At 42.3% G+C, this 72089-nt stretch overlaps 1 protein-coding gene across 1 annotated transcript; it reads right to left on the reverse strand.

Annotated features, from left to right (window-relative positions):
• Nucleotides 1–36134: 36134 nt before the first annotated feature.
• Nucleotides 36135–37658, reverse strand: LOC119329131 (UDP-glycosyltransferase 73C6-like). Its single transcript, XM_037602124.1, has one exon. The coding sequence runs from the start codon at nucleotides 37656–37658 to the stop codon at nucleotides 36135–36137; it is 1524 nt and encodes a 507-aa protein (XP_037458021.1).
• Nucleotides 37659–72089: the final 34431 nt, after the last annotated feature.

The raw sequence follows: 72089 nt of genomic DNA on the forward strand, positions 1-72089 counted from the left end.
AAGCCTCCTACGGATTGATAAACCTTAGGTCATCCACTTTAGGGAAATTTGCTACTGTCCTACAAACCTCTGCACTTGGAGGCCCAACAACGTCTACAAGAAGAAGGTTGTGTAGTAGACATCAAGCTCTTTTCTGGCGCCGTTGCCGGGGAGGTGAGTGCTTGAAGGTATATCTTTAGATCTTGAAATTGAATATTTTTGTTTCTTGTTTTATTACTAGTTTAGTTTATAAAGGAAAACTATAAAAAATGGAATTGAGTTTGTCTCATACGCTTCACCTTTTTAATATCTTTCGTGAGTATGATGGAAAGGATAATTGTGCTCAAGTGCTAGAAGAAGAAATCTATAAAATGTTTGGCACTAAATGTTTGAATGATGAGCATGATTGCAATGTTGTTAGTATGAATAACTTGAATATCCATGATGCTAATGATATGCAAAGCCACAAGCTTGCGGAAGCTATGTTTGATGAAGATGATATTTTTTGTCCCCCAAGTTTTGATGAGCAAATTTATTATGATGAAAGCATGCCTCCTATCTATGATTATTATTGTGATGACACATATGCTTTAAAGAATAATGATAACCATGAAACTTGTCATCTTGATCTTAATTTTCAATCCCATGATAGTTACTTTGTTGAGTTTGCTCCCACTACTATTCATGAGAAGAATTTTGCTTATGTGGAGAGTAATAAAAATTCTATGCTTATGCATCATGAAAATAATGCTTTAGGTGCTGGTTATATTGTTGAATTCATTCATGATGCTACTGAAAATTATTATGAGTGAGGAATATATGCTTGTGGGAATTGCAATAAAAATTAAGTTTCCTCTCTATGTGCTTAAAATTTTGAAGTTATGTTTGTTTTACCTTCCTATGTAAGTTGATTCTTGTTCTCATAAGTTGTTTGCTCACAAAATCCCTATGCATAGGAAGAGGGTTAGACTTAAATGTGCTAGTCATATTCTTCATGATGCTCTCTTTATGTTACAATTCTTATCTTTTATGTGAGCATCATTGAAATCATCATGCCTAGCTAGGGGCGTTAAACGATAGCGCTTGTTGGGAGGCAACCCACTTTATTTTTGTTCCTTGCTTTTTGTTCCTGTTTAGTAATAAATAATTCATCTAGACTTTGTTTAGATGTAGTTTTATGCTTTTAATTAGTGTTTGTACTAAGTAGAACCTTTGGGAAGACTTTGGGAAAGTCTTGTTGATCTTGCTGTAAAAAACAGAAACTTTAGCGCTCACGACATTAGCTTCCAATTTTTATTGGAGAGTGCTATTTAGTTAATTCATTTTGAAGATGATTAATAGATAAATTCCTCACGTCCAGCAATTTATTTGAGAATTTTATGAGTTCCAGAAGTATACGTTTGATCCAGATTACTACAGACTATTCTGTTTTGACAGATTCTGTTTTTCATGTGTTGTTTGCTTATTTTAATGAATCTATGGCTAGTAAAAGAGTTTATAAACCATAGAGAAGTTGGAATACAGTAGGCTTAACACCAATATAAATAAAGAATGAGTTCATTACAGTACCTTGAAGTGGTGATTTATTTTCTTATACTAACGGAGCTTACGAGTTTTCTGTTAAGTTTTGTGTTGTGAAGTTTTCAAGTTTTGGGTAAGGATTCGATGGACTATGGAAAAAGGAGTGGCAAGAGCCTAAGCTTGGGGATGCCCAAGGCACCCCAAGGTAATATTCAAGGATAGCCAAGAGGCTAAGCTTGGGGATGTAGGGTAACATAGTAATTTCAACAAAATTCCTACGCACACGCAAGATCATGGTGATGCATAGCAACGAGAGGGGAGAGTGGTGTCCACGTACCCTCGTAGACCGAAAGCGGAAGTGTTAGCACAACGCGGTTGATGTAGTCGTACGTCTTCATGATCCGACCGATCAAGTACCGAACGCACGACACCTCCGAGTTCAGCACACGGCCAGCCTGATGATGTCCCTCTAACTCCGATCCAGCCGAGTGTTGAGGAAGAGTTTTGTCAGCACGACGGCGTGTGACGATGTTGATGTTCTACCGACACAGGGCTTCGCCTAAGCACCGCTATAGTATTATCGAGGTGGACTATGGTATAGGGGGGCACCGCACACGGCTAAGAGACGATCAACTTGATGAACTTGTGTCTAGAGGTGCCCCCTGCCCCTGTATATAAAGGAGCAAGGGGGATGCGGCCGGCCAAGGGGAGAGGCGCGCCGGAGGAGTCCTACTCCCACCGGGAGTGGGACTCCCCCCTTTTCCTAGTTGGATTAGGACTTGGAAGGGGGAAGAAGGAAATAGGGGGGCCGGCCCCCTTTGCCCTAAACCAATTCGGTTTGGGCCTTGGGGGGGCGCCCCACACTTCCCTTGCTTCCCTCCTTTTCCACTAAGGCCCATGTACGCCCATTAAGCCCCCGGGGGGGTCCGGTAACCCCCCGGTAATCCGGTAAAATCCCGATTTCACTCGGAACACTTCCGATATCCAAGCATAGGCTTCCAATATATCAATCTTCATGTATCGACCATTTCGAGACTCCTCGTCATGTCTGTGATCACATACGGGACTCGTTACAGCCTTCGGTACATCAAAACATAAAACTCATAATATAACTGTCATCGTAGCGTTAAGCGTGCGGACCCTACGGGTTCAAGAACTATGTAGACATGACCGAGACACGTCTCCGGTCAATAACCAATAGCGGAACCTGGATGCTCATATTGGCTCCTACATATTCTATGAAGATCTTTATCGGTCAGACCACATAACAACATATGTTGTTCCCTTTGTCATCGGTATGTTACTTGCCCGAGATTCGATCGTCGGTATCTCAATACCTAGTTCAATCTCGTTACCGGCAAGTCCTTTACTCGTTCCGTAATACATCATCCCACAACTAACTCATTAGTTGTAATGCTTGCAAGGCTTAAGTGATGTGCATTATCAAGAGGGCCCAGAGATACCTCTCCGACAATCGGAGTGACAAATCCTAATCTCGAAATACGCCAACCCAACAAGTACCTTCGGAGACACCTGTAGAGCACCTTTATAATCACCCAGTTACGTTGTGACGTTTGGTAGCACATAAAGTGTTCCTCCGGTAAACGGGAGTTGCATAATCTCATAGTCATAGGAACATGTATAAGTCATGAAGAAAGCAATAGCAACATACTTAAATGATCGTGTGCTAAGCTAACGGAATGGGTCATGTCAATCACAACATTCTCCTAATGATGTGATCCCGTTAATCAAATGACAACCCATGTCAATGGCTAGGAAACTTAACCATCTTTGATCAATGAGCTAGTTAAGCAGAGGCATACTAGTGACACTCTGTTTGTCTATGTATTCACACATGTATTATGTTTCCGGTTAATACAATTCTAGCATGAATAATAAACATTTATCATGATATAAGAAAATAAATAATAACTTTATTATTGCCTCTAGGGCATATTTTCTTCAGTCTCCCACTTGTACTAGATCCCGGATGGAATTGAAGCGTCTCTTGATGTGCTTGGTTCTCTTGTGAAATCTGGATTCCTTCGCTAAGGCAATTGCTCCAGTATTGTCACAAAAGATTTTCATTGGACCCGATGCACTAGGTATGACACCTAGATCGGATATGAACTCCTTCATCCAGACTCCTTCATTTGCTGCTTCCGAAGTAGCTATGTACTCCGCTTCACATGTAGATCCCACCACGACGCTTTGTTTAGAATTGCACCAACTGACAGCTCCACCGTTCAATGTTAACACGTATCCGGTTTGCGATTTCGAATCGTCCAGATCAGTGTCAAAGCTTGCATCAACATAACCGTTTACGATGAGCTCTTTGTCACCTCCATAAACGAGAAACATATCCTTAGTCCTTTTCAGGTATTTTAGGATGTTCTGGACCGATGTCCAGTGATCCACTCCTGGATTACTTTGGTACCTCCCTACTAGACTTATAGCAAGGCACACATCAGGTCTGGTACACAGCATTGCATACATGATAGAGCCTATGGCTGAAGCATAGGGAACATCTTTCATTTTCTCTCTATCTTCTGCAGTGGTCGGGCATTGAGTCTTACTCAACTTCACACCTTGTAATACAGGCAAGAACCCTTTCTTTGCTTGATCCATTTTGAACTTCTTCAAAACTTTGTTAAGGTATGTGCTTTATGAAAGTCCAATTAAGTGTCTTGATCTATCTCTATAGATCTTAATGCCCAATATGTAAGCAGCTTCACCGAGGTCTTTCATTGAAAAACTCTTATTCAAGTATCACTTTATGCTATCCAGAAATTCTATATCATTTCCAATCAGTAATATGTCATCCACATATAATATCAGAAATGCTACAGAGCTCCCACTCACTTTCTTGTAAATACAGGCTTCTCCAAAAGTCTGTATAAAACCAAATGCTTTGATCACACTATCAAAGCGTTTATTCCAACTCCGAGAGGCTTGCACCAGTCCATAAATGGATCGCTGGAGCTTGCACACTTTGTTAGCTCCCTTTGGATTGACAAAACCTTCCAGTTGCATCATATACAACTCTTCTTCCAGAAATCCATTCAAGAATGCAGTTTTGACATCCATCTGCCATATTTCATAATCATAAAACGCGGCAATTGCTAACATGATTCGGACAGACTTAAGCATCGCTACGGATGAGAAGGTCTCATCGTAGTCAATCCCTTGAACTTGTCAAAAACCTTTCGCAACAAGTCGAGCTTTATAGACAGTAACATTACCGTCGGCGTCAATCTTCTTCTTGAAGATCCATTTATTCTCAATTGCTTGTCGGTCAACGGGCAAGTCAACCAAAGTCCACACTTTGTTCTCATACATGGATCCCATCTCAGATTTCATGGCCTTAAGCCATTTAGCGGAATCTGGGCTCACCATCGCTTCTTCATAGTTCGTAGGTTCGTCATGGTCTATTAACATAACTTCCAGAACAGGATTACCGTACCACTCTGGTGCGGATCTTACTCTGGTTGACCTACGAGGTTCAGTAACAACTTGATCTAAAGTTTCATGATCATCATCATTAACTTCCTCACTAATTGGTGTAGGTGTCGCAGAAACCATTTTCTGTGATGAACTACTTTCCAATAAGGGAGCAGGTACAATTACCTCATCAAGTTCTACTTTCCTCCCACTCACTTCTTTCAAGAGAAACTCCTTCTCTAGAAAAACTCCGAATTTAGCAACAAAAGTCTTGCCTTCGGATCTGTGATAGAAGGTATACCTAACAGTCTCCTTTGGGTATCCTATGAAGACACATTTCTCCGATTTGGGTTCGAGCTTATCAGGTTGAAGCTTTTTCACATAAGCATCGCAGCCCCAAACTTTCAGAAATGACAACTTTGGTTTCTTACCAAACCACAGTTCATAAGGTGTCGACTCAACGGATTTCAATGGTGCTCTATTTAACGTGAATGTGGCTGTCTCTAAAGCATAACCCCAAAACGATAGCGGTAAATCTGTAAGAGACATCATAGATCGCACCATATCTAGTAAAGTACGATTATGACGTTCGGACACACCATTACGCTGTGGTGTTCCGGGTGGCGTGAGTTGCAAAACTATTCTGCATTGTTTCAAATGTAGACCAAACTCGTAACTCAAATATTCTCCTCCACGATCAGATCGTAGAAACTTTGTTTTCTTGTTACGATGATTTTCAACTTCACTCTGAAATCCTTTCAACTTTTCAAACATTTCAGACTTATGCTTCATTAAGTAGATATACCCATATCTACTTAAATCATCTGTGAAGGTGAGAAAATAACGATATCCGCCACGAGCCTCAACATTCATCGGACCACATACATATGTATGTATGATTTCCAACAAATCTGTTGCTCTCTCCATAGTTTCGGAGAATGACGTTTTAGTCATCTTGCCCATGAGGCACGGTTTGCAAGTACCAAGTGATTCATAATCAAGTGGTTCCAAAAGTCCATCAGTATGGAGTTTCTTCATGCGCTTTACACCGATATGACCTAAACAGCAGTGCCACAAATAAGTTGCACTATCATTATCAACTCTGCATCTTTTGGCTTCAACATTATGAATATGTGTGTCACTACTATCGAGATTCAATAAGAATAGACCACTCTTCACGGGTGCATGACCATAAAAGATATTACTCATATAAATAGAACAACCATTATTCTCTGATTTAAATGAATAACCATCTCACATCAAACAAGATCCAGATATAATGTTCATGCTCAACGCTGGCACCAAATAACAATTATTTAGGTCTAATACTAAACCTGAAGGTATATGTAGAGGTAGCGTGCCAACCGCGATCACATCGACTTTGGAACCATTTCCCACGCGCATCGTCATCTCGTCCTTAGCCAATCTTTGCTTAATCCGTAGCCCCTGTTTCGAGTTGCAAATATTAGCAACAGAACCAGTATCAAATACCCAGGTGCTACTGCGAGCATTAGTAAGGTAAACATCAATAACATGTATATCACATATACCTTTGTTCACCTTGCCATCCTTCTTATCCGCCAAATACTTGGGGCAGTTCCGCTTCTAGTGACCAGTCGGCTTGCAGTAGAAGCACTCAGTTTCAGGCTTAGGTCCAGACTTGGGTTTCTTCTCTTGAGCAGCAACTTGCTTGTTGTTCTTCTTGAAGTTCCCCTTCTTCTTCCCTTTGCCCTTTCTCTTGAAACTAGTGGTCTTGTTTACCATCAACACTTGATGCTCCTTCTTGATTTCTACCTCCGCAGCCTTTAGCTTTGCGAAGAGCTCGGAAATTGTTTTATTCATCCCTTGCATATTATAGTTCATCACGAAGCTCTTGTAGCTTGGTGGCAGTGATTGAAGAACTCTGTCAATGATACTATCAACCGGAAGATTAACTCCCAGCTGAGCCAAGTGATTATGGTACCCAGACATTCTGAGTATATGTTCACTGACAGAACTATTCTCCCCCATCTTGTAGCTATAGAACTTATTGGAGACTTCATATCTCTCAATCCGGGAATTTGCTTGAAATATTAACTTCAACTCCTGGAACATCTCATATGCTCCATGACGTTCAAAACGTTGTTGAAGTCCCGGTTCTAAGCCGTAAAGCATGGCACACTGAACTATCGAGTAGTCATCAGCTTTGCTCTGTCAGACGTTCTTAGCGTCATCAGTTGCATCAGTAGCAGGCCTAGCACTCAGCGGTGCTTCCAGGACGTAATTCTTCTGTGCAGCAATGAGGATAATCCTCAAGTTACGGACCCAGTCCGTGTAATTGCTACCATCATCTTTCAACTTTGCTTTCTCAAGGAACACATTAAAATTGAATGGAACAACAGCATGGGCCATCTATCTACAATCAACATAAACAAGCAAGATACTATCAGGTACTAAGTTCATGATAAATTTAAGTTCAATTAATCATATTACTTAAGAACTCCCACTTAGATAGACATCCCTCTAATCCTCTAAGTGATCACGTGATCCAAATCAACTAAACCATGTCCGATCATCACATGAGATGGAGTAGTTTCAAAGGTGAACATCACTATGTTGATCATATCTACTATATGATTCACGCTCGACCTTTCGGTCTCCGTGTTCCAGGCCATATCTGTTATATGCTAGGCTCGTCAAGTTTAACCTGAGTATTCCACGTGTGCAACTGTTTTGCACCCGTTGTATTTGAACGTAGAGCCTATCACACCCAATCATCATGTGGTGTCTCAGCATGAAGAACTTTCGCAACGGTGCATACACAGGGAGAACACTTATACTTTGATAATTTAGTGAGGGATCATCTTATAATGCTACCGTCAATCAAAGCAAGATAAGATGCATAAAAGATAAACATCACATGCAATCAATATAAGTGATATGATATGGCCATCATCATCTTGTGCTTGTGATCTCCATCTTCGAAGCACCGTCATGATCACCATCTTCACCGGCGCGACACCTTGATCTCCATCATAGCATCGTTGTCGTCTCGCCAATCTTATGCTTCCACGACTATCGCTACCGCTTAGTGATAAAGTAAAGCATTACAGGGCGATTGTATTGCATACAATAAAGTGACAACCATATGGCTCCTGGCAGTTGCCGAGAACTCGGTTACAAAACATGATCATCTCATACAATATAGCATCACGTCTTGACCATATCACATCACAACATGCCCTGCAAAAACAAGTTAGACGTCCTCTACTTTGTTGTTGCAAGTTTTACGTGGCTGCTACGGGCTTAGCAAGAACCGTTCTTACCTACGCATCAAAACCACAATGATAGTTTGTCAAGTTGGTGTTGTTTTAACCTTTGCAAGGACCGGCGTAGCCACACTCGGTTCAACTAAAGTTGGAGAAACCGACAACCACCAGCCACCTATGTGCAAAGCACGTCGGTAGAACTAGTCTCGCGTAAGCGTACGCGTAATGTCGGTCCAGGCTGCTTCATCCAACAATACCGCCGAACCAAAGTATGACATGCTGGTAAGCAGTATGACTTATATCGCCCACAACTCACTTGTGTTCTACTCGTGCATATAACATCAACGCATAAAACCTGGCTCGGATGCCACTGTAGGGTAACGTAGTAATTTCAAAAAAATTCCTACGCACACGCAAGATCATGGTGATGCATAGCAACGGGAGGGGAGAGTGTTGTCCATGTACCCTCGTAGACCGAAAGCGGAAGCGTTAGCACAACGCGGTTGATGTAGTCGTACATCTTCACGATCCGACCGATCAAGTACCGAACGCACGACACCTCCGAGTTCAGCACACATTTAGCCCGATGATGTCCCTCTAACTCCGATCCAGCTAAGTGTTGAGGGAGAGTTTTGTCAGCACGACGGCGTGGTGACTATGTTGATGTTCTACTGACGCAGGGCTTCGCCTAAGCACCGCTACAGTATTATCGAGGTGGACTATGGTGGAGGGGGGCACCGCACACAGCTAAGAGATGATCAATTTGATCAACTTGTGTCTAGAGGTGCCCCCTGCCCCTGTATATAAAGGAGAAAGGGAGGTGCGGCTAGCCAAGGGGAGAGGTGCACCGGAGGAGTCCTACTCCCGGTGGGAGTAGGACTCCCCCCGTTTTCTAGTTGGATTAGGACTTGGGAGGAGGAAGAAGGAAAGACGGGGCCGACCCCCTTTGCCCTAAACCAATTCAGTTTGGGCCTTGGGGGGTGCCCCACACTTCCCTTGCTTCCCTCCTTTTCCACTAAGGGCCATGTAGGCCCATTAAGCCCCCGGGGGGTTCTGGTAACCCCCCGGTACTCCGGTAAAATCCCGATTTCACCCGGAACACTTCCGATATTCAAACATAGGCTTCCAATATATCAATCTTCATGTCTCGACCATTTCGAGACTCCTCGTGATGTCCGTGATCACATCCGGGACTCCGAACAGCCTTCGGTACATCAAAACATAAAACTCATAATATAACTGTCATCGTAGCGTTAAGCGTGCGGACCCTACAGGTTCGAGAACTATGTAGACATGACCGAGACACATCTCCGGTCAATAACCAATAGCGTAACCTGGATGCTCATATTGGCTCCTACATATTCTACGAAGATCTTTATCGGTCAGACCGCATAACAACATACGTTGTTCCCTTTGTCATCGGTATGTTACTTGCCCGAGATTCGATCGTCGGCATCTCAATACCTAGTTCAAATTCGTTAATGGAAAGTCTCTTTACTCGTTCCGTAATACATCATCCCGCAACTAACTCATTAGTTGTAATGCTTGCAAGGCTTAAGTGATGTGCATTACCGAGAGGGCCCAGAGATACCTCTCCGACAATCGGAGTGACAAATCCTAATCTCAAAATACGCCAACCCAACAAGTACCTTCGGAGACACCTGTAGAGCACCTTTATAATCACCCAGTTACATTGTGACGTTTGGTAGCACACAAAGTGTTCCTCCGGTAAACGGGAGTTGCATAATCTCATAGTCATAGGAACATGTATAAGTCATGAAGAAAGCAATAGCAACATACTTAAACGATCGTGTGCTAAGCTAACGGAATGGGTCATGTCAATCACATCACTCTCCTAATGATGTTATCCCGTTACTCGAATGACAACCCATGTCAATGGCTAGGAAACTTAACCATCTTTGATCAACGAGCTAGTTAAGTAGAGGCATACTAGTGACACTCTATTTGTCTATGTGTTCACACATGTATTATGTTTCCGGTTAATACAATTCTAGTATGAATAATAAACATTTATCATGATATAAGGAAATAAATAATAACTTTATTATTGTCTCTAGGGCATATTTCCTTCAGGGGATGCCCCGGAAGGCATCCCCTCTTTCGTCTTCGTTCATCGGTAACTTTACATGGAGCTATATTTTTGTTCACCACATGATATGTGTTTTTCTTGGAGCGTCCTTTTATTTTCTTTAGTTTTGCTTGCTATTTGAATAAAGTATCAACATCTGAATCCTTAAATGTTAGAGAGTCTTCACATAGTTGCATAATTATTCGACTACTCATTGATCTTCACTTATATCTTTCGGAGTAGTTTGTCATTTGCTCTAGTGCTTCACTTAGATCTTTTTAGAGCACGGTGGTGGTTTTATTTTGTAGAAATAGATGAACTCTCATGCTTCACTTATATCATTTTGAGAGTCCTAAACAGCATGGTAGTTTGCTTTGGTTATTTATTTAGTCCTAATATGATGGGCATCCAAGAGGGATATAATAAAAAAACTTTCATATAGAGTGCATTGAATACTATGAGAAGTTTGATACTTGATGATTGTTGTGAGATATGAGGATGGTAATATTAGAGTCATGCTAGTTGAGTAGTTGTGAATTTGAGAAATACTTGTGTTGAAGTTTGTCATTCCCGTAGCATGCACGTATGGTGAACCATTATGTGATGAAGTCGGAGCATGATTTATTTATTGATTGTCCTCCTTATGAGTGGCGGTCGGGGACGAGTGATGGTCTTTTCCAACCAATATACCCCCCTAGGAGCATGCGCGTAGTACTTTGTTTCGATAACTAATAGATTTTTGCAATAAGTATGTGAGTTCTTTATGACTAATGTTGAGTCCATGGATTATACGCACTCTCACCCTTCCACCATTGCTAGCCTCTCTAGTACCATGAAACTTTCGCTGGTACCATAAACCCACCATTTACCTTCCTAAAAACAGCCACCATACCTACCTATTATGGCATTTCCATAGCCATTCCGAGATATATTGCCATGCAACTCTCCACTGTTCCGTTTATTATGACACGCTCCATCATTGTCATATTGCTTTGCATGATCATGTAGTTGACATCGTATTTGTGGCAAAGCCACCGTTCATAATTCTTTCATACATGTCACTCATGAGTCATTGCATATCCCGGTACACTGCCGGAGGCATTCACATAGAGTCATATTGTTGTTCTAAGTATTGAGTTGTAATTCTTGAGTTGTAAGTAAATAAAAGTGTGATGATCATCATTATTAGAGCATTGTCCCAGTGAGGAAAGGATGATGGAGACTATGATTCCCCCACAAGTCGGGATAAGACTCCTGACGAAAATAAATAAATAAAAGAGGCCAAAGAAGCCCAGATAAAAAAGAAGAGAAAAGAGGCCATAAAAAAGGGAAGGCCCAAACAAAAAATGAGAGAAAAAGAGAGAAGGGACAATGCTACTATCCTTTTACCACACTTGTGCTTCAAAGTAGCACCATGATCTTCATGATAGAGAGTCTCCTATATTGTCACTTTCATATACTAGTGGGAATCTTCCATTATAGAACTTGGCTTGTATATTCCAATGATGGGCTTCCTCAAAATGCCCTAGGTCTTCGTGAGCAAGCAAGTTGGATGCACACCCACTAGTTTCTTTTGTTGAGCTTTCATACACTTATAGCTCTAGTGCATCCGTTTCATGGCAATCCCTACTCACTCACATTGATATCTATTGATGGGCATCCCCATAGCCCGTTGATACGCCTAGTTGATGTGTGACTATCTTCTCCTTTTTGTCTTCTCCACAACCACCATTCTATTCCACCTATAGTGCTATGTCCATGGATCACGCTCATGTATTGCGTGAAGATTGAAAAAGTTTGAGAACATCAAAAGTATGAAACAATTGCTTGGCTTGTCATCGGGGTTGTGCATGATTTAAATACTTTGTGTGGTGAAGATGGAGCATAGCCAGACTATATGTTTTTGTAGGGATAGCTTTCTTTGGCCATGTTATTTTGAGAAGACATGATTACTTAGTTAGTATGCTTGAAGTATTATTATTTTTATGTCAATATTAAACTTTTGTCTTGAATCTTATGGATCTGAATATTCTTGCCACAATAAAGAGAACTACATGGATAAATATGTTAGGCAGCATTCCACATCAAAAATTCTGTTTTTATCATTTACCTACTCGAGGACGAGCAGGAATTAAGCTTGGGGATGCTGATACGTCTCCAACGTATCTATAATTTTTTATTGTTCCATGCTATATTATCTACAGTTTTGGATGTTTATGGGCTTTATTATACACTTTTATATCATTTTTGGGACTAACCTATTAACCCAGAGCCCAGTGCCAGTTACTGTTTTTACCTTGTTTTAGAATATTGCAGAAAAGGAAAACCAAACGGAGTCCAATTGACCTGAAACTTCACGGAACTTATTTTTGGATCAGAAGAAGCCCAGAAGACTTGGAGTGCACGTCAGGGGATCTACGAGGAGGCCACGAGGCAGGGGGCACGCCCACCCCCTGGGTGCGCCCTCCACCCTCGTGGGCTACTCGTGGCCCCCCTGACGTACTTCTTCCGCCTATATATCTCCATATACCCTAAAAACATCCGAGAGCACAATAGATCGGGAGTTCCGCCGCCAGAAGCCTCCATAGCCACCGAAAGCCAATCTAGACCCGTTTCGGCACCCTGCCGGAGGGGGCAATCCCTCTCAAGTGGCCATCTTCATCATCCAGGTGCTCTCCATGACAACGAGGGTGCAGTTCTCCCTGGGCTGAAGGTATGTACCAGTAGCTATGTGTTTGATCTCTCTCTCTCTCGTGTTCTTGAGGTGATACGATCTTGATGTATCGCGAGCTTTGCTATTATATTTGGATCCATGATGTTTCTCACCCTCTACTCTCTTGTAATGTATTGAGTTTCCCCTTTGAAGTTATCTTATCGGATTGAGTCTTCAAAGATTTGAGAACACTTGATGTATGTCTTGCTGTGCGTATCTGTGGTGACAATGGGATATCACGTGATTCAATCTATGTATGTTTTGGTGATCAACTTGCGGGTTCCGCCCATGAACCTATGCATAGGGGTTGGCACATGTTTTTGTCGTGATTCTCTGGTAGAAACTTTGAGGCACTCTTTGAGGTTCTATGTGTTGGTTGAATAGATGAATCTAAGATTGTGTGACGCATATCGTATAATCATACCCACGGATACTTGAGGTGACATTGGAGTATCTAGGTGATATTAGGATTTTGGTTGATTTGTGTCTTAAGGTGTTATTCTAGTATGAACTCTAGGGCTGTTTGTGACACTTATAGGAATAGCCCAACGGATTGATTGGAAAGAATAACTTTGAGGTGGTTTCGTACCCTACCATAATCTCTTCGTTCGTTCTCCGCTATTAGTGACTTTGGAGTGACTCTTTGTTGCATGTTGAGGGATAGTTATATGATCCAATTATGTTATTATTGTTGAGGGAACTTGCACTAGTGAAAGTATGAACCCTAGACCTTGTTTCAATGCATTGCAATACCATTGACGCTCACTTTTATCATTAGTTACCTTGCTGTTTTTATAATTTCAGATTACAAATACCTTTATCTACCATCCATATACCACTTGTATCACCATCTCTTCGCCGAACTAGTGCACCTATACAATTTACCATTGTATTGGGTGTGTTGGGGACACAAGAGACTCTTTGTTATTTGGTTGCAGGGTTGCTTGAGAGAGACCATCTTCATCCTACGCCTCCTACGGATTGATTAACCATAGGTTATCCACTTGAGGGAAATTTGCTACTGTCCTACAAACCTCTGCACTTGGAGGCCCAACAACGTCTACAAGAAGAAGGTTGTGTAGTAGACATCAGCGATTACTGTAGCCACTCCGCGTCTCGTCTGGTTAATGGCGAGTGGGTCCCGAGGAAGGGGTGGGCCGACTCCTGGGGGCCGACCTCCCTCGGGTCCGACTGGTGGGATCATCGCCGTCTTCCGGGCTCTCGCTGACTGGTGGGGCCCGTCGTCCTTGGGCCGTATCGACAGGCCGTCGTGGGAGCAGGACTCCGCCTGCCTGTGATGACGTTAGGGATGGCATGGCAACAGTGCTGCGCCGGGTGGAGATCTCCGCCGTACAGCGTATTGTGACCACGCCAGCCCCTGGAAAGGGGGGGGATGGGCTACACTGTAGCCATTCCCAGTCCCGTCCCTCTTGATGAGGGCACGGGCTTCGCTGGTGCCGTGGGCTAACTCCTCGGGGCCGACTTCTCTAGAAGCCGCTGAGCAGGAGTCGGCCCGTCTTGGCCTTTTCTCTAGGACTCGACCGTATACGGGCAGCCAGCTGTTCCTCCAGCCGGCTCCCAGAAGACGGCTCTTCACCTTGGCATCTTGAGGGGCGCAGTCTGCCCCGATGTATTGAAAGGTTCTAGGCCTCGGGTTAGCCTACCCGTGGCCCATTACTCCGACACTTGGCAATCCCAACTCCTTGCATTGGCATCAATTGATGGGCATCTCCCTAACCCATTGATTAGCCGCGTCGATGTGAGACTTCTCCTTTTTGTCTTCTCCACATAACCCCCTCATTATATTCTATTCCACCCATAGTGCTATATCCATGGCTCATGCTCATGTATTGCGTGAAAGTTGAAAAAAGTTTGAGATTACTAAAGTACGAAACAATTGCTTGGCTTGTCATCGGGGTTGTACATGATGAGAGCATTCTTGTGTGATGAAAATGGAGCATGACCAAACTATAAGATTTTGTAGGGATGAACTTTCTTTGGCCATGTTATTTTGAGAAGACATGATTGCTTAGTTAGTATGCTTGAAGTATTATTATTTTTATGTCAATATTAAACTTTTGTCTTGAATCTTATGGATCTGAACATTCATGCCAAAATGAAGAGAATTACTTAGAGAAATATGTTAGGTAGCATTCCACATCAAAAATTCTGTTTTTATCATTTACCTACTCGAGGACGAGCAGGAATTAAGCTTGGGGATGCTGATACGTCTCCAACTTATCTATAATTTTTGATTGTTCCATGCTATTATATTATCTGTTTGAGATGTTTATGGGCTTTATTAGACAATTTTATATTCTTTTTGCGACTAACCTATTAACCTAGAGCCCAGTGCCAGTTTCTGTTTTTACCTTGTTTTAGAGTATCACAGAAAAGGAAAATCAAACGGAGTCCAATTGACCTGAAACTTCACGGAACTTATTTTTGGAACGGAAGCAATCTAGAAGACTTGGAGTGTATGTAAGGGAAGCAACAAGGAAGCCACGAGGCAGGGGGCGCGCCCACCCCCCTGGGCGCGCCCTCCACCCTCATGGGCCCCTCGTGGCTCCCCTGATGTATTTCTTCTACCTATATATATATATCCATATACCCTAAAACTATCGGGGATCACAATAGATCGGGAGTTCCACCGCCATAAGCCTCTGTAGCCACTAAAAGCCAATCTAGACCCGTTCCGGCACCCTGCCGGAGGGGGAATCCCTCTCCGGTGGCCATCTTCATCATCCCGGTGCTCTCCATGATGAGGATGGAGTAGTTCTCCCTCGGGGCCGAGGGTATGTACCAGTAGCTATGTGTTTGATCTCTCTCTCTCTCTCTCGTGTTCTTGATTTGGCACGATCTTAATGTATCGTGAGCTTTGCTATTATAGTTGGATATTATGTTTCTCCTCCCCCTCTACTCTCTTGTAATGGATTGAGTTTCCCCTTTGAAGTTATCTTATCGGATTGAGTCTTTAAAGATTTGAGAACACTTGATGTATGTCTTGTCGTGCGTATCTGTGGTGACAATGGGATATCACGTGATTCACTTGATGTATGTTTTGGTGATCAACTTGCGGGTTCCGCCCATGAACCTATGCATAGGGGTTGGCACACATTTTCGTCGTGATTCTCCGGTAGAAACTTTGGGGCACTCTTTGAGGTTCTATGTGTTGGTTGAATAGATGGATCTGAGATTGTGTGATGCATATCGTATAATCATACCCACATATACTTGAGGTGGCATTGGAGTATCTAGGTGACATTAGGGTTTTGGTTGATTTGTGTCTTAAGGTGCTATTCTAGTACGAACTCTAGGGCTGTTTGTGACACTTATAGGAATAGCCCAATGGATTGATTGGAAAGAATAACTTTGAGGTGGTTTCGTACCCTGCCATAATCTCTTCGTTTGTTCTCCGCTATTAGTGACTTTGGAGTGACTCTTTGTTGCATGTTGAGGGATAGTTATGTGATCCAATTATGCTATTATTGTTGAGAGAACTTGCACTAGTGAAAGTATGAACCCTAGGCCTCGTTTCAGCGCATTGCAATACCGTTTGTGCTCACTTTTATCATTAGTTACCTTGCTGTTTTTATATTTTCAGATTACAAAAACCTTTATCTACTATCCATATACCCTCACCATCTCTTCGCTGAACTAGTGCACCTATACAATTTACCATTGTATATTGGGTGTGTTGGGGACACAAGAGACTCTTTGTTATTTGGTTGCAGGGTTGCTTGAGAGAGACCATCTTCATCCTACGCCTCCTATGGATTGATAAACCTTAGGTCATCCACTTGAGGGAAATTTTCTACTGTCCTACAAACCTCTGCACTTGGAGGCCCAACAACGTCTACAAGAAGAAGGTTGTGTAGTAGACATCAGTTCCTACATATTCTACGAAGATCTTTATCGGCCAAACCGCATAACAACATACGTTGTTCCCTTTGTCATCGGTATGTTACTTGCCCGAGATTCGATCATCGGTATCTCAATACCTAGTTCAATCTCGTTACCGGCAAGTCTCTTTACTTGTTCCGTAACGCAACATCCCATAACTAACTAATTAGTCACATTGCTTGCAAGGCTTATAGTGATTTGCATTGCTGAGAGGTCCCAGAGATACCTCTCGGACAATCAGAGTGACAAATCCTAATCTCGATCTATGCCAACTCAACGAACACCATTGGAGACACCTATAGAGCATGTTTATAGTCACCCAGTTACGTTGTGACGTTTGATAGCACACTAAGTGTTCCTTTGGTATTCGGGAGTTGCATAATCTCATAGTCATAGGAACATGTATAAGTCATGAAGAAAGCAATAGCAATAAAGTAAACGATCATAGTGCTAAGTGAACGGATGGTTCATGCCAATCACATCATTCTCTAATGATGTGATCCCATTCATTAAATGACAACTCGTGTCTATGGCTAGGAAACTTAACCATCTCTGATTAACGAGCTAGTCAAGGAGAGGCATACTAGTGACACTCTATTTGTCTATGTATTTACACATGTACAAAGTTTTTCGGTTAATACAATTCTAGCATGAATAATAAAAATTTCTCATGATATAAGGAAATATAAATAACAACTTTATTATTGCCTCTAGGGCATATTTCCTTCAGTCTCCCACTTGCACTAGAGTCAATAATCTAGATCACATCGTCATGTGATTTCACACCAATAGTTCACATCTTTATGTAATTAGTTCACATCTTCATGTGACTAATACCCAAAGGGTTTACTAGAGTCAATAATCTAGTTCACATCGCTATGTGGTTAACACCCAAATAGTGATCATATTTTGCTTGTGAGAGAAGTTTAGTCTACGGGTCTGCAACATTAAGATCTGTATGTATTTTGCAAATTTCTATGTCTACAATACTCTGCACGGAGCTACTCTAGCTAATTGCTCCCACTTTCAATATGTATCTAGATCGAGATGTAGAGTCATCTTGATCGGTGTCAAAATCTTGCACTGACGTAACTCTTTACGACGAACTCTTTTATCACCTCCATAAACGAGAAATATTTCCTTAGTCCTCTAAGGATAATTTTGACCGCTGTCCAGTGATCTACTCCTAGATCACTATTGTAATCCCTTGCCAAAATCATCCTAAGGTATACAATAGGTCTGGTAGACAGAATAGCATACTTTATAGAACCTATGACTGAGGCATAGGGAATGACTTTTCATTCTCTTTCTATTTTCTGTCGTGGTCGGGTTTTGAGTCTTTACTCAACTTCACACCTTGGAACACAGGTAAGAACTCTTTCTTTGACTGATCCATTTTGAACTCCTTCAAAATCTTGTCAAGGTATGTGCTCATTGAAAAAACTTATCAAGAGTCTTGATCTATATCTATAGATCTTGATGCTTAATATGTAAGCAGCTTTACCAAGGTCTTTCTTTGAAAAACTCCTTTCAAACACTCCTTTATGCTTTCCAAAAAATTCTACATCATTTCCGATCAACAATATGTCATTCACATATACTTATCAGAAAGGATGTAGTGCTCCCACTCACTTTCTTGTAAATACAGGCTTCATCGCAAGTCTGTATAAAACTATATGCTTTGATCAAATTATCAAAGCGTATATTCCGACTCCGAGATGCTTGCACCAGTCCATAGATGGATCGCTGGTGCTTGCACACTTTGTTAGCATCTTTAGGATTGACAAAACTTCTGGTTGCATCATATACAACTCTTCTTTAATAAATCCATTAAAGAATGTAGTTTTGATATCCATTTGCCAGATTTCATAAAATGCGGCAATTGCTAACATGATTCGGACAGACTTTTAAGTATCGATACGAGTGAGAAAATCTCATCGTAGTCAACACCTTGAACCTGTCAAAAACCTTTTACGACCATTCGAGCTTTGTAGATAGTAACACTACTATCAGCACCCGTCTTCCTCTTGAAGATCCATTTATTTTGAATGGCTCACCGATCATCGGGCAAGTCAATCAAAGTCCATACTTTGTTCCCATACATGGATCCCATCTCAGATTTCATGGTCTTAAGCCATTTCACGGAATCTAGGCTCATCATCACTTCCTCATAGTTCGTACGTTCATCATGGTCAAATAACATGACCTCCAGAACAGGATTACCTTACCACTCTGGTGTGGATCTTACTCTGGTTGACTTACGATGTTCGGTAGTAACTTGATCTGAAGTTTCATGATCATCATCATTAACTTCCTCACTGATTGGTGTAGGTATCACTGGAACTGATTTCAGTGATGAGCTACTTTCCAATTCGAGAGAAGGTACACTACCTCATCAGGTTCTACTTTCCTCCCACTCACTTCTTTCGAGAGAAACTCCTTCTCTAGAAAGGATCCACTTATAGCAACAAAGATCTTGCCTTCGGATCTGTGACAGAAGGTGTACCAAACAGTTTCCTTTGGGTATTCTATGAAGACACATTTCTCTGATTTGGGTTCGAGCTTATTGATAACCCACAAGTATAGGGGATCGCCACAGTTTTCGAGGGTAGAGTATTCAACCCAAATTTATTGATTCGACACAAGGGGAGCCAAAGAATATTCTCAAGTATTAGCAGGTGAGTTGACAATTCAACCACACCTGAAACTTAATATCTGCAGCAAAGTATTTACTAGCAAAGTAATATTATACTAGTGGTAGTGATAGCAAAATGTAACGGTAGCAAAAGTAATGTTTTTGGTATTTTGTAGTGATGATAGCAATAGCAACGGAAAAGTAAATAAGCGGAAAACAATATATGGAAAGCTCGTAGGCAATGGATCAGTGGTGGAGAATTATGCTGGATGTTGTTCATCATGTAACACTTATAACCTAGGGTGACACAGAACTAGCTCCAATTCATCAATGTAATGTAGGCATGTATTCCGAATATAGTCATACGTGCTTATGGAAAAGAACTTGCATGACATCTTTTGTCCTACCGTCCCGTGGCAGCGGGGTCCTAGCAAAAACTAAGGGATATTAAGGCCTCATTTTAATAGAGTACCGGACCAAAGCATTAACACATAGTGAATACATGAACTCCTCAAACTACGGTCATCACCGATAAGTATCCGGATTATTGTCACTTCGGGGTTAACGGATCATAACACATAATAGGTGACTATAGACTTGCAAGATAGGATCAATGACTCTCATATATTAATGAAAACATAATAGTGATCAAACCCTAAGAAAACTAACTCGATTACATGATAAATCTCATCCAACCCATCACCTTCCAGCAAGCCTACGATGGAATTACTCACGCACGGCGGTGAGCATCATGAAATTGGTGATGGAGGATGGTTGATGATGATGATGGCGACGGATTCCCCTCTCCGGAGCCCCGAACGGACTCCAGATCAGCCCTCCTGAGAGGTTTTAGGGCTTGGCGGCGGCTCCATATCATAAAACATGATGAATCCTTCTTCTTTATTTTTTTCTCCCCGAAAGCAAATATATAGAGTTGGACTCGAGGTCGAAGGAGCTCCCGGGGCCCACGAGGTAGGGGCACGCCCCCACCCTCGTGGCTAGGGTGTGGGCCCCCTGGTCTTCATCTTTTGCAAGGATTTTTTATTATTTCCGAAAAGATGTTCCGTGAAGTTTCAGGTCATTCCGAGAACTTTTGTTTCTGCACATAAATAACACCATGGTAATTCTACTGAAAACAGCGTCAGTCCGGGTTAGTTCCATTCAAATCATGCAAGTTAGAGTCCAAAACAAGGGAAAAAGTGTTTGGGAAAGTAGATACGACGGAGACGTATCAACTCCCCCAAGCTTAAACCTTTGCTTGTCCTCAAGCAATTCAGTTGACAAACTGAAAGTGATAAAGAAAAACTTTTACAAACTTTGTTTGCTCTTGTTGTTGTAAATATGTAAAGCCAGCATTCAAGTTTTCAGCAAAGATTATGAACTAACCATATTCACAATAATGCATAGGTCTCATGTTTGCTCATATCAATGGCATAATCAATTGGCGAGCAATAATAATAAATCTCGGATGACAACACTTTCTCAAAACAGTCATAATATGATATAACAAGATGGTATCTCGCTAGCCCTTTCTGAGACCGCAAAACATAAATGCAAAGCACCTTTAAAGATCAAGGACTGACTAGACATTGTAATTCATGGTAAAAGAGATCCAGTCAAGTCATACTCAATGTAAACTAACAGTAATGAATGCAAATGACAGCGGTGCTCTCCAACTGGTGCTTTTTAATAAGAGGATGATGACTCAACATGAAAGTAAATAGATAGGCCCTTCGCAGAGGGAAGCATGGATTTTTAGAGGTGCCAGAGCTCGGTTTTGAAATAGAGGTGAATAATGTTTTGAGAGGTATACTTTCATTGTCAACATAACAACCAAAAGATGGCGATATCTTCCATGCTACACACATTATAGGCGGTTCCCAAACAGAATGGTAAAGTTTATACTCCCCCTCCACCAACAAGCATCAATCCATGGCTTGCTCGAAACAATGAGTGCCACCAACTAACAAGAGTCCCAGGGGGAGTTTTGTTTGCAATTATTTTGATTTAGTTTGCATAAAGCATGGGACTGGGCATCCCGGTGACCATCCATTTTCTCGTGAGTGAGGAGCGGAGTCCACTCCTCTTGAGAATAACCTGCCTAACATGGAAGATACAGACAGCCCTAGTTGATACATGAGCTATTCGAGCATACAAAACAGGATATTTGTTTGAAGGTTTAGAGTTTGGCACATACAAATTTACTTGGAACAGTAGGTAGATACCGTATATAGGTAGGTATGGTGGACTCATATGGAACAACTTTGGGGTTTATGGAGTTGGATGCACAAGCAGTATTCCCACTTAGTACAAGTGAAGGCTGGCAAAAGACTGGGAAGCGACCAGCTAGAGAGCGACAACAGTCATGATCATGCATTAAAATTAATCAACACCGAAATGCAAGCATGAGTAGGATATAATCCACCATGAACATAAATATCGTGAAGGCTATGTTGATTTTGTTTCAACTACATGCGTGAACATGTGCCAAGTCGAGTCACTTAAATCATTCAGAGGAGGATACCACCCTATCATACCACATCACAACCATTTTAATAGCATGTTGGCACGCAAGGTAAACCATTATAAGCTCCTAGCTAATCAAGCATGGCACAAGAAACTATGATCTCTAGTTGCCATTGCAAACATGTTTATTCATAATAGGCTGAATCAGGAGCGATGAACTAATCATATTTACAAAAACAAGAGAGGTCGAGTTCATACCAGCTTTTCTCATCTCAGTCAGTCCATCATATATTGTCATAATTGCCTTTCACTTACACGACCGAATGATGTGAATAATATTAAGAGTGCATGTGCATTGGACTAAGCTAGAATCTGCAAGCATTCAATAAACAGGAGAAGACAAGGCAATATGGGCTCTTTTGTCAGATCAACAATAATGCATATAAGAGCCACTTCAACAATTTAATTATGGTCTTCTCCTATCGACCCCCAAAGCAAAGAAATAAAACTATTTACATGGGAAAGCTCCCAACAAGCAAAAGAAGAACAGGAAATCTTTTTGGGTTTTCTTTTTAATTACTATTACAAGCATGGAAAGTAAACTAATTAAAAGCTACAACTAATTTTTTGGTTTTTCTTAAGGTTTATTAAACACACAAGAAGAAAGCATAAAAAGGAAAATAAACTAGCATGGATGATACAATGAAAAAGTATGAGCACCGACATCTAGCACTGAGTGTGTGAACATGAATATAATGTCGGTGAGAAATACGTACTCCCCCAAGCTTAGGCTTTTGGCCTAAGTTGGTCTATGGCCACGGCTAGCTTGGCGGATATCCATAATAATAGTTGGGGTCGTACTGCGAAGAAGAAGACTCGGACTGCCACTGGTTGGCAATCATTTCCGAATCCCAATGGTAATTAGACTATCGTGGAGGATCAACTTGTGGTTCCGGCTCTGGCTCTGTGACTGATGTAGGGTTCCGATAGGCGTGAATAGCCTCTAACGGAACAAGGTACTGGCCTGCAGATAAATCAAACAAGGAAGGAGCAGGCAGGGTAATAGTCTCAGGATGATGTTTATGAAAGAACAATTTGTATTTAAGCTCCCCTTCCCTATTCTTAACAATAAAACCGTGTGCCACCATACTCTTATAATCTAAATAAACACGAGGCAGCAATTTTTCTTCCTTCTCATAATGCCTAATAGGTATGTTAAAATGTGCAGCTAGGCGTGAAGCATAGATGCCTCCAAAGATGGGGCCCTTTGTATGGTTCAGACTTAACCGTTTAGCAATAATACCGCCCATACTAGAAGAGTTATCACTGAATAAACCATGGAACAAAATAATAATATCAAGAACACTAAGGTTTCCACAGTTTTCACGACCAATTAAGCAACGACTAACAAATATTGCAAAGTAGCATAAAACAAGAAAATGTATGCTAGTGATTCGCGCATCGGAAACCTTCCTCGTTTCCCCTATAGTGATGGTATCAATAAACCCATCCACATCGCCGCGATGTGGTTCCTCTGTCGTGCCCTCGAAAGGGACCAAACAAACCCGACAAAAATCATAAAGTGACATCTCCTTATGCTCATCATATAAATAAAACTCCACTGTAGGTGGTGAGCTCCTAGAATGGAAATGAAAGTTTTGCACAAAGATATTGGTGAGTAAGAGATACTGGTCGCGTTGGTCGTGGAGGAAGGCGGTGAGGCCTCCGCTATGTGAGGCAGATTATATTTGGGCTTCTTTGCTTCTTCATTTTGCTTTTCCTTCGAGCTTCGGCTCGATGAGCCCCTCAAAAGTCTCTTCATTATTCTCTGAAAAATTCTGAAATTTTTAGTAACTTCAAAATAAAAGTAAACCAAACTCAACAAAATTGATAGCAACTACTGCTACAAGTGCCTAGAGCCTATATCATGCATCAAAACTACTTGGAACCATATAAATTTGACATGCAAGCTCAAGAATAGGGTCACCTAGGCAGCACAAATTTGCAATGAATAAAGCACTAGAACAATAACTAATTGGACCAATGGAGGAGTCACATACCAAGGAACAATCTCCCCAGGCAGTTTTGTGAGAGGTGCTTTGAGCAAGGAGATCGAAAATGGCAGCAAAATGAGCTTGGACTCGGGTTTGAGCTGGATATTTGTGTTTGTGGGAGGAAGAAGGAGTGTGTGGGTGCAGGAATAAGTGGAGGAGGGCCACCATGGGCCCACGAGGCAGGGGGCGCGCCCTCCACCCTCGTGGCCAGGTGGATGCCCCTCGTGCTGTGTTCTTGGTGCAAAATATTCTCAAATATTCCAGAAAAATCATATTTAAATTTCAGGGCATTTGGAGAACTTTTATTTTCGAGGTATTTTTACATTGCACGGATAATTCAGATAACAGACGGAAAATACTTATCTTTATTTTATTTAATATAAATAACAGAAAGTAAATGGAGGGTACAGAGAGTTGTGCCTTCTAGTTTCATCCATCTCATGCTCATCAAAAGGAATCCATTAACAAGGTTGATCAAGTCTTGTTAATGAACTTATTCCGAATAACATGGAACCAGAGAAATTTTGAATAACACTATGTTACCTCAACGGGGATATGCACATCCCCAATAATAAGAATATCATATTTCTTCTTGACAGTAGGAAGAGGAAATTCAAAACCTCCAAATATAATCGATGGAATTTTTCCAATAGTGTTGATACTATGAACTTGAGGTTGTTTCCTCGGAAAGTGTACCGTATGCTCATTACCATTAACATGAAAAGTGACATTGCCTTTAGTGCAATCGATAATAGCTCCTGCAGTATTCAAAAAGGGTCTTCCAAGAATAATAGACATACTATCGTCCTTGGGAATATCAAGAATAACAAAGTCCGTTAAAATAGTAACGTTTGCAACTACAATAGGCGTATCCTCACAAATACCGATAGGTGTAGCAGTTGATTTATCATCCATTTGCAAAGATATTTCAGTAGGTGTTAGCTTATTCAAATCAAGTCTACGATATAAAGAGAGAGGCATAACACTAACACCGGCTCCAAGATCACATAAAGCAGTTTTAACATAGTTTCTTTCAATGGAGCATGGTATAGTGGGTACTCCTGGATCTCCAAGTTTCTTAGGTATTCCACCTTTAAAAGTATAATTAGCAAGCATGGTGCAAATTTCAGCTTCCAGTATCTTTCTCTTAGTTGTAACAATTTCTTTCATATACTTAGCATAAGGATTCATTTTAAGCATATCAGTTAATCGCATACGCAAAAAGATAGGTTTAATCATTTCAGCAAAGCGCTCAAAATCCTCATCATCCTTTTTCTTGGATGGTTTGGGAGGAAAAGGCATGGGTTTCTAAACCCATGGTTCTCTTTCTTTACCATGTTTCCTAGTAACAAAGTATTTCTTATCATAACGTTGATTCTTTGATTGTGGGTTATCAAGACCAACAGCAGGTTCAATTTCTATATCATTATCATTGCTAGGTTGAGCATCATCATGAACATTATCATTAACATTATTACTAGTTTCAGGTTCATTACCAGATTGTGTTTCAGCATCAGAAATAGAAATATCATTTGGATTCTCAGGTGGTTGAGCAATAGGTTCATTAGAAGCATGCAAAGTCCTATCATTTTTCTTTTTCTTCCTTTTAGAAGGACTAGGTGCATCTATATTATTTCTTTGAGAATCTTACTCAATTCTCTTAGGATGGCCTTCAGGATACAGAGGTTCCTTAGTCATTCTACCAGTTCTAGCAGCCACTCTAATAGCATAATCATTCTTACTATTCAATTCATTGAGCAAATCATTTTGAACTTTAAGTACTTGTTCTACTTGAGTGGTAACCATAGAAGCATGTTTACTAATAAGTTTAAGTTCACCTTTAACATTAGTCATATAATCACCCAAGTGTTCAAGCATATTTGAATTGTATTTCAATTATCTACCAAAATAAGCATTGAAGTCTTCTTGCTTAACTATAAATTTATCAAACTCATCTAAGCATGGGCTAGAAAACTTAGTAAATGGGATTTCAGCTTTATCATATCTATAGAGAGAATTTACCTTTGCTACCTGTGTCGGGTTATCAAGACCATGAGTTTCTTCAACAGGTAATGGATTAAGATCATATATTTCTTCAATAGGAGGTAAATTCTTAACATCTTCGGCTTTAATACCTTTTTCTTTCATAGATTTCTTTGCCTCTTGCATATCTTCAGGACTGAGAAATAGAACACCTCTCTTCTTCGGAGTTGGTTAGGAATAGGCTCAGGAAGTGTCCAATTATTTTCATTTGTCAACATATTATTCAATAGAATTTCAGCTTCATCCAGTGTTCTTTCCCTGAAAACAGAACCAGCACAACTATCCAGGTAATCTCTGGAAGCATCGGTTAGTCCATTATAAAAGATATCAAGTATTTCATTTTTCTTAAGAGGGTGATCAGGCAAAGCATTAAGTAATTGGAGAAGCCTCCCCCAAGCTTGTGGGAGACTCACTTCTTCAATTTGCACAAAATTATATATATCCCTCAAAGCAGCTTGTTTCTTATGAGCAGGGAAATATTTAGCAGAGAAGTAATAAATCATATCCTGGGGACTACACACACAACCAGGATCAAGAGAATTAAACCATATCTTAGCATCACCCTTTAATGAGAACGGAAATATTTTAAGGATATAAAAGTAGCGAGTTCTCTCATCTTTAGTGAACAGGGTGGCAATATCATTTAATTTAGTAAGATGTGCCACAACAGTTTCAGATTCATAGCCATGAAAAGGATCAGATTCAACCAAAGTAATTATATCAGGATCAACTGAGAATTCATAATCCTTATCGGTAACACAGATAGGTGAAGTAGCAAAAGTAGGGTCAGGTTTCATTCTAGCATTAAGAGATTGTTGCTTCCGTTTAGCTAATAACCTCTTGAGTTCGTATCTATCTTTGCAAGCTAAAATAGCTAGAGCAGCTTCTTTTTCAAAAGCATAACCCTCAGGAATAACAGGTGATTCATATTCATTAGAGGGAGAGTCTTCATCATCACTTTCATCAATATTATCATATTCAATATTTTCATTCTCTCTAACCCTAGCAAGTTGTTCATCAAGAAATTCACAAAGTGGCACAGTAGTATCAAGCATAGAAGTAGTTTCATCATAAGTATCATGCATAGCAGAAGTGGCATCATCAATAACATGAGACATATCAGAATGAATAGCAGAAGCAGGTTTAGGTGTCGCAAGCTTACTCAAAACAGAAGGTGAATCAAGTGCAGAGCTAGATGGCAGTTCCTTACCTCCCCTCGTAGTTGAGGGATAAATCTTGGTTTTTGGATCTCTCAAGTTCTTCATAATGATAAGCAGATATAAATCCCAAGTGACTCAAAGAATAGAGCTATGCTCCCCAGCAACGGCGCCAGAAAATAGTCTTGATAACCCACAAGTATAGGGGATCATAATAGTTTTCGAGGGTAGAGTATTCAACCCAAATTTATTGATTCGACAAAAGGGGAGCCAAAGAATATTCTCAAGTATTAGCAGCTGAGTTGTCAATTCAACCACACCTGGAAACTTAATATCTGCAGCAAAGTATTTAGTAGCAAAGTAATATGATAGTAGTGGTAGCGATAGCAAAAGGTAATGGTAGCAAAAGTAATGTTTTTGGTATTTTGTAGTGATGATAGCAATAGCAACGGAAAAGTAAATAAGCGGAGAACAATATATGGAAAGCTCGTAGGCAATGGATCAGTGATGGAGAATTATGCCGGATGTGGTTCATTATGTAACAGTCATAACCTAGGGTGACACAGAACTAGCTCCAATTCATCAATGTAATGTAGGCATGTATTCCGAATATAGTCATATGTGCTTATGGAAAAGAATTTGCATGACATCTTTTGTCCTACCCTCCCGTGGCAGCAAGGTCCTACTGGAAACTAAGGGATATTAAGGCCTCATTTTAATAGAGTACCGGACCAAAGCATTAACACATAGTGAATAGATGAACTCCTCAGACTACGGTCATCACCGGTAATTATCCTTATTATTATCACTTCGGGGTTAACGGATTATAACACATAATAGGTGACTATAGACTTGCAAGATAGGATCAAGAACTCTCATATATTGATGAAAACATAATAGGTTCAGATATGAAATCATGGCACTCGGGCCCTAGTGACTAGCATTAAGCACAGCAAAGTCATAGCAACATCAATCTCAGAACATAGTGGATACTTGGGATTAAACCCTAACAAAACTAACTCGATTACATGATAAATCTCATCCAACCCATCACCGTCCAGCAAGCCTACAATGGAATTACTCACGCACGGCGGTGAGCATCATGAAATTGGTGATGGAGGATGGTTGATGATGACGATGGCAACGGATTCCCCTCTCCGGAGCCCCGAACGGACTCCAGGTCAGCCCTCCCGAGAGGTTTTAGGGATTGGCGACGGCTCTGTATCGCAAAACGCGATGAATCCTTCTTCTTTATTTTTTCTCCCCGAAAGCAAATATATAGAGTTGGGGTCGAGGTCGGAGGAGCTCCAAGGGGCCCACGGGGTAGGGGGGCAGGCACGCCCCCCACCCTCGTGGCTAGGGTGTGGCCCCCCTGGTCTTCATCTTTTGCAACGATTTTTTATTATTTCCGAAAAAGATGTTCCGTGAAGTTTCAGGTCATTCCGAGAACTTTTGTTTCTGCACATAAATAACACCATGGTAATTCTGCTGAAAATAGCGTTAGTTCCATTCAAATCATGCAAGTTAGAGTCCAAAACAAGGGCAAAAGTGTTTGGAAAAGTAGATACAATGGAGACGTATCACTTATCAAGTTGAAACTTTTTCACATAAGCATCGCAACCCCAAACTTCAAGAAACGACAGCTTAGTTTTCTAGCCGAACCACAGTTCATATGGTGTCGTCTCAACGGATTTAGATGGTGCCCTACTTATTGTGAATGCAGCTGTCTCTAATGCATTACCCCAAAACGATAGTGGTAAATCGGTAAGAAACATCATAAATCGCACCATATCTAATAAAGTACGGTTATGACGTTCAGACACACCATTACGCTGTGGTGTTCCAGGTAGTGTGAGTTGCGAAATTATTCCACATTGTTTCAAATGAAGACCAAACTCGTAACTCAAATATTCGTCTCTGCGATCAAAACGTAGAAACTTTATTTTCTTGTTACGATGATTTTCCACTTCACTCTGAAATTCTTTGAACTTTTCAAATGTTTCAGACTTTATGTTTCATCAAGTAGATATACCCATATCTGCTCAAATCATCTGTGAAGGTCAGAAAATAACGATACCCGCCGCGAGCCTCTACACTCATCGAACCGCATACATCAGTATGTATTATTTCCAATAAGTCAGCTGCTCGCTCCATTGTTCCGAAGAATGGAGTCTTAGTCATCTTGCCCATGAGGCATGATTCGCAAGCATCAAGTGATTCCAAAAATCCATCGGCATGGAGTTTCTTCATGCGCTTTACACCAATATGACCTAAACGGTAGTGCCACATATAAGTTGCACTATCATTATTAACTTTGCATCTTTTGGCTTCAATATTATAAATATGTGTACCATTACGATCGAGATTCAATAAACCATTTATATGAGTGTACGACCATAGAAGGTTTTATTCGTGTAAATAGAACAACAATTATTCTTTGACCTAAATGAATAACCGTATTGCAATAAACATGATCCAATCATATCCATGCTCAACGCATACACCAAATAACTTTTATTTTAGGTTCAACACTAATCCAGAAGGTAAAGGGAGTGTGCGATGGTGATCTTATCAACCTTGGAATCACTTCCAACTCACATCATCACCTCGCCCTTAACTAATCTCCGTTTATTTTGCAACTCCCGTTTCGAGTTACTACTCTTAGCAAATGAACCAGTATCAAATACTGAGGGGTTGCTATAAACATGAGTAAAGTACACATCAATAACATGTATATCAAATATACCTTTGTTCACTTTTGCCATCCTTCTTATCCGCCAAGTATCTAGGGCAGTTCCACTTCCAGTGACCATTTCCTTTGCAGTAGAAGCACTCAGTTTCAAGCTTGGGTCTAGCTTTGGGCTTCTTCATGGGAGTGGCAGCTTGCTTGCCATCCTTCTTGAAGTTCCCTTTCTTTCCCTTGCCCTTTTACTTGAAACTAGTGGTCTTGTCAACCATCAACACTTGATGCTTTTCTTGATTTCTACCTTCGCTGATTTCAGCATCGCAAAGAGCTCGGGAATCGTTTTCGTCATCCCTTACATATTATAGTTCATCACGAAGTTCTAGTAACTTGGTGATAGTGACTAGAGAACTTTGTCAATCACTATCTTATCTGGAAGATTAACTCCCACTCGATTCAAGCGATTGTAGTACTCAGACATTTTGAGCACATGCTTAGTGGTTGAGCTATTCTCCTCCATCTTGTAGGCAAAATACTTGTCAGAGGTCTCATACCTCTTGACTCGGGCATGAGTGTGAAATACCAATTTCACCTCTTGGAACATCTTATATGGTCTGTGGCGTTCAAAACATCTTTGAAGTCCCGGTTCTAAACCGTAAAGCATGGCGCACTAAACTATCAAGTAGTCATCATACCGAGCTTGCCAAATGTTCATAACATCTGCATCTGCTCCTGCAATAGGTCCGTCACCTAGCGGTGCATCAAGGACATAATTCTTCTATGCAGCAATAAGGATAATCATTAGATCACGGAGTTAGTTTGCATCATTGCTACTAACATCTTTCAACATAGTTTTCTCTAGGAACATATCATAAATAAAACAGGGAAGCTATACGCGTGCAATTGATCTACAACATAGATATGCAAATACTATCAAGACTAAGTTCATGATAAATTTAAGTTCAATTAATCATATTACTTAAGAACTCCCACTTAGATAGACATCCCTCTAATCATCTAAGTGATCACGTGATCCATATCAACTAAACCATGTCCAATCATCACGTGAGATGGAGTAGTTTTCAATTTCGAACATCACTATGTTGATCATATCTACTATATGATTCACGCTCGACCTTTCAGTCTTAGTGTTCCGAGGCCATATCTGCATATGCTAGGCTCGTCAAGTTTAACCCGAGTATTCTGCGTGTGCAAAACTGGCTTGCACCCATTGTATGTGAACGTAGAGCTTATCACACCCGATCATCACGTGGTGTCTCGGCACGACGAACTGTAGCAATGGTGCATACCCAGGGAGAACACTTGTACCTTGAAATTTAGTGAGATATCGTCTTATAATGCTATCGTCATACTAAGAAAAATAAGATGCATAAAAGATAAACATCACATGCAATTAATATAAGTGATATGATATGGCCATCATCATCTTATGCCTTTGATCTCCATCTCCAAAGCACTGTCATGATCACCATCGTCACCGGCTTGACACCTTGATCTCTATCGTAGCATCGTTGTCGTCTCGCCAACTATTGCTTCTACGACTACCGCTACCGCTTAGTGATAAAGTAAAGCAATTACATGGCAATTGCATTTCATACAATAAAGCGACAACCATATGGCTCCTGCCAGTTGCCGATAACTGTGTTACAAAACATGATCATCTCATACAACAATTTATATAATCACGTCTTGACCATATCATATCAGAACATGCCCTGCAAAAACAAGTTAGACGTCCTCTACTTTGTTGTTGCAAGTTTTACGTGGCTACTACAGGCTTAACAAGAACCGTTCTTACCAACGCATGAAAAACCGCAACGCGATATAGTGATTGCTTTTTGATCTTCAGAAAGAACCCTGTTCATTGAATCCGATTCAACTAAAGATGGAGAAACATGCACCCAGTAGCCACCTGTGTGTGAAGCATGTCGGTAGAAGCAGTCTCGCGTAAGCGTATGCGTAATGTCGGTCTGAGCAGCTTCATCCAACAATACCGCTGAATCAAGAATCAATTAGTGACGACAAGCAATATGTATATACCCACGCCTACAACTCCTTTGTGTTCTACTCGTGCATATAACATCTACGCATAGACCTGGCTCGGATGCCACTGTTGGGGAACATAGTATTTCAAAAAAATCCTATGATCACGCAAGATCTATCTAGGAGATGCATAGCAACGAGAGGGGGAGAGTATGTATATGTACCCTCGTAGACCGAAAGCGGAAGCGTTGAGTAACGCGGTTGATGTAGTTGAATTCGCGATCCAACCGATCAAGTACCGAACGCACGGCACCTCCACGATCTGCACACATTCAGCTCGGTGGCGTCCCTCGTACTCTTGATCCAGCTGAGGCCGAGGGAGAGTTTCGTCAGCACGACCATGTGATGACGGTGATGATGAAGTTACCGACGCAGCGCTTCGTCTAAGCACTACAACGATATGACCGAGGTGGAATTTTGTGGAGGGGGGCACCGCACACGGCTAAACAATCAACTTGTGTGTCTATGGGGTGACCCCCTCCCGCGTATATAAAGGGGGAGGAGGAGAGGGCCGGCCTAGGTGGAGGCGCGCCCAAGGGGGGCAATCCTACCAAGTAGGTTTGCCCCCCCCCCTTTCCTATTCCTACAGGAGAAGGAGGAAGGAGGAGGAGAGGAGAAGGAAAGGGGGGCCGGCCCCCCAAACCCTAAACCAATTCGATTTGGGCCTAAGGGGCGCGCCCCACCACTTGCCTGCTGCCCTCTTTCTCCACTAGGGCCCATTAAGGCCGATTAACTCCCCGGGGGGTTCTGGTCACCCTCGGTACTCCGGTAAATGGCCAAACTCATCTGGAACCATTCCAATATCCAAACATAGCCTTCCAATATATCGGTCTTTATGTCTCGACCATTTTGAGACTCCTCATCATGTCCGTGATCACATCCGGGACTCTGAACTACCTTCAGTACATCAAAACACATAAACTCATAATACCGATCGCCATCGAACATTAAGCGTGCGGACCCTACGGGTTCGAGAACTATGTAGACATGACCGAGACTCACTTCCGGTCAATAACCAATAGCGGAACCTGGATGCTCATATTGGTTCCTACATATTCTACGAAGATCTTTATCGGTCAAACCGCATAACAACATACGTTGTTCCCTTTGTCATCGGTATGTTACTTGCCCGAGATTCGATCGTCAGTATCTCAATACCTAGTTCAATCTCGTTATCGGCAAGTCTCTTTACTCGTTCCGTAATGCAACATCCTGTAACTAACTCATTAGTCACATTGCTTGCAAGGCTTATAGTGATGCGCATTACCGAGAGGGCCCAGAGATACCTCTCTGACAATCGGAGTGACAAATCCTAATCTCAATCTATGCCAACTCAACAAACACCATTGGAGACACCTGTAGAGCATCTTTATAGTCACCCAGTTACGTTGTGACGTTTGATAGCACACTGAGTGTTCCTCTGGTATTCGGGAGTTGCATAATATCATAGTCATAGGAACATGTATAAGTCATGAAGCAATAGCAATAAACTAAACGATCATAGTGCTAAGCTAACTGATGGGTCATGTCAATCACATCATTCTCTAATGATGCGATCCCGTTCATCAAATGACAACTCATGTATATGGCTAGGAAACTTAACCATCTTTGATTAACGAGCTAGTCAAGTAGAGGTATACTAGTGAGACTCTGTTTGTCTATGTATTCGCACATGTACTAAGCTTTCTGGTTAATACAATTCTAGCATGAGTAATAAACATTTATCATGATATAAGGAAATATAAATAACAACTTTATTATTGCCTCTAGGGCATATTTCCTTCAGCAGCTAGCGCCGATGTCCTGAAATATTATAGGGTATTGATGAGGCTACTCGTGGTCAATCCCTCCGACAACAAGTGTTGTCTTATGTAGGAGTGGCGCGTCAATGAATCCATACTCAAGAAGATGTTCCTTGCTGAAGAAGAGGTGGGGCATGTTATGATTGATGGCATCGTCGGCCGATGATGTAGCCATTAGATTCATGAGTTTAGTTGGATTGTGGTGGTGTTTTTGGAATAGTGGTGAAAAGCCAGCTTTCTTGCTGCAAGTGTTTGTTTGTTGTTTATCATCCCTCCTGGATTTTGAATCTTTTTCAAGTGTAGTTATTTGGAATTTTTATATAAGTGTGCATCCCTCACCACCTGTTATGCTGCCAAAATTTCTAGTGAAGATTCTCCCAACTTGTTGAAATTTTGTCCTTGTTTGTAAGAAAATAAAAATGTATCGGGTGCTCACTGCAATATGTTTAATGTTAGGAACCTTACCTTGTTTTCTATGATTAAAATTATACTATCTTGCGGATATGATTTTTACCAAATGCGGAGTGCCAACCTCGCCGTTGTCTTGTAACCCAACGCTGCAACAACCACAACACCACGAGCATACATCCGCATCCACTACTAGCGCTCGGCCCTGCGTCATTGTTTACAACATCACCTCTGTGACATATTTCTGCAACAATGGCGTTGTTGCAAAACGGTGGCAGCGACGACTGTGCAAGTGCGACACGCGGCCGGAGATGATGTTTTAATTTCTGCAACAAGGGTCTTGTTGTAGAAAATTAGATGCGGCGGCGGGAGATGTTGTTGCAATTTTTCAATAAAGGTTTTGTTGTAAAAATTAGAGAAGAGATCTTGCAACATGAGTCTTGTTGTAGAAAATTAAAAAAGACGACATTTTGTAACAATGGTTTTTTTGTAGGAAACTAGAGAAGAGAAGGAACGATACGGGAGTGGACGCATCATCGAATCGGACAGCTCGCTAGCCAAAAAGATCCAGACGTCCCAGAATCTGATCTTTTTATATGATCAAATTATGCTCCTTCTTGTTAGGAACAAAGAGCGAAAAAAAGATGGGAAATGATTAACATCAACCGGCGGATTCTCACGCTCGCGTCTGCCTTCTTGGTTGCGTGCCACATGTCTACTAGACTACCCACGTTTCTCTTTCTCATCTTATCTCTTCCTCAACCTGTGTCCCATACGCTACAACGCCCACCTCAGCCACCACCATCTCCTTCAGCAATGCCTGCCATGTCAGCCACCATCTCAAGCTCCTGCAGCAACGCCCGCCTTGGTCGTGCCCGCGACCACCTCAAGCTCCTGCAACAACACCCGCCTTGGCCGTTCCCGCGACCACCTCAAGCTCCTGCAACAACGCCCGCCTTGGCCATGGCCAGCCATGGACACCGCCACCTCAAGCTCCTGCTGTCAGCACCATCTCCTACATGTAACGGTCTCTATTTGCAAAAAAAAAAGTTCTGCAATATGAACTTAGTTGTAATTTTTTCTGCAACATGACCCTTGTTGCAAAAGGATTTCTGCAATCCATATTTAAAATTTCTGCAAACAAGACTTCTGTTGCGGAAAAGAAAATCTGCAATAAGAAATTTGTTGCGAATAATTTCTTCAACAAGACCTTTGTTGCGAAAAAATAAAATAAAAATTTCTGTAACAAGACATTTGTTGCGGAAAAAATTCTACAATAAGACCTTTGTTGCAAAAAATAACAAAGTACATGCTCGGGTGATTGCAACAAGCTGATTGTTGTAGAGGGTCTTCTACGACAACACTCTTATTGCAAAGAGGTGGGTGCTTACGCGGTAGATCAGACAGATCTTAACTTGTACATCCAATGATCAGTGAGTTGGCAGATCTTTTTTAATGATCCGCCGGCCGACGCGTAGCATCGCCTAAAAAAGATCAGGAAAATGTTTCGTTGCCCAATAATCTTCTCAAACTGCACCCGCAAAATATAAATCTTCTGAAACTTCGTGGGTGCACCGAAGGTGGGTGCAGCTACTACTTTCCCTTCGCAACAATGGTTTTGTTGCACGAAACAAGAGAAACAAAGGAACGATACGTGTCTGGTCGCATCATCGAACTGGACGGCTCGCTAGGCGACAGATGTTCTAAAAAGATCTGCCAACCAATGTGTAGCACGCCCCTGCAAAGGGAATTTGATCATTTTATATGATCAAAATACTCTTTATTTTTTAGAAACAAAGAGGAAAGAAAGGGGGATCAGGGAAGGTTTGATTGCCCAATAATCTTCTGAAACTGCACCCGCAAAAAGAAAATTCTTTTGAAACTGCGCACTCTGGCGCAGTGCTCTCTGAGACTGTCATGACACTCATTCATTCAGTTGTGCAACCTCCCGCGTCCACCTCGAAATTCTTGATAAGATCTAGCAGGTTACCAAGCGACGACCCGCCCTTCTGCACGGCCGCCCTCGCCTTCTCCGAGAGCGCCAGCGCCTTCCTCCTCCTCTCGCCCCCCTCTCCTCCTCCGTCCATGATGTTCCTGACCGCCGCCTCCACCACCTCTCTACCCACCACGACCCCCTTCTTCGCCGCCCACAGCAATGGCTCCTTAATACCGACGCTCACGCCTATTCCCAGCACCTCCACGGCCAGCTTCTCGTTCAAGAACTGGTCCGAGAAGTGCGGCCATGTCACCACTGGCAGCCCGGCCGTGATCGCCTCCAATGTCGAGTTCCACCCGCAGTGCGTCACGAAGCCACCCACCGCCACGTGGTTCAGGATAAGCACCTGTGGCGACCACCCTCTGATCAGCATCCCGCGGCCGGCGACGCGCTCCTCGAGGTCCTGCAGGAACTCGCGCACGTCCTCGCTGTATTGGTCGGGGTTCTTCAGAACCCAGACGAACGGGTGCCCCGACGCCTCGAGCCCGAGCCCGAGCTCGACGGTCTGCTTCGGGTCGGCGTGCACGATGCTCCCGAAGCTGACGTACACGACGGTGCTGGGCTCCTTGCCCTGGAGCCATCGGAGGCACTCGTCGGCGTCAATGGCGGTGGTGGTGTTCCCTCTCTTTGCTAGCGTGGCGGCGTGCTGGTGGTACAGCGACACCGGCCCGATGGTCCACAGCTTCAAGTTCCTGGCGGCCGCGTACCCAGCGACGTACTCCGGCTCCATCTCCAGGAAGGAGTTCATGACGACGCCATCGGACTCAGCTAGCGCCAACTCGATTTCATCGGCTAGCTTCTCGAACCCGGGCGCCCGGAAGAACCCGGGGGCTTGCGCCCTGGTCACCTCGATTCGCCTCTCCAGGCCCGGTACGACCACCGGCTCGTTGTCGTCGGCCACGGCGTCGTAGGAGTTGTACCTCTCGACGTTGTGCTGGCACAGGACGCAGAAGGCGCACATGCTGAAGAAGCAGAGCCGCGGGACCTTGAGACTGGCCGCGACTTGCACGGTCCACGCGTGGCAGAAGTCGGAGACGATGCACGTCGGGTACGGCGGGTGCGCGCGGAGGTGGCGCTCGAGCGGCTCCGCGAGGAGCGTCAGGGCGCGGAAGTAGTTCACCTCGAGGCCAAGCGGGATCTTGTCGACGTCGTCGGCTCCCTCGGGCAGGCCCTCGGCGGCGCAGTCGAGCGGGAGCTCCACGAGCCGGATGGGCAGGCCGGACCGCCGCGCGAGGTCGACCGTCGGGCGGATGCGCGCGGCGTTGGACGGCGTCGCGACGACGCTGGCGAGCGCGCCGTGCGTGGCCAGCAGCAGAGCGGTGTCCACCGCCGGGATCACGTGGCCCTGGAACATGAGCGGGACGAAGACGAAGTGCGCCTTAGCGGCGCTCCCGACGTCGTCATGCCCGGCCCCGGTGCCGTTTGCCCGGCCGTTTGGTGCTCCCTGGTAAACCATCCCCTGCTGCCCGTACTGGCAAGAGAGATAGTTCGATACTGATGCCTTTGGCGACGTCTGGAGCTGTCGCTGGTTCTGTTAGCCCCATGTCTTAAAAAGAAGGTCGGGTTTTGAATGCGACGAACGCCTGCAGCCATCCTGGCCGGCGCCGGCATGGTCGAGACGGCGAGGTGACGAGATTGACGAGGTCACTACAAGATTTTCAGTTATACCACTATAGTGTTTGTCCGTTATTATGTTGATGATGATGACGGAGGCGTGAGCATGAGGGCGACGAATGTTTGCTTGTCGAGGCTTGGCTAGCTTAGCTAGCACCGAGGACACACAAGTGAAGGCAAATTTGTCACTTGTCACTACTACTCCGGTACGTTGGAACAAGTCCAGCATGTCTCCTAGAACTCCCTCGTACCTCCAAAAAGAAAGGGACCCAAATGACACATATCTGACAACATGTCTGACATCACTCTTTTTGACGTGCGGCCTGAATATGGTGACTGCCGTCCGGTGACAAGCACAGATCTTGGCACACCGGACCGGATGACGTGACATTGGTATCCAGAGGCGTTCGCTCCCCGTGTGGCCAAGCACGAACGTTTTTGTGGTCAAGGGACTACCGTATGCATCCATACATCTTCGTTCTCTATTCACGTATCATAGAGTTATGAAATAGAGAGAAAATTGGATCGCAGGAAGGGGAACGGTGGCATAAGTGTCGAGGGAGGAGGATTGGTTATTGCAGCGGCCATGCCTGCAGGTTTCCTTGGTATTTTCAAGCTACTTTTAGTGACTCCTTTGATTATGTTGGCCTATTGTAGAAAAGATTATTAAAAACTATTTTTGTGTAAAATCAATAATCAATAATTGGAAAACATGTATGTGCTGGTTGGAAGAGGTAAAAGAAATTTTCAAGGTAAGACCTGAAGCTTCCTTGAACTGAATGTTGGTTATGCAAGCAGTCGAAGTTAGGATCTAGCGTGTCGGTTATGCACTCTTAAGAATGTAAATCTTTAAACTTGTCTATCAAGTCAAGGATACATGATCCAACTATTGACATACTTTATAAAATCTGTCAGAACACTATCTATAGTAAATATAGCGAAAGCAAACACATGTAATCACAATGTCTGAAAATGTCAAACTGTGTACAAGTCAATTTTACACTAAAAGTAGAAAAAGATTTTATGCACTGTAAATGACACAATCTACCAACAAAGCTTAAAGGCACGGACTGACAATATATATTTGTGAACCGAACATGACATAAACTAGCAATATAACCTCACACCACAGTTTGGAAATAAATATGATGGTACATGACATTAACATTAAAAGTGATGTTAAAGAAATTTCAAGCCATCTGACAAAAATAAAATATCACATTAACCAACAGTCTACCCTGTTTTTCACTCTAATTTAAGGAAAATAAACATGTTTTTTACATGACAGGGAAGACAGATGACACATGCTCATTTTCAGTGGCAAAACAATTTCACTCCTGAAGATAAGTGTTGGAAACATGCACATCTTCTTATTTGACACTTGAACAAGCGATTGGATTGCTTCCAGTATTACAGGGACCAAAGGTCATGAAACATCAGTGTGAATCCCATATCACATCAATATGGATTTTCCCTTTCATATCTGCATTATGTAAAGTTGGATCAGATTGCAGTTTATATGTAATTTAGCAAGAGTTCTACCAAGCCATTAACTATAGAATCCATATTTATTTCTTAGGTAAACATTGATATTATTTGGGAGTGAAAGACATACCTGACCCCACAAATTATTTTGGAATATAAATTGATTAATATCAATAGCAAGTTAGGAAAGTCATGTATGTGGCTAATCAGTAGTTAGGAATGACATATCTCCATAAGCGATAGGTAACTACTTCATAATTCACAACATGAAACCATTTCAGACTTGTAAACACATTTCGTATTTAAATAAAATGATGATTCAGAAATTGTTGGCATGCCCATATGTATTTAAATAAAATGATGATTCAAATAAAAAAAACAAAAAGCTAACAAAGTTTGGTTGACTACAAAATAGCTTGAATAAATATCAGTCAAAGAAGAACGAACCTACATCATCCCTATAAAACATCTCTATAGACAATATTCTCGGTGCTTTTTCCTGATTTATCAATCTGTTTGTTCGGCTTGGCCAAAATTCGCATCGTGCGCCTTGATACACCCCTTGACAAGGCAACATACAGCTGACCATGGGAGAACACCGGCTCGGGAAGATAAATGCCAACATTTGGGATGGTCTGGCCCTGCGCCTTGTTAATGGTCATCGCAATACTTAGGCGGATGGGGAATTATTTCCTCTTAAGCTTGAAGGAAAGCAAGATGTCCTCCGATGGTGACAAAGGGATCCTCGGTATAAAGACTTCTTCCCAACATGTTGCCCACCAACAATCTCTGCATCAATTGCATTATCTTGCAAGGCTCTAATCATTAGCCTTGTTCCATTGCAGAGGCCATTGTGAGGTTCGAGGTTCCGTAGCAGAATGATGAGGCAATTGCCTTTCACTTTCAACACATGTGGTGGCAATCCATTTGCGGTGAGCGAATTCATAAAGTCAATCGGGTAATTGTTCGAGTAGTCATCCTCAATAGAGTCGAAGCTATGGAATAGCTTCTCTTGGCCAGGAAACATGTCAATCATCTTGGAATTCATATCATCAACATAGTCATTCTTCATGGAAAGAATAGCATGCGAGCTCATGTACTCTCTTGATTTAGCATTGGCACTAAGAGAGGGGAAAACTTCTCTGATTAGTCTATTGATTGCAGTTTCATCATCAGTATGACCGATCACAATGTCCTCAGGGAGACGCACATAGTCATCACCTATCATTTCTTCGGTTCCGTTGCCAATCCTTAAGAGATACTCAGAGAACAAAGGGTCAGCTTGTGATCTCATGTTACGTGTAAGGTGTATCTTATGAATCTTCTGCCATATATAGGATCTCTATATTGTAGCATCTGTGATATGTGCTCTTGTCCCTTTTGGAACCACTGGAAGTACTTGCCTAAAATCTCCACCAAAACTGACAATACCCCCCCCCCAACGGCAAAGCACATCCCGTTATGTCTTGGAGTGACCTATCAAACGCCTCCATGGCTTGATGCTTTGTCATGGCAACTTCATCCCAAATTATCAAGGCCGCCTCTTTCAGTAATTCTGTCGTACCACTTTGCTTTGTGAGACCACACATGTTGTTGTCAGTGAGTTTAATGGGTATTCTGAACCTAGAGTGGGCAGTACGCCCTCCAGGTAATGTCGAGGCTGCTATACTTGATGTAGCAGTGGCAATGGCTATCTCACCCATCGAACGCACCTTAGCAAGCAATGCCTTGAACAAGTATGTCTTCCCAGTGCCTCCTGGAGCATCGAGAAAGAAGACTTGGTTTTTTTGTTCATGATATGGTCCATGATGTCATTGAACCCAGCTAGTTTCTCACTGTTTAAAGAGTTGATAAGATCAATATGTTCTTGGTCCACACCGACCTCCCTCTCCTCTCTAACCTCCATGCACTCATCGCCTAGAAAAGCATTTGTATTAACCAGCTCTGGAAGGCCATAGGTTTTCTGTCAAAAAAGGCCATACGTTTTAATATCCTTCCCCATGGAATGCAACAAATCCCTAATGTCTCTAAGGACCATCTGCTCAAGTATTGTCTCGTTGGGCTGGGAACATCGGTACTCTAGGTGTTTGTCCCACAACTCTCAGATTTTTGTAACCTCACAAAATACTAAGATAGTGGCAAACAAGCATCTAAGAGCACAAGGCATCTCAAATGTGGAAGCTTCAGTCAGGCAGTGATCAAGTGATTTGTCGTGCTCAATTAATCCTAATTGTTCACACGCATCTCTGAAAGTAGAGCACGTAATGCCTCACACCTTTTTTAAATCATCATATGATGTCGCACCTCGGACATGATTCAAGAGCACCCGCAAATAGTACCTCTCCTCATCAGCAGGGTGTGCATACACAGTTCTACCAATATGTGGCCTTTGTTTTCTTTTATACCATCTCTTCTTTGATGCATCCCATCCTAAGTGTTCCGGAAAATCTTTGTACAGCCATTGTCGTGCATAAGGATTCATTCCATTCATTTTGAAGTACTCAGTAAGCATGGTTCTCGAAGAAGATGGCTTATCAACAACATCTTTCAGATTATCATTGGCTTTAAATGCGACCATGTGCATGCCTGGCAAATGAAGTTGCAACTACAAGACTGAAGGACTAATTCCAAACATTTTAAAGCGTAAAAGCATGTTGATAGCCTCTGGAGGTGATACATATCGTGCATCTCAGTATTGGCGGATCTCATTAATGACCCCCCATTGTTGATGATGTCCTACTCGAATGAAAATGATGTTCGTTCATGTCCCTTGTAAATGTACTTGAACAAATACTTCACTACCTAGATGCTCGAGCAAGCTTCTACATTGATGTGGCAGTTGTACTTAATGAGAAGAAAAGGGTTGTAAGGCACCACCCACCTATTGTCCAACTCTGCTCCTCTCACTTTTACTCGACGTCCATCATCCCTCCTCCTATATATGGGATATGAGTCCTTTCCCTACTGTGTAGCGGGGCAAAACTCCCGAGGGTAGTGAAAACGACACTGCTCATCAATCATGCAAGAACATTTTTATTGAGGACACCACATGGCCCGTGCAACATGTGTTTTATGACCAGAGCATGCAGGCCAAGGTATTTATCTTTATCATGTATTTTTGCTGATATGACTCTGTCATGGTCATCTGGAGTCTTTAACTTGCTACCTACCTTCATGATTAGAAGGATATGTTCATGTGGGAGCCCTCTTTTCTGAAACTTGAGCACATGAGCATAGGTCAAAACCTCGCCAAAATGCTTCTTCTTGATGAGTAAGTCCATCAAATCTCGCTTCTTTGCTTTGTACACTCTTGCAACCAGGTCTGGTCGATCATGTGGTAGATGTCCGGGCATCAACTCTGTTGTTATCTCCTCCCAGTAGGGTTGCATGTCATTGTGATAAAGTAATCTGGTTTACCCCATCGCTGCACTATGGCAATTGCATCTAGGAACATTCTCTGCATATCTCTATCACCACTAGGAAATGTCCTAACACAATCCTTTTACCAATCCAATCACCACATGACTCACCAGCAGCGATCGTATCTACAAGGCTCTACATAGAAGATACATAATGCATGCATTAAGAATACCAAACTTTATATTAAAAGTGAGGTCGCTAATGTCATATAAAAACAACCCTAAGAATGGTAATTGGTAGAGGTCCGCACGTATAATCTTCTGATTTTCTGGCTTGGAGTACCAATCCAGCCTCATTGTCTCGATCTTAATGTACATATCAATGGCCCATTGTTGGAAAAGGCGCCCCCCGGATAGGATGATGTTAAAAAGCTTCTTCTTGATCATCAGCTTGAAGCAGTAATACTCCCTTGCAGATACATATTTTCTTGATTGAACATGTTCGTCCTCCTCATCCTAGTTGTCCTCGTTATCGTCTGAAAGAAGATTCATAACATTAAACAAATGGGACACCCTTAAAATAGACGTGTCTAAATGATGAAATTTACCTAGGGGCAAATCAGCCACGTGTTCATCAAATTGTTCAGAATTATCAAATGTAGTTTGCATTTTGTCATCATCTTTTTCCGTTAAATTAACACTTGTAGGCAAGTCAGTAGACCAGTCTTGACCTTGTTCTGAACTACCAGTTGGACCTTTTAAACACAAGAAGTTCAGAATATTAGTTTTTTTGTTGTTTTAATTGACCATGTTACAAATCTAAAACTATAAAATCATACCCGTGTTAGACTCATGGCCTTCATCTTCTTGTGTATGAACATATGGAAACCATCGATTCCAACCAGTCTCCCCACCAGGAAAGAATAATGGATACGCCAAAGGGTCATAACAACCATACAATGCTCTAATATACAAGGGACGCTCTCCTGATCCATGCATGACAACATGTCTGTTGTGGACTGGACACGGCAGATGTCCTAGCGGAAGGACTTAGTCGTGGAGCCATCGCAACTAGGTTAGCTTAAAGGGGTTAATCGGGAGAAAGGACACGGAGAGTTTATACTGATTCGGCCCCTCGCGGTGGAGGTAAAAGCCTACTCCAGTTTGGGGTTGTATTGCTTGGGTTTTGACTACTAGGGAGCGAATACGCTTGACCTAGTTCTCGATCTGTTATTTTCTGTCCCTAAACCGCCGCCGGGTCGTCCCTTTATATACACAGGAAGACGTCCGGTGGCTCACGGAGTCCCGGTCGGCTCATACACAACGTGTCCGGCTCGATGACTTGCTATGCTTGCCTTACAAAACAAGTTATACACATATGGCAGTTCATCCTCTTGGGCCTCAAGTCGCCTCTAGGTCTTGGGCCGTCAATGGGCTTTGTATGAGCCACCATCGTCATTGATAAGTCGTCAGTGGTATGACCCGACCCCTCCTAGGAGGTTCATACCCAATAGTTATAACCGCAACATTAGGCCCCAAGTTGATTTGAACTTGTTCATGTCAATCTTCAATACCTGACTTGTCAAAATCTTGCATCACTTGTTTGGTAAACTTGTTGTAACCCGCCATGACATCAGCTCACATAATCTTCTTAAACTACCATGATGTAATTTCGCATTAATTTCGCACGAGGTCCCGGAAATCGAGGCGTCCATATAGCCATATGATGATTTCGGCCTCCTCGATTCTTGCGCATGCCTTGTATCCACCCTTTTATAAATAGGAATGGGGGTCTTTATCATTTTCCCCCTTGCCTCCTCACCTTCGTCTTCCTCTCGCGTCTCTTCTGTCGCCCTAGCTCCGCCGCCGCGACCTCCGACCGCTACACCAACTCAGGCCGCTACATCGACCTGACCAGACCAGAGAACTCCAGCGCGCCACCGCTGTCCCTCATCACCTGTAAGTGCTCCTCTCTTTTATCTTAGATCTACGTTAGGGTTTCTTCTGTTCATCGGTGTTCTTCGTCATTCTTCATTTTCTCCTTCAACTCAAGCAGCTTTTAATCTGAATAGGTCATGAACCTTGTGCGGTAGTAGTTTAGCATTCATTTTTATTATCAGAATAACATCTTTCCATAGAAGACCTCATTGGAGCACCCAAACTTTTCTGCTGCCGCCACCTTAGGTTTTAGAATTTACTTCCTTTTCTAAATTGCCGTAGATCCAAAATTATAGCTCCATCTTGTGAAATCTGTTTATCCAACACTTAGCAAAATTTTCACTGATAAATTTGAAGCACCATAACTGCCATGGCGGCTTATATCATAAACTGTGACCAACTCTGCAACACTAGGCCCTGTTTGAACCGCCATCATATGCTTCATATCTTGCATAAAACGACAATACTTCTCCAATTTAACCATGCTTGTTTATTTATCCTCATAATTTGGCTCTGCAAACACAGTTGATTTTTAAACTCTGTCCGGCTTAACAGCAGAAATCTTAACCCGGTAGGTACCATTAGTCCCCTTTTAAGCCGCCAATATGAATATCTGCGTACTTTAATGTTCATCGTCCGGCTTAACCTGTCAGTCGTTTATAGCACCTTACCTTTAAATTTATGGTCTGATCTGACAGTGCAATTTTCAACCGGTAATGTTTCTTTCTCTTAGGCTTTCAATCTCCAAATGGGCAAAACTGTCACTGCTTGCAATTGGGTCGTTTCCCGGGTCACCGAGGAAGACTTGAACGAATATGTTCAGACAGGTGTCCTGGCCAAAAAGGACATCATCCATTGGAGGGGCCCAGGCACCGAAACTCCTCCTGAGCCCAAGGACGGTGAAGTAGTTATCTTCACTGATCACATGCTCTGGGACTTCAGCCCTCCTGGCTCAAAATTCTTTTGTGATGTGATGCACATTTTCAAGCTCCATCCTCAGGACATCGGACCAAATTCCGTTTCAAACATATACAACTTCCAAGTATTCTGCGAGGTGTACCTTCAATATGAGCCCACCATAGAACTATTCGGGGAGTTCTATTACTTAAACCGATAGAACAAGTTCACGGACGGGCCCAGCCTAGAGCTAGGCGACATTTCTATACAGCGCTGGAAAGAGGCCACCTTCCCAGCTAGCACTCTTCCTAGTCATTCCAAAGACTGGAATCAAACTTGGTTTACTGCAAAGATACTTCTCTAGAAGGGGAAAATCCCTTGCCGGGTTATCACCCCAGCCGGCTAAGTAACAGGCATCATCTTCCAGACTGCATCAGCACAGCAGAGCGGAAGACGTACATGCCAGTTTTGTCAAAGATCTAGGCCTTAATGGCCAACAGCTTAACTGGAATTGATCTGGTTCGATGCTGGGTCGCCTGGAGAGTATTACCTCTAAGTCGCCGTCCCGGTTTAATGCATGAATATACCGGCGAGTTATCAGATCCTCAATGCCACTGTCAAATTGAACTGACTGATGAAGACATCAATGAGATGACCAAGTCTCTGTTAAATGAGAGCTTGGGAGACTGCAGTAAAGTTAGATTAAGTCCTTTCTGCGTTCTGAACAAACTTTCAGGTGTAAGTTTTTAATCAAGTTCTCACTTGAATCATGTTTTTCACCTGTACTGCCTATTCACACTCATTCAATTTTTTGCAGGTCGATTCACCTTTTTGGGCTAAAAAGCTGCAGAATAAGCCGTCCAGGAAAACTTGGACCACGAGAAAGGCTATCAAAAAGCCCGCCAAGAAAAAGACCAATCCTGCCGAGTTATTCAACTTGGACAATGATGATGATGATGATGATGATGATGATGAGTCGGAGATAGAACTTGACTCCCTTGGCTCATTATTTTTACATCTTATTGACAATGACCATTATCAGGATGATGAGGAGGCCAGGTGCGCAGATGACAAAGAGGTAATTACTCTCTCCTCTGGCTCAGAACCTCTGCCAACACAGAAAACACAACAAGCAAGCCGGAAAGTAAGATTTTCTCACCCTTTAGCTCACTTGGATCCCAACTTTCTTTTGAAGAAGAAGCAGCAACATGAAGCTCGCCGCACCACCCGGAACAGCGGCGGTGGAGTTTTATCCTCCGGTTGACTGGACACCCTGGCAATTCGCAAACGTCGACCGGAGGTTTCAACCATTTATAACGTATCTTATCCAAAGGCGGGTTTTTTCGACAACCTCTTAACCCGTCTAATTCAAACTATCAGGGAACATCTCATTCCTCCTCCGGCGACTCAACTGGGACTCAAATCCCGATTTTCAAAACTGTGCCTGGGTAAGAACATTAAATCTTGCCCACTTTTGAATTATGCACTTAATTGTCATATTAACTCTGTCTCATGCTTCCTTTTCAGCGCTATGGCCAAGCCCAGCAAGAAGCAGAAAATTGACAAGCCGGATGAAGAGCCCAAGACTGTTGAACTAGCACAATATGATGCCCCTGGGGCCTTGCATCAAGAATCAGAAGCTGTTATGGATGATCCCCCTCCAGAAGATCATCCCGTCACTCAAGACGCCATGGACACTGATCCAAAAACTGATAAGCCGCCCAACCCTGCTCAGCCGACTCATGAATCTGATGAAATAATGGTTACTGGGATGGCTTATCAAGCCCCAGGCAATCCCATCGCCCTATCCAAACACAACGCCATGGAGGAGTTCCCTGCTATTGACAAAGGCAAATGGAAGGTTGATTTGGAGGGCTATTCGCAATTTAGTGCTCAAGAGATTCACTCTGGTTATCTGAACCGCCTTCATACCAGCCATGATTTCGAAGTCGGCTTGGTCAACTTGATGAAGGAACGCTTCGAGGTAATCCGGCACAATCCCCTTCATAAATATATTACTACCAGCCGCCAAGTCTATAAAATATGATAGAATCTAATATGTTGTAGACTTTTAGATAGCCACAAATAGATGAACATCATCACCAGTAGCCCCCAAGGGCCGGCTTAAACTATCAAGCTAAGCCGGGACTTCAATTAGCAGTGATCAACTTTGCATCTTGAGCCCCCAAGGGCCGGCTTTAAGCTATCAAGCTAAGCCGGGACTTATTACCACGATGGAAACCAATGTCCCAATATGTAACCTTTATAAACCGGATCATATCATTTTACTCGGGTTATCAGATAAACTTGTCTTGAAAAGAGCAATAGGCATTAGCCCCCAAGTGCCAAGGAAAATACTTGTATTGTGCTTGGGACTTCAAAAATATTTATGACCATAATTAATAACTTCCATGTTTGTTCATGTCGCAGGCTGAACTAACTGAGAAGGATTCACAAATCAACGATCTGAGGGCTGCTACCTCTTGAGCATGCGTTGGTTTTTCCTTGAAGAGGAAAGGGTGATGCAGCAAAGTAGCATAAGTATTTCCCTCGGTTTTTGACAACCAAGGTATCAATCCAGTAGGAGATAACACGCAAGTCACCTAGTACCTGCACAAACAATCAAGAACTCGCAACCAACGCGATAAAGGGGTTGTCAATCCCTTCACGGTCACTTGCGAAAGTGAGATCTGATAAAGATAGTAAGATAAATATTTTTGGTATTTTTGTTGTATAGATTGGAAAGTAAAGATTGCAAAATAGTAAACGAGATGTGATGTAAATAAAAAGAGATACACTGTAATAAGAAAGAGACCCGGGGGCCATAGGTTTCACTAGTGGCTTCTCTCATGATAGCATGTATTACGATGGGTGAACAAATTACTGGCAAGCAATTGATAGAAGAGTGCATAGTTATGAGAATATCTAGGCAATGATTATGGATATAGGCATCACGTCCGTGTTAAGTAGACCGAAATGATTCTGCATCTACTACTATTACTCCACACATCGACCGCTATCCAGCATGCATCTAGAGTATTAAGTTCATAAGAACAGAGTAACGCTTTAAGCAAGATGACATGATGTAGAGGGATAAACTCAAGCAATATAATATAAACCCCATCTTTTTATGCTTGATGGCAACAATACAATACATGCCTTGCTGCCCCTACTGTCACTGGGAAAGGACACCGCAAGATTGAACCCAAAGCTAAGCACTTCTCCCATTGCAAGAAAGATCACTCTAGTAGGCCAAACTAAACCGATAATTCAAAGAGACTTGCAAAGATATCAAATCATGCATATAAGAATTCAGAGAAGAACCAAATATTATTCATAGATAAACTTGATCATAAATCCACAATTCATCGGATCTCGGCAAACACCGCAAAAAGTACTACATCGAATAGATCTCCAAGAACATTGAGGAGAACTTTGTACTGAGAACCAACGAGAGAGAAGAAATCATCTTGCTAATAACTATGGACCCGAAGGTCTATGGTAAACTACTCACACATCATCGGAGAGGCTATGGTGTTGATGTAGAAGCCCTACGTGATCGAATCCCCCTCGGGCAGATCGCCGAAAAAGGCCCCAGAGGAGATCTCACAGGTACAGAAGGTTGCGGCGGTGGAAAAGTGGTTTCGTGGCTCCTCCGGATGTTTTTAGGGTATAAGAGTATATATAGGCGAAAGAAGTACGTCAATGGAGCTCTGTGGGGCCCACGAGGGTGGGGACGCGCCTACCCCCTGGGCGCGCCCTCCTACCTCGTGGACGCCTCACGGAGTTCCATACTTCCACTCCAAGTCTCCTGGTTTGTGTTTGTTCCAAGAAAGATCCTCACGAAGGTTTTGTTCCGTTTGATATTCCTTCTCTATGGAACACTGAAATAGGCAAAAAACCAAAAACTGGCACTGGGCCTCCGTTAATAGGTTAGTCACAAAAATAATATAAAATAGCATATTAAAGACCATTAAACATCCAAAACAGATAATATAATAGCATGGAACAATAAAAAATTATAGATACGTTGGAGACGTATAAAGCATCCCCAAGCTTAACTCATGCTCGTCCTCGAGTAGGTAAATTATAAAAACAGAATTTTTGATGTGGAATGCTACCTAACATAATTTCAATGTAATTTTCTTTATTGTGGCATGAATGTTCAGATCCACAAGATTCAAGACAAAAGTTTAATATTGACATAAAAATAATAATACTTCAAGCATACTAACCAAGCAATTATGTCTTCTCAAAATAACATAGCCAAAGAAAGCTCATCCCTACAAAATCATATAGTTTGGCCATGCTTCATTTCCGTCAAACAAAATGCTCCCATCATGCACAACCCTGATGAAAAGCCAAGCAAATGTTTCATACTTTAGCATTCTCAAACTTTTTCAACTTTCACTCAATATATGAGCGTGAGCCATGGACATAGCACTATAGGTGGAATAGAATGGTGGTTGTGGAGAAGACAAAAGGAAGAAGATAGTCTCACATCAACTAGGCATATCAACAGGCTATGGAGATGCCCATCAATAGATATCATGTGAGTGAGTAGGTGATAACCCACAAGTATAGGGGATCGCAACAGTTTTCAAGGGTAGAGTATTCAACCCAAATTTATTGATTCGACACAAGGGGAGCCAAAGAATATTCTCAAGTATTAGTAGCTGAGTTGTCAATTCAACCACACCTGGAAACTTAATATCTGCAACAAGGTAGTTAGTAGCAAAGTAATATGATAGTAGTGGTAACGGTAGCAAAAGTAATATTTTTGGTTTTATAGTGGTTGTAATAGTAGCAACAGAAAAGTAAATAAGCGAAGAACAATATAGGAAAAGCTCATAGGCATTGGATCAGTGATGGATAATTATGTCGGATGCGATCAGTCATACAACAGTTACAACATAGGGTGACACAGAACTAGCTCCATTTCATCAATGTAATGTAGGCATGTATTCCGAATATAGTCATATGTGCTTATGGAAAAGAACTTGCATGGCATCTTTTGTCCTACCCTCCCGTGGCAGCGGGGTCCTATTGGAAACTAAGGGATATTAAGGCCTCCTTTTAATAGAGTACCATACCAAAGCATTAACACATAGTGAATACATGAACTCCTCAAGCTATGGTCATCACCGGTAAGTATCCCGATTATTGTTACTTCGGGGTTAACGGATCATAACACATAATACGTGACTACAGACTTGCAAGATAGGATCAAGAACTCACATATATTCATGAAAACATAATAGGTTCAGATCTGAAATCATGGCACTCGGGCCCTAGTGACAAGCATTAAGCATAGAAAAGTCATAGCAACATCAATCTTAGAACATAGTGGATACTAGGGATCAAACCCTAACAAAACTAACTCGATTACATGATAAATCTCATCCAACCCATCACTGTCCAGCAAGCCTACGATGGAATTACTCACGCACGGCGGTGAGAACCATGAAATTGGTGATGGAGGAAGGTTGATGATGATGAAGGCGACAGATTCCCCTCTTCGGAGCCCCGAACGGACTCCAGATCAGCCCTCCTGAGAGATTTAGGGCTTGGCGGCGGCTCCGTATCGTAAAACGCGATGAATCTTTCTCTCTTATTTTTTCTCCTCGAACACGAATATATGGAGTTGGAGTTGAGGTCGGTGGAGCGTCAGGGGGCCCACGAGGCAGGGGGCGCACCCAGGGGGTAGGTGCTCCCCCACTCTCGTGGACAGGGTGTGGGCCCCTGAAGTGAACCTTTTCACCAGTATTTTGTATATATTCCAAAAATAATCTCCGTTGATTTTTAGGTCATTCCGAGAACTTTCATTTCTGCACAAAAATAACACCATTGCAATTCTGCTAAAAACAGCGTCAGTCCGGGTTAGTTCCATTCAAATCATGCAAGTTAGAGTCCAAAACAAGGGCAAAAGTGTTTGGAAAAGTAGATACGATAGAGACTTATCAACTCCCCAAGCTTAAACCTTTGCAAGCCTACGATGGAATTACTCACGCACGGCGGTGAGCATCATGAAATTGGTGATGGAGGATGGTTGATGATGACGATGGCGACGGATTCCCCTCTCCGGAGCCCCGAACGGACTCCAGATTAGCCCTCCCGAGAGGTTTTAGGGCTTGGCGGCGGCTCCATATCGTAAAACGCGATGATTTCTTCTCTCTGATTTTTTTCTCCCCGAGACACAATATATGGAGTTGGAGTTGGAGTCGGAGAGGCAACAGGGGGCCAACGAGCTAGGGGGCGCGCCCTAGGGGGGCAGGCGCACCCCCCACCCTCGTTGAGAGGTGGTGGGCCCCCTGACCTTCATCTTTTGCGGGTATTTTCATATTTTCTGAAAAGTTTCTCTGTGAAGTTTCAGATCATTCCGAGAACGTTTGTTTCTGCACATAAATAACACCATGGTAATTCTGCTGAAAACAGCGTCATTCTAGGTTAGTTCCATTCAAATCATGCAAGTTAGAGTCCAAAACAAGGGAAAAGGTGTTTGGAAAAGTAGATACGACGGAGACGTATCAACTCCCCCAAGCTTAAACCTTTGCTTGTCCTCAAGCAATTCAGTTGATAAACTGAAAGTGATAAAGAAAAACTTTTACAAACTCTATTTGCTCTTGTTGTTGTAAATATGTAAAGCCAACATTCAAGTTTTTAGCAAAGATTATAACTAACCACATTCGCAATACCGCATAGGTCTCAAGTTTACTCATATCAATAGCATAATCAACTAGCGAGCCATAATAATAAATCTCGAATGACAACACTTTCTCAAAACAATCATAATATGATATAACAAGATGGTATCTCGCTAGCCCTTTCTGAGACCGCAAAACATAAATGCAGAGCACCTTTAAAGATCAAGGACTGACTAGACACTGTAATTCATGGTAAAAGAGATCCAGTCAAGTCATACTCAATGTAAACTAACAATAGTGCATGCAAATGACAGCGGTGCTCTCCAACTGGTGCTTTTTAATAAGAGGATGATGACTCAACATAAAAGCAAATAGATAGGCCCTTCACAGAGGGAAGCAGGGATTTGTAGAGGTGCTAGAGCTCAATTTTGAAATATAGATGAGTAATATTTTGAGCGGTATACTTTCATTGTCAACATAACAACCGAGAGATCTCGATATCTTCCATGCTACACACATTATAGGCGGTTCCCAAGCAGAATGGTAAAGTTTATACTCCCCCACCACCAACAAGCATCAATCCATGGCTTGCCGGAAACAACGGGTGCCTCCAACTAACAACAATCTTGGGGGAGTTTTGTTTGTAATTCTTTTGATTTGATTTGAGCATGGGACTGGGCATCCCGGTGACCAGCCATTTTCTCGTGAGTGAGGAGCGGAGTCCACTCCTCTTGAGAATAACCCGCCTAGCATGGAAGATATACACAGCCCTAGTTGATACATGAGCTATTCGAGCATACAAAACATAATGTTTATTTGAAGGTTTAGAGTTTGGCACATACAAATTTACTTGGAACGGCAGGTAGATACCGTATATAGGAAGGTATGGTGGACTCATATGGAATAACTTTGCGGTTTATGGAATTGGATGCACAAGCAGTATTCTAGCTTAGTAAAAGTGAAGGCTAGAAAGAGACCGGGAAGCAACCAGCTAGAGAGCGGCAACAGTCATGAACATGCATTAAATTAATCAACACCGAATGCAAGCATGAGTAGGATATAATTCACCATGAACATAAATATCGTAGAGGCTAGGTTGATTTTGTTTCAACTACATGCGTGAACATGTGCCAAGTCAAGCCACTCGAATCGTTCAAAGGAGGATACCACCCCATCGTACCACATCACAACCATTTTAATAGCATGTTGGCACACAAGGTAAAGCATTATAAACTCCTAGCTACTTAAGCATGGCATGAGCAACTATAATCTCTAATTGACATTGCAAACATGTTTCATTCATAATAGGCTGAATCAGGAACGATGGACTAATCATATTGACAAAAACAAGAGAGGTCGAGTTCATACCAACTTTCCTCATCTCAATCGGTCCATCATATATCATCATTATTGCCTTTCACTTGCACGACCGAACGGTGTGGATAATAATAATAGTGCACGTGCATTGGACTAAGCTAGAATCTGCAAGCATTCAATTCAAGGGAGAAGACAAGGTAATATGGTCTCTTTGTTAGATCAACAATAATGCATATATGAGCCACTCAACATTTTCATCATGGTCTTCTCCTCTCGACCCCCAAGGAAAAGAAAGGAAATAAAACTATTTACACTGGAAAGCTCCCAACAAGCAAAAGAAGAACGAGAAATATTTTCGGGTTTTCTTTTTAATTACTACTACTACAGGCATGGAAAGTAAACTAACTAAAAGCTACAACTAATTTTTTTTGTTTTTCTTAAGGTTTTTCAAACACACAAGAAGAAAGCTTAAAAAGAAAATAAACTAGCATGGATGATACAATGAAAAAGTATGAGCACCGACAACTGGCATGAGTGTGTGAACACGAATGTAATGTCAGTGAGAAATACGTACTCCCCCAAGCTTAGACTTTTGGACTAAGTTGGTCTATTCCCATGGATCAAAACTGTAGCTGGGGTCATACTGAGAAGGGTCCTCAGATTGCCATTGGCTGGTGATCTCCTCCGGATTCCACTGATAAACAGACTGACGGTGAGGATCAGAGGGTGGCTCCGGCTTTGCAGCTGACATCTGGCCCCGGTACGCATGAATGGCCTCAGGCAAAATGAGGTGTGTGCCTAAAAATAAGTTAAACAAAGAGGGCGCAGGCAAGGTAATAATCTCACAATAATTTTACCAAATATTAATTTGTACTTAAGTATCTTATTCTTATCCTTAACAATAAATTCATGTGCTACCATACTCTTATAATCTAGAATAATAGGAGGCAGCAACTTTTCCTCTTTCTCAAAATGCCTGATAGGTATGTTAAAGTGTGCAACAAGGTGCGAGGCACAGATGCCTCCGAGGACGGGGCCCTTAGTATGGTTCTGATTTAACCGTTTAGCAACAATAGCGCCTAAACTAAAAGTACTATCATGAAACAAGGCATGGCGCAAAATAACAATATCAGGAGCACTAAAGTTTCCACAGTTCCCGCGACCAATTAAGCATCTACTAGCAAATATTGCGAAGTAACGCAGAACAGGAAAATGTATGCTAGTGATTCTTGCATCGGAAACCTTTCTAGTTTCCCCTACAACAATCATATCAATAAATCCCTCCACATCATTATGATGTGGTTCCTCTATGCTGCCCTCAAAGGGTATCAAACAAACCCGGCAAAAATCATAAAGTGACATCTCCTTATGCTCATCATATAAATAAAAATCCACCGAACATGGTGATCTCCTAGCATGGAAATGAAAATTTTGCACAAAGATATTGGTGAATAAGAGATACTGTTCACGCTGGTCGTGGAGGAAGGCGGTGAGGCCTGCATTCTTAGCCAAATGATAAAAATTCTCATAAATCCCAACTTCTCTCAAGAACTCATCACAAGGCCATTCACACGGCCGAACCTCCGCAGTACGAGGGAGATTATACTTGGGCTTCTTGTTCTCTTCACTTTGCTTATCCTTCGAGCTTCGGCTCGATGAGCCTCTCAAAAATCTCTTCATCTTTTTTTGAAAATTTCTGAAATTTTTAGTAACTTACAATATAAGTGAACCAAACTCAAAAACATTGATAGCAACTACTCCTACAAGTGTCTAGAGGCCATATCATGCATTAAAACTACTTTTGACCACATAAATTTGACATGCAAGCTCAAGAACAGGGTCACCTAAGCAGCAAAAATTTGCAATAAATAAAGCACTAGAAAAAAAATAATTGGACCATTGGAGGAGTCACATACCAAAGACCAATCCCCCAAAGCAGTTTTGTGAATGGAGCTTTGAGCAAGGAGATCGAAAATGGCAGCAAGATGAGCAAGGAGATCGAAGTGTGTGGGTGCAAGGATAAGTGGAGGGGACGCACGTGGGATCCACGAGGGGGGTGGGCGCGCCCTCCACCCTCGTGGGCACGTGGCTGCTCCCCCTGTTGTGTTCTCAGTGCCTAAAATCCTTAAATATTCTGGAAATAATCATATTTCATTTTCAGGGCATTTGGAGAACTTATTTTTGGGTTTTTTGCATGGATAATTCAGAAAACAGACATAAAATACTATTTTTTTTCTTTATTTAATATAAATAACAGAAAGTAAAAAGAGGGTACAGAGAGTTGTGTTTTCTAACTTCATCCATCTCATGCTCATCAAAAGGAATCCACTAACAAGGTTGATCACGTCTTGTTAACAAACACATTTCAAATAACATGAAACCGGAGAAATTTCTAATAACACTAGGTTACCTCAACGGGGATATGAACGTCCCCAACAATAAGAATATCATATTTCTTCTTGAAAGTAGGAAGAGGAAATTCAAAACCTCCAATAGTGATTGTTGAAATTTTTCCAATAGAATTGATATCGTGGACTTGAGGTTGTTTCCTCGGAAAGTGTACTGTATGCTCATTACCATTAATATGAAAAGTGACATTGCCTTTGTTGCAATCAATAACAGCCCCTACAGTATTCAAAAAGGTTCTACCAAGGATAATCGACATATTATCGTCCTCGGGGATATCAAGAATAACAAAGTCCGTTAAAATAGTAACGTTTGCAACCACAATAGGCACATCCTCACAAATATCGACAGGTATAGCAGTTGATTTATCAGCCATTTGCAAAGATATTTCAGTAGGTGTCAACTTATTAAAATCAAGTCTAAGATATAAAGAGAGAGGCATGACACTAACACCGGCTCTAAGATCACATAAAGCAGTTTTAACATAGTTTCTTTTGATGGAGCATGGTATAGTTGGTACTCCAGGATCTCCAAGTTTCTTTGGTATTCCACCCTTAAAAGTGTAATTAGCAAGCATGGTGGAAATTTCATCTTTCGGTATCTTTCTCTTATTAGTAACAATATCCTTCATGTACTTAGCATAAGGATTCATTTTAAGCATATCAGTCAAACGCATAGGCAAAAAGATAGGTCTAATCATTTCACCAAAGCGCTCAAAATACTCATCATCCTTTTTCTTGGATGGTTTAGGAGGAAAAGGCATGGGTTTCTGAACCCATGGTTCTCTTTCTTTACCATGCTTCCTAGCAATGAAGTCTCTCTTATCATAACGTTGATTCTTTGATTGTGGGTTATCAAGATCAACATCAGGTTCAATATCTACATCATTATCATTGCTAGGTTGAGCATCAACATGAACCTCATCATTAACATTATCACTAGGTTCATGTTCATTACCAGATTGTGTTTCAGCATCAGAAATAGAAATATCATTGGGATTCTCAGGTGTGTCAATAGCAGGTTCACTAGAAGCATGTAGAGTCCTATCATTTTTCTTTTTCTTCCTCTTAGAAGGACTAGGTGCATCAATATTAGTTATCTGGGAATCTTGCTCAATTCTCTTAGGATGGACCTCAAGATACAAAGGTTCCTGAGTCATTTTACCACCTCTAGTCATAACTCTAACAGCCTTATCATTTCTCTTATTATTTAATTCATTGAGCAGATCATTCTGAGCCTTAAGTACTTGGTCTACTTGAGTGGTAACTATAGAAGCATGTTTACTAATAAGTTTAAGTTCACCTTTAACTCTAGACATATAATCACTCAAGTGTTCAAGCATATCAGCATTGTGTTTCAATTGTCTACCAACATAAGCATTGAAATTTTCTTGTTTAACCATAAAGTCATCAAACTCATCCAAGCATTGGCTAGCAAACTTAGTAAATGGAATTTCACAGTTATCAAATCTATAGAGAGAATTTACCTTTACTATCTGTGTCAGGTTATCAAGATCATGTATTTCTTCAATAGGTGGTAAATTCTTAACATCTTCAGCTTTAATATCTTTCTCTTTCATAGATATCTTTGCCTCTTGCATATGTTCAGGACTGAGAAATAGAATACCCCTTTTCTTCGTAGTTGGATTAGGAGTTGGTTCAGGAAGTGTCCAATTATTCTCATTAGTCAACATATTATTCAATAGCAATTCAGCTTGATCAACAGCTCTTTCCCTAAAAACACAACCAACACAACTATCCAGGTAGTCTCTGGAAGCATCGGTTAGTCCATTATAAAAGATATCAAGTGTTTCATTTTTCTTGAGAGGATGATCAGGCAAAGCATTAAGTAATCGGAGAAGCCTCCCCCAAGCTTGTGGGAGACTCTCTTCTTCAATTTGCACAAAATTATATATTTCCCTTAAAGCAGCTTGTTTCTTATGAGCGGGGAAATATTTAGCAGAGAAGTAATAAATCATGTCATGGGGACTACGCACACAACCAGGATCAAGAGAATTAAACCATGTTTTAGCATCACCCTTTAATGAGAACGGAAATAACTTAAGGATAAAGTAATAGCGAGTTTTCTCATCATGAGTAAATAGGGTGGCTATATCATTTAATTTAGTAAGATGTACCACAACAGTTTCAGATTCATAGCCATAAAAAGGATCAGCTTCAACCAAAGTAATGAAATCAGGATCGACAGAGAAATCATAATCCTTATCAGTAATAAAGATAGGTGAAGTAGCAAAAGCAGGGTCATATTTCATTCTAGCATTCAAAGACTTTTCTTTAAGCTTAGCTAATAATTTCTTAAGATCGGATCTATCATTGCAAGCTAAGAAGTCTCTAGCAGTTTCTTCATCCATAACATAACCCTCAGGCACAACAGGAAATTCATATCTAGGGGGAGAATCTTCATCATCACTTTCATCAATATTATCAGGTTCAATAATTTCATTCTCTCTAACCCTAGCAAGTTGTTCATCAAGAAATTCACCTAGTGGCACAGTATTATCAAGCATAGAAGTAGTTTCATCATAAGTATCATGCAAAGCAGAAGTGGCATCATCAATAACATGCGACCTATCAGAATCAATAGCATGTGTAGGTGTCGCAAGTTTACTCAAAACAGAAGGTGAATCAAGTGGAGAGCTAGATGGCAGTTCCTTACCTCCCCTCGTGGTTGAGGGAAAAATCATGGTTCTTAGATCTTTCAAGTTCTTCATAATGATCAGCAGATATAAATACCAAGTGACTCAAAGAATAGAGCTATGCTCCCCGGCAACGGCGCCAGAAAATAGTCTTGATAACCCACAAGTATAGGGGATTGCAACAGTTTACGAGGGTAGAGTATTCAACCCAAATTTATTGATTCTACACAAGGGGAGCCAAATAATATTCTCAAGTATTAGTAGCTGAATTGTCAATTCAACCACACCTGGAAACTTAGTATCTGCAGCAAGGTATTTAGTAGCAAAGTAATATGATAGTAGTGCTAACGGTAGCAAAAGAAATATTTTTGGTTTTATAGTGATTGTAATAGTAGCAACGGAAAAGTAAATAAGCGAAGAACAATATAGGAAAAAGCTCGTAGGCATTGTATAACATAGGGTGACACAGGGTGACACAGAACTACCTCCAGTTCATCAATGTAATGTAGGCATGTATTCCAAATATAGTCATACGTGCTTATGGAAAAGAACTTGCATGACATCTTTTGTCCTACCATCTCGTGGCAGTGGGGTCCTATTGGAAATTAAGGGATATCAATGCCTCCTTTTAATAGAGTACCAGACCAAAGCATTAACACATAGTGAATACATGAACTCCTCAAACTACGGTCATCACCGGTAAGTATCCTGATTATTGTCACCTCGGGGTTAACGGATCATAACACATAATAGGTGACTATAGGCTTGCAAGATAGGATCAAGAACTCACATATATTCATGAAAACATAATAGGTTCAGATCTGAAATCATGGCACTCGGGCCCTAGTGACAAGCATTAAGCATAGCAAAGTCAAAGCAACATCAATCTTAGAACATAGTGGATACTAGGGATCAAACCCTAACAAAACTAACTCGATTACATGATAAATCTCATCCAACCCATCACCGTCCAGCAAGCCTATGATGGAATTACTCACGCACGGCGGTGAGCATCATGAAATTGGTGATGGAGGAAGGTTGATGATGACGATGGCGACGGATTCCCCTCTCCGGAGCCCTGAACGGACTCCAGATCATCCCTCCCGAGAGAGTTTAGGGCTTGGCGGCGGCTCCATATTGTAAAACGCGATGGATCCTTCTCTCTTATTTTTTTCTCCCCGAATACGAATATATGGAGTTGGAGTTGAGGTCGGTGGAGCATCAGGGGGCCCACGAGGCAGGGGGCGTGCCCAGGAGGGTAGGCGTGCCCCCCACCCTCATGGACAGGGTGTGGGCCCCCTAACATGGATCTTTTCGCCAGTATATTTTATATATTCCAAAAATTAGCTCCATTGATTTTCAGGTCATTCCGAGAACTTTTATTTCTGCACAAAAATAACACCATGGTAATTCTGCTGAAAACAGCGTCAGTCTGGGTTAGTTCCATTCAAATCATGCAAGTTAGAGTCCAAAACAAGGGCAAAAGTGTTTGGAAAAGTAGATACAACAGAGACGTATCAGCAGGGATTGCCATGCAATGGATGCACTACAACTATAAGTGTATGAAAGCTCAACAAAAGTAACTAAGTGGGTGTGCATCCAACTTGCTTGCTCACGAAGACCTAGGGCAATTTGAGGAAGCCCATCATTGGAATATACAAGCCAAGTTCTATAATGAAAAATTCCCACTAGTATATGAAACTGACAACAGAAGAGACTCTCTATCATGAAGATCATGGTGCTACTTTGAAGCACAAGTGTGGAAAAAGGATAGTAACATTGCCCCTTCTCTCTTTTTTCTCTCTTTTTTTGTTTGGGCCTTCTTCTCTTTTTTATGGCCTCTTTTGTTTTGTTTGGAGTCTCATCCCGACTTGTGGGGGAATCATAGTGTCTATCATCCTTTCCTCACATGGGACAATGCTCTAATAATGAAGATCATCACACTTTTATTTACTTACAACTCAAGAATTACAACTCGATACTTAGAACAAAATATGACTTATGTGAATGCCTCCGGCGGTGTACCGAGATGTGTAATGAATCAACAGTGACATGTATAAAAAATTATGAATGGTGGCCATGCCACAAATACGATGTCAACTACATGATCATGCAAAACAATATGACTATGATGAAGCATGTCATAATAAACGGAATGGTGGAAAGTTGCATGGCAATATATCTCGGAATGTCTATAGAAATGCCATAATAGGTAGGTATGGTGGCTGTTTTGAGGAAGGTAAATGATGGGTTTATGGTACCGGCGAAATTTGCGCGACACAAGAGAGGCTAGCAATGGTGGAAGGGTGAGAGTGCGTATAATCCATGGACTCAACATTAGTTATAAAGAACTCACATACTTATTGCAAAAATCTTCAAGTCATCAAAACCAAGCACTACGTGCATGCTCCTAGGGGAATAGATTGGTAGGAAAGACCATCGCTCATCCCCGACTGCCACTCATAAGGAAGGCAATCAAAGAACACCGCATGCTTCAAATTTGTCACACAACGGTTACCATACGTGCATGCTACGGGACTTGCAAACCTCAACACAAGTATTTCTCAATTTCACAATTACTCAACTAGCACGACTCTAATATCACCATATTTATATCTTAAAACAATTGTCATGTATCAAACTTCTCATAGTTTTTAGTGCACTCTATATGAAAGTTTTTAGTATACCCATCTTGGATGCCCATCATATTAGGACTAATTTTATAACCAAAGCAAATTGCCATGCTGTTCTAAAAGACTCTCAAAATAATATAAGTGAAGCATGAGAGATCAATAATTTCTATAAAATCAAACCACCACCGTGCTCTAAAAATATAAAAGTGAAGCACTAGAGCAAAATTATCTAGCTCAAAAGATATAAGCGAAGCACATAGAGTATTCTAATAAATTCTGATTCATGCGTGTCTCTCCCAAAAGGTGTGTACAGCAAGGATGATTGTGGTAAACTAAAAAGCAAAGACTCAAAGCATACAAGATGCTCCAAGCAAAACACATATCATGTGGTGAATAGAAATATAGCCTCAAGTGAAGTTACCGATAGACAAAGACGAAAGAGGGGATGCCTTCCGGGGCATCCCCAAGCTTAGGCTTTTGGTTGTCCTTGAATTTTACCTTGGGGTGCCTTGGGTGTTAGGGAACGCAGTAATTTCAGAAAATTTCCTACGCACACGCAAGATCATGGTGATGCATAGCAACGAGAGGGGAGAGTATCATCTACGTACCCTCGTATACCGTAAGTGGAAGTGTTATGACAACACGGTTGATGTAGTCGTATGTCTTCACGATTGACCGATCTAGCACCGAAGTACGGCACCTCCGCGATCTGCACATGTTCAGCTCGGTGACGTCCCTCGAACTCATGATCCAGTAGAGCTTTGAGGGAGAGTTTCGTCAGCACGACGGCGTGATGGCGGTGGTGATGATGCTACCGGAACAGGGCTTCGCCTAAGCACCGCTACGATATAACCGAGGTGGATTATGGTGGAGGGGGCACCGCACACGGCTAAAATATTAGTGATCAACTTGTGTGTCTATGGGGTGCCCCCTCCCCCGTATATAAAGGATTGGAGGAGGGGGAGGGCCGGCCCTCTCTATGGCGCGCCCTGGGGAAGTCCTACTCCCTCCGGGAGTAGGATTCCCCCCTTCCAAGTAGGAGTAGGAGAGGAAGGAAGGAGGAGAGAGGGAGGAAGGAAAGGGGGGCCGGGCCCCCTCCCAATTCAGATTGGGCTTGGGGGTGCGCCTCCCTCTTTTCCCTTCCCTCGCCTCTATTCCACTAAGGCCCAATAAGGCCCATATACTCCCTGGGGGGTTCTGGTAACCTCCCGGTACTCCGGAAAAATGCCCGAACCACTCGGAACCATTCCAATGTCCAAATATAGGCTTCCAATATATCGATCTTTACGTCTCGACCATTCTAAGACTCCTCGTGATGTCCGTGATCAAATCCGGGACTCCTAACTACCTTCGGTACATCAAAACACATAAACTCATAGTATCGATCGTCACCGGACGTTAAGCGTGTGGACCCTACGGGCTATGTAGACATGACCGAGACATGTCTCCGGTAAATAACCAATAGAGGAACCTAGGTGCTCATATTGGCTCCTACATATTCTACGAAGATCTTTATCGGTCAAACCACATAACGGTATACGTTGTTCCCTTTGTCATTGGTATGTTACTTGCCCTAGATTCGATCGTCGGTATCTCAATACCTAGTTCAATCTCCTTACCGGAAAGTCTCTTTACTCATTCCGTAATGCTACATCCTGTAACTAACTCATTAGCTACATTGCTTGCAAGGCTTATTGTGATGTACATTACCGAGAGGGCCCAAAGATACCTCTCTGACAATCGGAGTGACAAATCCTAATCTTGATCCATGCCAACTCAACAAACACCATCGGGGACACCTGTAGAGCACCTTTATAATCACCTAGTTACGTTGTGACGTTTGGTAGCACACAAAGTGTTCCTCCGTTATTCGGGAGTTGCATGATCTCATAGTCATAGGAACATGTATAGTTATGGAGAAAGCAATAGCAAGAAACTAAACGATCATCGTGCTAAGCTAACGGATGGGTCAAGTCAATCACATCATTCTCTAATGATGTGATCCCGTTAATCAAATGACAAGTCTATGGTTAGGAAACATAACCATCATTGATTCAGCGAGCTAGTCAAGTAGAGGCAAACTAGTAACACTATGTTTGTCTATGTATTCACACATGTACTAAGTTTCCGGTTAATACAATTCTAGCATGAATAATAAACATTCATCATGATATGAGGAAATATAAATAACCACTTTATTATTGCCTCTAGGGCATATTTCCTTCAGTCTCCCACTTGCACTAGAGTCAATAATCTAGATTACATTGTAATGATTCTAACACCCATGGAGTCTTGGTGCTAATCATGTCTTGCTCGTGAGAGAGGCTTAGTCAACGGGTCTACAACATTCAGATCCGTATGTATCTTGCAAATCTCTATGTCTCCCTCCTTGACTTGACCGCGGATGCAATTGAAGCGTCTTTTGATGTGCTTGGTTCTCTTGTGAAATCTGGATTCTTTTGCAAAGGCAATTTCTCTAGTATTGTCACAAAAGATTTTCATTGGACCCGATGCACTAGGTATGACACCTAGATCGGATATGAACTCCTTCATCCAAACTCCTTCATTTGCTGCTTCCGAAGCAGCTATGTATTCCGCTTCACACGTAGTTCCCGCCACGGCGCTTTGCTTGGAACTGCACCAACTGACAGCTCCTCCATTTAATAAAAACACATATCTGGTCTGTGACTTAGAGTCATCCGGATCGGTGTCAAAGCTTGCATCGACGTAACCGTTCACGACGAGCTCTTTGTCACCTCCATATACGAGAAACATATCCTTAGTCCTTTTCAGGTATTTCAGGATGTTCTTGACCGATGTCCAGTGATCCACTCCTGGATTACTTTAGTACCTCCCTGCTAAACTTATAGCAAGGCACACATCAGGTCTGGTACACAGCATTGCATACATGATAGAGCCTATGGCTGAAGCATAGGGAACACCTTTCATTTTTTTTCTCTATCTTCTGCAGTGGTCGGGCATAGAGTCTGACTCAATTTCACACCTTGTAATACAGGCAAGAAGCATTTCTTTGCCTGGTCCATTTCGAACTTCTTCAAAACTTTATCAAGGTATGTGCTTTGTGAAAGTCCAATTAAGCGTCTTGATCTATCTCTATAGATCTTGATGCCCAATAAATAAGCAGCTTCACCGAGGTCTTTCATTGAAAAATTCTTATTCAAGTATCCTTTTATGCTATTCAGAAATTCAGTATCATTTCTGATTAACAATATGTCATCTACATATAATATCAAAAATGCTACGGAGCTCCCACTCACTTTCTTGTAAATACAACCTTCTCCAAAAGTCTGTATAAAACCATATGCTTTGATCACACTATCAAAGCGTCACTACTAGGAAAAGGCTAATTAGTGGCGCACCTGTTTTGGCCATTAATGGTGCACTACAGGTGCGCCACTATTATCACGCCACTAGTAACAATTGGCGCACCTATAGTGCGCCATTAGTATGCGTAGAAGTGCGCCATTACTATTTGACTTAGTAATGGCGCACCACATAGAAGTGTGCCATTACTAACATTTTTTTTCAATTTTTTCAGAAATGTTTTTTTCAAAAAATAAGTTATCATTTTTTTCTTAATCTCGGGTCACTATGGCTTAATCTCGGGTCAATATGCTTAATATCAAGTCAAATCACACTCCATGGTCAAACTTCCCAGAAGGTCACCCATCCTCACACTACTCCAACCCGAGCACGCTTAACTTCACAGTTCTATCCAACCCCAGCACCACCTCACTTAACAGGCACTTGTTGATATATCTATTATATCAATCCTATTAAACCTTGTTGATGTCTAGGACTTTGTTCATGTTCATGAGTGTGATGAAATTTTGAAAAAATATTTCAAACTTCTCGGTCATATTACGTATCATATTTTGAAAAAAAATTCCAAAAAAAATTGAAACCAATTTTTTCTGTTACTAGTGGCGCACCTAGCAAATGGTGCGCCACTACTAAGTTTGAATTTTTTTTCATTTTCCCCCCCTCTAGATCTTAAAAGCCCCGTATCTTTCGTTCTGTTAGGTTTTTGGGGATTTTGAAAATCTTGAACGGGGCCCCCTTGTTCAATTCGGATGTAACTTTTCAAGTAGATGATTTTTCATATAAAAAACTTTTTAATCCGAGTTCGTATGCAAAAGTTATATCCATTTTACTAAATTCCAAAGAGATTTTGCAAATAAAGCCGAAATTCATATTTGTAAATTTTCCCAACAACTAGACCACATATCACGTGGGAAACGTATTTTCTTTTATTTTTTGACATTTCCATCATTTTCTTTTATTTTATTTTTAAACTGAAAAGGCGGTCCACGGGGGGGTGCATTTGGTTAGGAGTGGCGCACCAGGGCATAGTGCGCCATTACTAGTTGACATAGTAATGGCGCACCTGTACAAGGTGCGCCATTACTATGTGTATGACTTGGTCAAACCTTGGTCAAAGTTAGTAATGGCGTACTTTGTGTAGGTGCGCCATTACTAACAAAAAAAATTTATTTATTTTTCAAAACTAGTAATGGCGCACCACACACCAGGTGCGTCATTAGTAATATGTCATTCATGGCGCACCACATACATGGTGCGCCATTAATGTCCATATTAGCTATAGCCTTTTTCCTAGTAGTGCGTATATTCCAACTCTGAGAGGCTTGCACAAATCCATAAATGGATCGGTGGAGCTTGCACACTTTGTTAGCACTTTTTGGATCGACAAAACCTTCTGGTTGCATCATATACAACTCTTCTTTAAGATATCCATTAAGGAATGCAGTTTTGACATCCATTTGCCAAATTTCATCATCATAAAATGCGGCAATTGCTAACATGATTCGGACGGACTTAAGTATCGCTACGGGTGAGAAGGTCTCATCGTAGTCAACTCCTTGAACTTGTCGAAAACTTTTCGCAACAAGTCGAGCTTTGTAGACAGTAACATTACTGTCAGCGTTAGTCTTCTTCTTAAAGATCCATTTGTTCTGTATGGCCTGCCGATCATCGGGCAAGTCAATCAAAGTCCATACTTTTTTCTCATACATGGATCCCATCTCAGGTTTCATGGCTTCAAGCCATTTTGCGGAATCTGGGCTCATCATCGCTTCCTCATAGTTCGTGGTTCGTCATGGTCAAGTAACATGACTTCCAGAACAGAATTACCGTACCACTCTAGTGCGGATCTTACTTTGGTTGACCTATGAGGTTCGGTAGTAACTCGATCAGAAGTTTCATGATGATCATCATCATTAGCTTCCTCACTTACTAGTGTAGGAATCATTGGAACTGATTTCAATGATGTACTACTTTCCAATAAGAGAGAAGGTACAATTACCTCCTCAAGTTCTACTTTCCTCACACTCCTTCGAGAGAAACTCCTTCTCTAGAAAGGATCCATTCTTAGCAACGAATGTCTTGCCTTCGGATCTGTGATAGAAGGTGTATCCAACAGTCTCCTTTGGGTATCCTATGAAGACACATTTCTCCGATTTGGGTTCGAGCTTACCAGGTTGAGCTTTTTCACATAAGCATCGCAGCCCCAAACTTTAAGAAATGACAACTTGGGCTTCTTGCCAAACCACAGTTCATAAGGTGCCGTCTCAACGGATTTAGATGGTGCCCTATTTAACGTGAATGCAGTTGTCTCTAAAGCGTAACCCCAAAATGATAGCGGTAAATCAGTGAGAGACATCATAGATCGCACCATTGATACGTCTCCAACGTATCTATAATTTTTGATTGCTCCATGCTATATTATCTACTGTTTTGGACATTATTGGGCTTTATTATCCACTTCTATATTATTTTTGGGACTAACCTATTAACCAGAGGCCCAGCCCAGAATTGCTGTTTTTTGCCTGTTTTAGGGTTTCGAAGAAAAGGAATATCAAACGGAGTCCAAACGGAATGAAACCTTCGGGAACGTGACTTTCTCAACGAACAAGACTCGGGAGACTTGGTGTCGGTGTCAAAACCGGCAGATCTCGGGTAGGGGGTCCCAACTGTGCATCTAGGATCGATGGTAACAGGAGGCAGGGGACACGAAGTTTTACCCAGGTTCGGGCCCTCTTGATGGAGGTAAAACCCTACGTCCTGCTTGATTAATATTGATGATATGGGTAGTACAAGAGTTGATCTACCATGAGATCAGAGAGGCTAAACCCTAGAAGCTAGCCTATGGTATGATTGTTGATGTGTATATATGATCTATCAACTAGCCTGGCCCTGGTTTATATAATGCACCAGAGGCCTAGGTTAACAAGAGTCCTAGCCGAATACGCCGGTGGGGAGAAGTCCTTGTCTTGATCGCCAAGTCTTGTGGAATCTTCCTTGTATGCGGCAGTTGTCCGAACTGGCCCATGAGTATACGGCCACGGGGGTCCTCAGCCCAATCTATCAGATCGGGAGATGACGTGTTGAGTACCCCCTAGTCTAGGACACCGTCAGTAGCCCCCTGAACCGGTCTTCAAGTTAGGGACGCTCCTCGATTCTTCTGAACTGTTCTTCATCTTCGATCGTCGGTCTTGAAAACTGGTTCAACAAATCTTCTCATCTTCGATCTTGAGGATCGCCGAAATGAATTCGACAAGTTTATACATCGGGTATCCGAGGAGCCCCTTTAAGTTTCCGGCCTTTACCAATGCCTTGTTACTTTTATGACACACCTCGGGTTTGAAGTTGTTCCCGGGCGTCAGCGTCCTCTTGCGTCCGAGCTCCAACGCCGGACTGCATTAGAGGTATCTTTTACAGCCGACCACCAATGCCGGACCGCTTCCCAGCTCTAACGCCGGAATGTATCCGAGCTCCAACGCCGGACTATATCCGAGGTGTCATATCACCTTGGTTCAAAAAAGTTTGAAGGAGTTTAGCCGAGCTTAACGCCAGAAATGCCCTCTACGGAGCCAGCCACTAGCGCCCGAGCTTTATGTCGGACTGCTTCCGAGGTGGTGCACCACCCCGAATGTGGGCCGATTTTTGTGAATACTTTTTGTTTGTGCAATTTATTCTCTGCCGAGATATATAGCCAGTAGCCCTCAAGGTGTGTATCGGTCTAAAACCCGAGATGCACCTGAAGGATGATGTAAGACCGCTGATCCTAGTAGCCGCTGAGACTCAGGTTGATTTGCAAAATCGGCCTGAGGATCAAGTCCAAGCTCGGCAGAATACTTCGGGACACTAAAAGCGGCGTGCTCAGTCCTCGAGACTCAGGTTGGGTGCAGCCGACCAACCTGAGGATCAAAATCTCCTCGGAAACTATATTGCACATAAAATTTTCTGCATTGGACAAGCAATGCAGTAGCCCCCGAGAAACTGGTCGGGTGGCAACACCAGATCAGGGGATCGATGTGCCCCTTTATTTTTTGTAAATAATAAGCCCGAAGCCCAGTAGCCCCCGAGCCTTAATGCGGGCACGGGTGGACGAATTAAGGATCAATATCCATAGTAAAATCACAAATTATGTGTAATGACTCTATGTATCCAAGTACTTTACGTCATTAATGCTCGGATCCGCATTGTACAAAACTTTGTTGACCGACCATCGGCTTCCACCTCCTCGGCTACTGTTTGTCCTACTTTATAAAGCCTTTATGAGGGCAAAGATCTACAACAAACAAGGCAATCTGGCCATACGGTTTTATAAACAAAGGTACGCAGAGAGATATGTTATATTACTGTTTAACAGAAGAAATGTCTTCCAAAGAAAATAGTCCCACTATCGGTTCCTTTCTTTTGGTTGTCATGCTAAGCATGATCATGCAGCCTCAGCTCTAATGTAAGAGCATAATATCGAGGATTTAGTTTGGGAGGCCAGTTAATAGCCCCCGGTAGTGTTCGGCGACAGTCGGGGTCAAGCCGTAAACACTTCGGCCAATGTTATGAACGGCCCGTCTTTTAACATAGTCATCGGATCGCTAACCAGTTTACGCTTATTGTGACAGTCAGTTTTCGGCTTTCTCCACTGAGGTGCTTAACCATGTGAGCTGGAAGCACAATCGCAGTGGTTCTCCCTTTGCACGCCTAGCCGAACAAAACGGAACGTAGGAAGCAAGTGGAGGAGCCGGGCAACCCAACTATTGACCGAAGACACAATTCGAAACCGATGCATATATAGCAATATCTGAGAATGTTTTTACCGAATCCCTAAAGGTGTCCGGCGTTGCACTGCAAGACTAATGCTGGAAAAGCACAAATAGTTTAAAAGTGCCATAGGCTCGAAAAGCCAAAAAACGTCAGTAAAAACTTGACGTCCGAACAAGATCAAGTGTTCGGTGCCAATCCAAAAATTGGTTTTAGAAAAAAAATGCTTCTGTCGTGCTTTAACATGATACATCCTATCTCAAAACTTCGAGCGGGTCAGCCTATGGCTTCAACCTCCTATCCCGAGGGCGGAGTACTTCTCATCAGGCCAGTTTAGCAAACTAAACTCTAGCGGCTTTGAGAGAGAAATTAGGCTCCCCGGCTAGTGACCGCACACTCGTGTCGAAAAAAGGAGTGATAATAAATAATAATAAAACTTTGCAACGACTAAGAAGAAGAACACTTATTATAAAACGGCTCAAATAAACTTAAGAGCCCCCGAGTGACTTGGGTAGAAGAATGATTGCATGTACCGAAGTACTTATATCATATCTATGTTCAACCGAACTTTAAACGCGTCTGAACCGACCGTAAGCTTCTCCCTCTTCGGTCAAGGACCGAAAAGTGTTATGTACTCCATCGGTCGAGAATATCGACGGTGTTTCCAATAACCAGGCAATTAGGCCATAAGGCTGTAACAGACAAAGCACGCTCAGGGAACTTATGCTATATTATCGTGAAGTGTAAGAAGCATCTTCGAAGAAAATAGTACCCCCACCGATACCTTTCTTCGGTGCTCATTGTTATTATGAGACTTGTGCAATAGATTTTTTGTACTCATGAGTTCCGTTGTGTGCCGACCATCATTGAAAACTATAAGAGCGCTAGCTTTTGGCTTCACCCAGTCTGAGGTCCGGCTCGGGTGACCCGATCGTGACAATCGCAGAGGTGCATCCTTTACTCCCTAGCCGAACAATCGGGAACGTAGGGGTAAACACAGGAGCGAGGCAACCCATCTTGCAAATCGCTTAAGTCAATATGGTGCATATTGTGGCATAATACACAAACAAGGAACGAAGCCGTACAAGTATAATCATATGCAAGAGGAAAAGCTTCATAAAGGAAGCCCCCAAGTGAATTGGGTCCTTGAATTTGTGTGTCACAAACAAAGTTTGGACAAGGAAAAAATTTTACAAGCAACTTTTTTCCAAAAAAGTATAATGCTTGGTCGAACCGAACACAAGTTAGAAATTAAAGCTTTGAGCATGAAAGCGACTTAGCTGGCTAATGTGTTCGGTATTGATGACGCGGTCCGATATTGATGCGGGGCAAGGTTCCATCCCCCAAGCCGGTCCCGAGGTGGCAGAGCGGAGAGCTCGACACGACGAAGTGGTGACATAGCACAGTCAATGCAGGCCGGCAGAGTGACGCCGAAGTCCCCGGATCATTTTCCTGTGCACAAAAATAGTGCAAACCGGAGATAATAGTAATAATGATAATTAAAAAAATCATTTCATAATAAATAATTTATGCAAAGTGAGTAATAAAAGAAATATGGCCTGGCGCCGAAGTCAATGTCGATGCAGGGTGTCGGCGTGATGCGGTAAAGGCGTGGCAAAGCCTGAATTCGCAGGTCGGTCCGAGCTCCGGATGCGGCGTTCGCCAGACTATGTACGGAAACTAACCGAACCACCATGCGACTGTCGTCAATGCGGCCACCATTTGATAGACCTGTGTACATATGATGGACAAACCAGAGTAATAATTCTTTGGGAAAAATGAACCCAAACAAGCAAAAAATACTGGGATTAATAGCACCTGGTTTATTTGTTGTAGCAATCTGAAGGAAGGTGATTCCGAAAATTGGGACTCGATCCGCACACTCATTTCCTGATGGGCGATAAAACGACGGCATGGCAATGCTGGCAAAGGTTGGCTCGCCGAGGCAAAGCCCTCGGCCCAGCTAACGTGACGGAGCTGGTCGGTTAGTGACGCCGAAGTGTCCGGAGTAGGTTGATGAAGAGATGGCGAAGCCCCCGGTCCAGCAGAGATGTCGAAGCCTCGATGTCAGCCGATGAGTCGAAGTAGGTCGGCGTGATGGACACCAGCTTGAAGAAGCAATAGTGCGGCCCTGCTGATGCAGGTCGTGACGTGGTCGATGCCGGCTTGATGAAGCGACCGTGCGGTGATGCCGGTATGCCCGCTTCGTGTAATCCGTGGGGCGGCGATGTTGGTGATGATTTATCCTTCACGATGCCGGACTCTTGTTCGGCTTGCCGAGATGATGATCCGAAGAAGTTGAGCTCGCCTCAACAAAGTGACGATGTGTCTAGCGCAGGTCGGCAGCCATGGAGCAATATTGCCGGACTGGTTTGACACCAGCATGATGTTGAAGATCATGTTCAAAAGATCTTAAAGTTAGTGAGATGTGTTGGGAAACAAAACACAATACCTCATACAAAATTCCTTCAAAAGGGATGTCCGAAATCCTGTTCATAAAAAAGACGAACTCGGGTCGGATTCGTTTTCTCGCAGAAAACAGATCCGAAAAGTGATGCACTAGTCGGAAGGTTCCCAGAGTTTGGACGGTCGGATCGAGCTGAAATTTTGAGAGGTGGTAGATATAGGAATTCCGCAGCCGATAAACGGTTGGATCTTTCAAACGACGTCCGAGCTAGAAGCTGGACACCACGCCCTAAACTCGTCTAGATTCCCGTTCAGATTTGACAGGGCTCCGGTATATCATAGATTGCCAGAGATTACTCCATCGGAACTCGACGAAATTTTCCAGGGTTGTTGTAGACTCGATTACGCACAATTCCACTGAAGCGATCGTTAAAGCGACACTCG

The sequence above is a fragment of the Triticum dicoccoides genome, chromosome 7A (genome assembly GCF_002162155.2).
Source record: "Triticum dicoccoides isolate Atlit2015 ecotype Zavitan chromosome 7A, WEW_v2.0, whole genome shotgun sequence".
Taxonomy (NCBI): Eukaryota; Viridiplantae; Streptophyta; class Magnoliopsida; order Poales; family Poaceae; genus Triticum; species Triticum dicoccoides.

What these genes read in the sequence shown, in the direction of transcription:
- LOC119329131 (XM_037602124.1), bottom strand. Translation starts at nt 37,658, where the DNA reads ATGGTTTACCAGGGAGCACCAAACGGCCGGGCAAACGGCACCGGGGCC.